Source organism: Taurulus bubalis, assembly GCF_910589615.1.
Source record: "Taurulus bubalis genome assembly, chromosome: 21".
Taxonomy (NCBI): Eukaryota; Metazoa; Chordata; class Actinopteri; order Perciformes; family Cottidae; genus Taurulus; species Taurulus bubalis.
In genome coordinates this window covers 10,549,050-10,620,275 of record NC_136609.1, presented here as the reverse complement: position 1 = coordinate 10,620,275, position 71,226 = coordinate 10,549,050, and the positions used below count along the sequence as shown (strand labels likewise).

General features: G+C 46.6%; 5 protein-coding genes across 5 annotated transcripts in view; 1 reads left to right on the top strand and 4 right to left on the bottom strand.

The window, feature by feature from the left end:
• Positions 1-1,642, bottom strand: part of LOC306752694 (receptor tyrosine-protein kinase erbB-4-like) — a gene marked incomplete at both ends in the record, with an annotated part of 181,279 nt that extends 179,637 nt beyond the window's left edge. The window contains one exon of the mRNA XM_079236488.1: positions 1,579-1,642. Coding sequence (XP_079092614.1) covers positions 1,579-1,642 — 64 coding nt within the window. The remainder of the gene's footprint in view (positions 1-1,578) is intronic.
• Positions 1,643-4,247: 2,605 nt separating this feature from the next.
• Positions 4,248-9,592, top strand: LOC306752752 (receptor activity-modifying protein 1-like). Its single transcript, XM_079236553.1, has 3 exons — positions 4,248-4,336; positions 5,637-5,775; positions 8,632-9,592. The coding sequence occupies exons 1-3, from the start codon at positions 4,282-4,284 to the stop codon at positions 8,885-8,887; spliced, it is 450 nt and encodes a 149-aa protein (XP_079092679.1). The 5' UTR covers positions 4,248-4,281; the 3' UTR covers positions 8,888-9,592.
• A 3,500-nt stretch (positions 9,593-13,092) lies between these two features.
• LOC306752906 (uncharacterized protein) lies at positions 13,093-15,314 on the bottom strand. The gene is made up of 6 exons (XM_079236736.1): positions 15,161-15,314; positions 14,679-14,839; positions 14,298-14,511; positions 13,905-14,008; positions 13,517-13,654; positions 13,093-13,336 (listed from the first exon to the last, which is right to left on the bottom strand). Exons 1-6 carry the CDS (start codon positions 15,266-15,268, stop codon positions 13,246-13,248), a joined length of 816 nt encoding a protein of 271 aa, XP_079092862.1. The 5' UTR covers positions 15,269-15,314; the 3' UTR covers positions 13,093-13,245.
• A 1,515-nt stretch (positions 15,315-16,829) lies between these two features.
• Positions 16,830-19,527, bottom strand: LOC306752907 (uncharacterized protein; the record flags this gene model as incomplete). Its single annotated transcript, XM_079236737.1, has 6 exons — positions 16,830-16,956; positions 17,437-17,574; positions 17,785-17,888; positions 18,612-18,825; positions 19,048-19,208; positions 19,420-19,527. 6 exons carry the CDS (start codon positions 19,525-19,527, stop codon positions 16,866-16,868), a joined length of 816 nt encoding a protein of 271 aa, XP_079092863.1. The 3' UTR covers positions 16,830-16,865.
• Positions 19,528-32,508: 12,981 nt separating this feature from the next.
• On the bottom strand, positions 32,509-60,649 carry klf7a (Kruppel like factor 7a; the record flags this gene model as incomplete). The annotated part of the gene is made up of 4 exons (XM_079236980.1): positions 32,509-32,560; positions 36,335-36,458; positions 42,555-43,167; positions 60,548-60,649. The coding sequence occupies 4 exons, from the start codon at positions 60,647-60,649 to the stop codon at positions 32,509-32,511; spliced, it is 891 nt and encodes a 296-aa protein (XP_079093106.1).
• Positions 60,650-71,226: the final 10,577 nt, after the last annotated feature.

Here is a 71,226-nt window from a genome sequence, read left to right as displayed (position 1 = left end):
CCAGCTGACTGGCAGGAATGCAGCAGACATTTGTCTCGCACAGACAGATTCGATCACCATGTTCAACGAACATCTTGACTTGCTCCAAACCTGATATGACTTGATAGATGATGGGCCTTTTTGTAAGATTTTTTTTAAAGCCACACAATAAGGAAAAGGGGAGCTTGAACACAAAGCGTGGACGGATAGCACACAAATATCTGCTCAGCATACACCCACACGCGCCACCAGCGTCCCAGGAGGCATAGCTCGGATTCTTGGGCTGAATTTGCATCACAAATGTCTCGGATAGGGAGTGTGTGCATATAGTGAATAAATAACACACTTTTCTTCCCCCACTCACCCATGCCTGACACCCATCCATCCACTCCTGTTTAATAGGCAGCAGCAGCCGTGTGTGTGTGTTTGCTGCCCCAGAATCACAAACCACCAGAGTTTGAGCCAGAACCCGACCCGTCCTTGGAGGCGGGGAAGAGGAGAGGAAAAGCATCCCAGAATCCAGTGTGTGCCTCTGGGAGGTTGGCTGATGGCCAAGTTCACCTCTGAGCATCAATCCACAAACTCTCCTGCATGCTTGGTTGAATCTATTCAGACAGGAGATTCACGGCACCATGAAGTGCTATCAAGACAAAATATGACTCTGCATCTCTGACATTCCACCAAACTCCAAACCAACCGGAGCACCGGAGCACATTGAAGTCCTTATCGATCACAGAGCCTGTGAACAAAGTTCAACGGCTACAATTTCTCAGCATCAGAGTCAATGATTTGCTCGGATGAACAGTGTTGAGAAATCATGAACACAAATGTGTCACACAGCGAATTTGACATGTTTGCAGCAGCGAGCCTCCTTCCAGGGGTTGCCAGAGGAAGCACAGCACAGGGAACTCCACTATGCGATGACTATCGCGTTAAAAAGCCTTTATGGGAATATTGCGGGATCATTGAAGTGCTTTTCGTCCCGGGGACGGACACCAGGGGTCCTCGTGATGAAAGCGAGATGCGATGTGCGACGTCTAAATTATGCAAAGACTCTTCGGAGGAATATAAACTGCAGCAGACAAGCTCAATTCATATAAACCAGTCCTCGGTCTATCGATGCCCGCTTAGGGGATTACATCCAAACGATGGCGCATTCATTCATATTAAGGGTTCAATAAGATATTCAGATTCAGACATTTACTAGATTGCTCTTCACACAAATAAAAGTGGCTCATGTTTGTTTTTAGTTTCTTGTTTTTCATCTGATGAGCTTAAACATCCAAATAAAAAGGTTGAACACGCGAGAGGGGAGTTTGGAGAGCTTTTTACGCAGAGCCCGACGCGCTCCCGCGGGCTGCTGGAGCCCGCAGCTCGGGCTGCTGCAGGTGGGACTCTCGGGTGCCACGATTCCAAACAGTGAGCGCGGTCGGATATGAAGTTGTGGTTAAGTTTGTGACAGTGATGGAGAGCTATACCCCCCAAAAATATGTCCGTTCGTTGCCATTACGCACACAAATACAGCGGATTCAAGTGCAGCGTGTGGAGGTGTTTGGATCGGGTCTGACCCGCCAGAGAGACGCGCATCCACGGACTCACCTGACTGTGCTGCACTCGATCGGATCACCAGCAAAGTGACGAGGAGGCAAGCGAGGAACTTCATCTTCGAAAAGGGCTGCTTGTCTTGATAACTCCCGTGACTCACATGTCCAATCAAGATATCCTCATGTTTTCTTACGCTAAGAAATAAAACAACCACCACAAAAAAAAAGAAAAAGGAAGGAATGGAAAAAAGAGAAAAAAAGAAATAAAGACGTCGGAATCTTCTGTGGCTTCTTGGACCGATGACTCGGAGTCCGTGCGCACCCGCAACCCGCGCCGTGGAGAGCTTTTACGCGCCGCGTTATTTGTTGTGTTTGTTTATCAGTTCCCAGGCCAGTGTTTAGGTCGGTTTCCACCGCGGATACTCAGAGCCATTCACTCCTCACGCTGCCATAGCGCCGGTGGCTGGGGGGCTGGAGTTGGGGGGCTGGAGAGTGTGTGTGTGTGTGCGTGTGTGTGCTGGGATCGAGTGTGTGCGTGGGGTGGGAGGGTGGGGGGGTCTGAACACGCCTCCTTGCTGTGATTGACACCTCTTCCAGCCTATTAAATAGGCTATCCGAAAAGATTAGAAGCGTTTTGTCTTTTTTTTTCTTTCTTTTTTGGGAAGTCCGCCCACCTCACTTATAGCCTCCTCTGATTGGCTACTCGGCGTCATCGCTGCTGTCTACACACCTGTCAGGAGCAGACTCTCTTTTGGTTCCACGCTGCGTGCTTATAAACCCAAATCGCTACCTTCTGTGTCTGTTATGTTTTCTTTAAATCACATAATGATGATAATGTAAAGTCATATTTCATTAGTTGCTTTCGAGCTTATCAATGACATGAGTATATATTCCTGTCTTTACAGATAAAAAGGATCACAAGTTAGTTACCTTCCAGGGCACACTGTTGTTATAGATTATTTTACAACTATAAAAATACATAATTCGTCGTAGACGTGAAGTTCGGGTCCCTGCGGTGCCAGCAGTGCAGCCTCTGCAGGTATCCGGTACCAGCAGGCCGATAAACGTTGATGGTGCTGGTCCAAATGGAGCTGCAGCATATACCATGTTCTGGGCCGCTCGTTTTACGAGCCAGCGCGGCTTCGTTTGTGGACTGATGTCAGAATGTGAAACCGTCCAAAACATATTAAAAAAATGAGCGAGGACGAAAATATATTGATTTGTGAAGCATGTAAAGGGAAAGCTGACATAAACAGGTTATATTACCAAGTGACTCCACAACTTTAGGCAGCGAGGAATCCTTCAGACATAAATCCAAAGAGAGGCTCCATCCAGTGTCCTCTGCTGCCCTCTAGGGGAATTCAGAGAGAATTACTAGATTCCATGAATCCTGAAGCCTTTTAATTATGTATGTTTATCATAAACATTGTGCTCATTAACCCTAATGCCACATGATCACCTCAAATCCTAGTTATCATCAACATGTGTCCGATAATCAACAACACGCATGTCATCCATTTGGCAATCGCTTGCTGTGCCACTTTCTCTAATTAATTGAGAGGGTTCAAGGAAACATGCATTTAGTGTTTTTGTTTTTTTATTAATCAAAAGAAACACAGGTTCCAGCCCCTCCCAGGCTTATTTGGGATCATATCCAAGCTTTAAACCAATGCTGCAGTGTGTAAAATCCTCTTTAGTGTCAGCACAGAATGACCAGAGCAGAGTTTGTCTTCTAAATCTGTTTGTTGTTAAACTGAGAAGTGTCTTTCCCCCAAATCACAGCGACGCGTGACCAGTCTGGAGCATTAATGTGAGCTGTGGGATCAGTCTCACACCGGCACAGACAGCCACACTGGGTGGCAGCACAACGCCGAGCTGCTTCCAGAATACTAATGAGCGCCACTCTGTTCCTGTACAAGAAAGGGAAAAGGAAATTTGCAGATAAAACATTCAATTACTGACATTTCTGAGCTACAGGAGATGTGAGCTGCAGATATGAGTGTGACACATAAGTGGCAGTTCTGTCTCTGTAATGGCTCCCTGTGTGCGCGCAAAGAGACGGTACAAATGATAAATAAGTGATGGGGGAACTTGACTCCTATTTTTAAAAAGCGTCTGATGAGTCTAATGATGTGTTAGCTCACAGCAGGCCTCCGCAGGGATACCGGGGAAAATTAGAGCAAGTGGCCTTCAATTTATAGATTATGAATTGTGATAATTGTGTATTTAAAGGCCTATTCTGTAGAGATCATCATGGTCAGATGTAAATTAAGGGTGGAAAGAAAATAATCTAGATAATGTAGCATTCCTTTGGGGACTTCATAGAGAGTTTATTGTATTATTATATATTTGTTGATGCTTGACAAAATATATGAGAGGAGGAGCGTGGAAATACAAAATGAAAAGTGTGATATTATTAATACAATTTAAAATTCACTTCAAGTTTATGTATTTAATCTCATGCAGCTTTCATATGTGTGTAACACCTCTATAAACCAGAGTTAATTACTTTGGGGTTCTGACTTTGTTGCGTCTCCTCAGCGCCGATCAGATGACACGCAGAGCTTCTATGATTAGGGCGCCGAGGGAGGGAGGCTGTGTGCCTGCGCGGAAGGTCAGGGGGGCTTTTGTGTGTGTGTGTGTGGGGGGGGGGGGGGGGGGGGGGGGGGCAGTGGCTGTGACACATGGAGGAAGAAGGGAGGCGCTTCAGTGGACCCCCAAGGAGGGAGCAGAGCTAGCCGTCCTGCAGGAGTTGGGCATGGCTCTGGAGAGCGCGGCGCTCCTGAGAGCGGGGCTCGTGTTGTTGGTGGCAGGTTAGTGTGTGTGGGAAGGACACGCAAATGTATCCATTTACCAGAGGACATTATTATTTTTGGATTTTGGTGTATTTTATTTTTTTATACATGAATATGAGCATGCTGTATTAAGTATTAAACATAGCATCTATTTCAGAGATGACTGATCTCTGATGTTGTGTTGTCTATTCATTTATTAATATTTGTAGATTAATCCACACTATTACATTGTATGTGTTTTAGTCTGAGGCAAAGCATGTATTCAGGTTGCTTACTTAAGTGAAAGTAATATCACACTTTATACAATATTTGTTCTCAAAAGTTGTGTGAATTGCCAGAGTGTTAAAATCAAAACGTATCGAAAAATGTTCCTTTGACTGTCATATTGTTTATGATATTATCAGATTATTATTACTAATGCTGTTGAGTTGAAGCTATTTTATATACCAACGTGCAATCTAGTGTGTATGTTAAAATCCTCATTCGTAAAGTTCAGTACAGTGAAGTACAAGTACATCAGAATTGTACTTAATTACAGTTCTTGAGTAGATGTCACGTAGAGAAACATATCCATAACTCTGATGCGTCATCATGAGACTCAGCAGCTGGCCAAACATGAGAGATGGATGGATCCTCATCATAAATTCATAAATATTGAGTCCTGGAACGGCGGGCAGAATCCATGATTCCGGTTGGACTGATGGGTGCTTCCTCCGGGGCGATACCCAAAATATGGAAAAATCTGCATTGAGGGCAGTAGGTCCATTTTTTCATGCGTTTGATGCCTCTTCTCTGAAAACAACTCAAAAAGTCCCACCAATTTTCCACATTCTCCTTTCCGGTGTGTAGCGTCTCTTTTAAAAAAAAGTCCCCGTGTCAACACACCCAGCCTCCCTGTGAGTGTTCCCAGAGCCTTCGGAGAGCCGGCTGAGACAGAGCAAACACAACGGGCCCACTGTTGGCCCTTATCGGGAGATATGAGATCCGCCATGTTCCTCCATCGCGACAACAAACCTCTTGGTTTCACGCGGGGCTTTTTTCCCGCCAGCTTGAGCTCCCACTCCCACCGTAGCTCCCGGAGGCGTCGCACTCAGAAAGGGATTGGGACTCTGGCTGAAAATGAAAAATATTTTCTTCGTGAAAGTAGCGGCCTAGTGGCGAAGGAATGGTCCAACGGGGGTAACCGATGCCGGGCGGCGACCTCGTTGGTTGCAGATAACCTCTGCAGCGCTTTCACATCTGTCACGTTCACGCCCCGATTAAAACCTTCAGTTTGATTTATTTTTTTATGTGTCTCTCTTCCATTTCTGTGCGTCAGCTCAAGTCCTTCCATCGGCGTCCGGCTGCAACGGGGGCTTCTACGAGAGGATGATCAACGATCTCTGCTCGGCCAAGTTCAAATTGGACATGGCAGGGCTGGACCGAGGCCTGTGGTGCAGCTGGCCCGACACCACGGAGTGAGTTCAGCTGCTGGGCCGTGCAGAGAGAGAGAGAGAGAGAGAGAGAGAGAGAGAGAGAGAGAGAGAGAGAGGGCAAAGAAAAGAGAGCGTTTCACTTGTCGCGTCCACGGTTTGGTCCCAGATAATGGCTTCATGGGATTGATTCATGGCTGAAGGGAAGACCCAACATGTTTAAATTAATTATGATATACTTTTAATATGCAAGCATGTCAAAGGTTAACTAGCTGTCTTTCCTTATGGAGACATGGCCATCTTCTGAGCTCAATGATATCATTTCAGCACATATCATCACATGGAATGTGAGCTTTTCTCCCGAGAGGACTTGTTTGCCTCGACTTAAGCTGCCCTCAATATGTTGCTGTGACTTTACTTCATCCTCTGATCCGGATGAACGACAACCTCGACCTGCTTTTGTGGCCGTTTGCCTTACGGCCACCAACTCCTGTGTCTCCACTCAGCAACACATCGCTTGCCTTTTACTGTACCTGCTCCACGTTATATATATATATATATACATATATATATATATATATATATATATATATATATATATATATATATATATATATATATATATGTATATATATATATATATATATAGTGTATTTTCAGTGTTTTTCAGTCAGGGGATGAGTCAGACAGGAGCTGGGAGGCCCACAGGAGAAGCTGCTGTCAAAACGGTGATTTCCCTCCTGGCTCACTGTCCTCTCTTGGTCCAGCACATAATTAGTGGCGGTGCTCTTGCATGTGTGTGTGTGTGTGTGTGTGTGTGTGTGTGTGTGTGTGTGTGTGTGTGTGTGTGTGTGTGTGTGTGTGTGTGTGTGTGTGTGTGTGGACTGACAGCCATGTTTGACGCCATCCCTGATGTCCTTTGGAGAGCGGGGCTCTGCAGCAGATTAAAAAGAAAGGAAATTAGGAAAAGACAAATAAGTTGTGTTAGATGGGCCAATTTGTAATTCCTCAGACTTTCGATGCATTGCTTTGTGTCAGGACGTTGCTCAGATACCCGTTGAAGCTGCCTCGACATGTCTTCAAGAACATTAAAGATTTTCAAATTACCCCTTTGGATTTTATCTCCAAAACATTATTTTTTACAATCAGATTGATTAAATCTTATATCATAGAATGTAGAAGTCACAGAAACTGTTGTTGGGATATTGTGGATGTTTGTTTCTATTCACTCCACTACTTGTTCTACAACTTTATTGTAAGACCACCACCCTTTGGCTTGTGGACTTCATCAGGGTCAAACACTTTGGTAGCACTTTATAATAAGTACACACTTTTTAGCATTGGTAAAGCATGAATAAACAATGAATTCATCATTCATAAAGCATTATTCCAACATGAATACTCATTAGTAACTCATTCATAAACACAGTTATAAATGTTTCATTCTTGATTAATAAGCTATGGTTTCATACTTTATAAATGATGAATTCCCCATTTGTAAATGAAGTATTCAGGACTTATAGATGATTAATAAGATCATTTGTAAAGTGTTAGTAAATGATAAAAACATGCTGCAATTCATGATGAAATCAGGTAGTTACTACTCATTAATTCAGTAGTTACTACTCACTAGTTAAGTATTAGTAAAGCATGTTCTGTGACTTAATATAAAGTGTAGACTATTTATGCTTTACAAAGCATTAATAAATAGTCTACACTTTAGACTGTGTTTATGAATGAGTTACTAATGAGTATTCATGTTGGAATAATGCTTTATAAATGAGGAATTCATTGTTTATTCATGCTTTACTAATGCTAAAATGTGTGTACTATAAAGTGCTACCAAAACTTTTCCCAAAACGGATTCTGTTTTTAGTCAGAGCAAGATGGCGTCATTTACACACCGTATTTCCCAGAGCTATAAAAAACACTCCAGTCTCTCCTGACTTGGGTCTTATTTTTAGACCAAAACAATTTCACCGAGTGGCAGCGCAAAGCACATTTTCTTAGGCCGGTACTAAGAAATAGGGCTCCACAGGGTTCGCAAAAGTGGAGCTGTGGCTCTGGATGATAGATGCTACTGTCATTTTGGGTGGCGGATGTATTTTAAAGTGACCTCATGTTGGTTGCTGTGTAAATAAATAAAAAAAAACAATAAAAGGAAACGACACGCTGAACAATAAATTGCACCCATCAGAAAAAGAAAAAAAAGCAATTTGTGATGAACGTTCAAGTCGTGTGGACTTTTCCTTAAAGGGACTTTGCCTTCTGCCTACTTGCCCACTCGGCCTCCGGCTCTGCAGCTGAAGCCGTGGTGCAACGCTCTCCTGGGGGTGCTACCCCGTTGGTATGCGTCTCCATTTCCCCTGCCCTCTACCAGTTATATTTAGCGGTGTTGAGGCCGACTGCTAATTCTAGGCACTCCTTTAGCTTTTTTTCCGACCAACAGGAGTCCCTACTCGGGTTTCGCTCTGAAAGGACGTTTCAAAGACAAACCTAATTATACCTGAAGAGTGTGCATCCTAAAGTTCTGTCACTCCGACTGGGAGCCATCGGAGGGACCTCTTTAAGATCATCGTGGAAATATACGGCTTCTAACACGATCTGCACATGCCAATCCTCTTACTACCGTACGATGTAGTATGCCAGGAAAAGATTTAGTATGTCAAATGCAGTGTGCCAAAGATACCAGGATGTCCTGCTGCATCCGGTCACACTTTGCAGTGTGCAAGCCTGCATGCTTTGTATGCATGGCAGTTCAAGCTGCCATGTGATGAGATAGGATGCATCATACTTACTTTGCAAGAGGTGGCTGCAAAAGTATTGAATTTGGATTTTTTTGATCACACTTGAGCTGGTTTTCCTTCATGACTTCTGACTGTGTGATGTCGCCCTCTGCAGGATCTACGAGGGGGTAACCAACTGCACCTACCAGGTGGCCTTGAAGATGGACTGCTTCTGGCCGAATCAGATAGTGGACCGCTTCTTCACGCAGATTCACCGGATCTACTTCCACGACTGCGCTCTGACCGGCCGGCTCCTCCACGACCCGCCGGCCAGCATCCTCGCCCCGTTCATCGGCGTGCCGGTGCTGGTCGCCCTGCTCATGACTGCCCTGGTGGTGTGGAGGAGTAAACGCACAGAGGGGGTTTTATAGGGACTTGACTCATGTGGACTCCTGAGGGGCAATGATGGAGCATGGGGGTAAAAGTGTTGCATAATCTTGTTATTTGATTGTTGTCTTGCAATCGTGTGATTCCCATGTTGTAATAGCTGATGAAAAACAGCCGACTTTAATACGATAATATGTTATAAATGCTCTATTTGGTCAAAAATAGAGTGTCCAAGTTTGGGAGAAGTTATGACGGTGTTTGGGATTCAAGGGAATTGGAGGCCACCTTATGTTAATTGCCATCTGTTGTCATGGCCCGAAACAATCTGTGTGCACATTAATAACTGAAGAGAGGAACACACTCACCAACGACCTGGATAAATGATTGGTATACATTTTATTAGAGATTAAATGAGCAGAAAACAGAGAACATGTGATTAAAGAAGAGTAAGGAAGAGGAGGTTTGGAGGTCAAACATGGTGATGACGCATCGTCTCCTTTTGACTAGTGGATTTCTCTCACCCTGCTCATGAAACAGTACGTTCCTATCAAGAAAAGTACATTTTTAGCACCGTACGTGAGGCTTAAAGTGGACTTTCCTCCATTCCTGAGTGACTGGGCTCCATCTAGTGTTCACCATGAAAGGGTCTGACTTCACATGCCAATATGCGTAGGCCTGGGGTTGATTTAAATACAGGTTCATTACACAGTTGTTTGAAAATATCTTTATATCAAAATAAACAAAACAGACAATCATGCAACTTTTTTTATTTCAAGTGATCTCCAACTCAAGAGGAGGAGTAGAAGCAGACACTTGGTTTACAAGGTTTAAGTGTGCAACTTCAGATGGTACTTACCTACAGCTGTGGTTTCCCACCTGGGGGGCGGGACCTGGTGTCCAGGGTTCAGCCAGTCAGAGGGGTTTGAGGGCCAGCCAATAGAAATACTTGACAACCACCGTGACTTCTGTGTCAGGAGAAGACACCTTCATGGCAGACATCAACCTGTCGCAGGACAACAAGAGACAGAGCGGTTTATTAGGATAATGTAAACTTGACTCTGTCCAGAGACACAGAGCAGCAAACTGTGTGTAGTAATTAAACACAATGCCATGGTAATTAAATGCAATGTCATGACTCTATTATCTATGTAAAAGTTATGGCTCAGCACTTCCCCTCTATTTATATTTTGCTTGCTGGGTTTTTCTGTCCTGTTGGTGGGGAATTAATGGTGGCTATACTATCAAAGCAGTTAAAGCCTTCAACAGTTAAGCTTAGTCGAGCAATGTGTGGCTTCTCTGATTAATGCTCAAGACTGTGACAGCATTCAAAGATGAATTATTGCAGTTTCTGAGCGTGATAAATTAATTTAGGTGCAGATTAAGAGATCAACGTTCAGTGGCGGGCAGGTGGAGGTGAGAGCTCAGAGCCAGAACCTTTTAAAAACCAAGCCCTTTTTCCGAAAATGAAAAGGTGGTCATACCCATACTAAAACTGGTCAAGCTCCTACGAGCCTTTGGGAGCCATCTAAAGGCATCCACATGAGACTGACTGCCTTTTAGACACTCAAAATGAGTCAAGTAGCACATGTTGCTAAAAAAAGAACAACAAAAAAAAGACTGGGAAGTAGCAGGTGCTTGCCCCACAGACGATTTTACATTTCATTTAGCTGACGCTTTTATCCAAAGTCACTTACAATAAGTGCATTCAACCATGAGTACAAACTCAGAACAACAAGAATCAAGAAAGTACAATTTTTTCAATAAAGTTAAACTACAAAGTGCTATCAGTAAGAGACATCTAAGTGCTACTAAAGTGCTACTACGGCGCTACCTTTCTTATTCAAGGTGTAGTCGAAAAAGCAGTGTTTTTAGTTTGCGACGGAAAATGTCGAGACTTTCTGCTCTCCTGATGTCAATGGGGAGCTCGTTCCACCATTGAGGAGCCAGGACAGCAAACAGTCGTTGTATTGGAGGATTCAGTATGTCGTAATCTATCTAGAAAGGTGTACTAATCGCGTGTAGCATCAAGCTAACGGTACGAACATTTATATTTTCCATAACTTGGGGAGCTCTCTCCGAGTCATTTTTTAGACATCTTTTTCATACTTATAGTACATATTGCTCCTGCTTATTGTTAAAAACATGAAACTCTATGATATTGTAAGGCAAGAACTTGCTGGTTAATTTGAGGTCTGGGATTCATACATGGGACTTATTACCAGTAGAACACAAGATATGAGCTCAAAAACAAGCGCGCTGGGGGTGTTGGAAGAAAAAACATATTTACTATTAATCAATTACTGTTTGACGGTTATATTAATAATCATATGTTCTGTTTATTAAGCATATACTGTGTAAAGGCTTGTGGCTTCTCATTTGACCTTCTGATAGTCATGAGACTGGGGATGTCTCTGTTTGAAGAACAGACAGTTCCTTGTTATCATATGACCATGCAAGCGAATCTAAAGACGTCATGAGAGCTTCTGTGATCGTGTCATTCATGTATTTAAGCGGTAACTCTCTGCTCCTTCATTGAGCAGTCCAGGATACGCAATTGACAAATCATGTTGTGTAATTCTGTCTCTGCTCCTCTTTGCAAAGAATAAATGTCCTGATCAATGATTTTACCACCAGGTGTCGGGTACATTTTTCTATCAAGGGGCTTGCATTTAAAAAGGGCAATTGTGGATGAGGTGGACATTAATATCTCACTTGTTTCTTGTCTCATTAGAAAGACGTTCAGCTCTTCAGGATCCCTTTGTACCAGATTCTAGAAGGTGGAGAAGGACTCCACCAGGCCGATGTATCCGCTAAGATCCTCTTTACCTCCAAACACTCATTCCTGGACACAAAAGAAGGAAAGATTTGGGAGGTCTTGGCTGAATAGTGATCCAGAAACACTCAGAAGGGACGCATGGCAGCGTGCAACTATTTAGAAGAAGAAAAGGAATCATTACATAAGGCAATTCATTTAGAAAAATAGCACATTTAATCACAAACATTTAGCATTTTTTGTGCATCTGTATTTCAGAAACTCCAGTTTGCTGTGTTGCTTCAGCCTTCAGAAGCCTGTTAAGGGTCTTCTCATCCAATCACATTTCACCTCTGTTTCTCTATGCAATCGAGAGCTTGTTTAACGACATGGAGAGGCCTGCTAGCATTATGAAACCTGCGTGAACATTAACATGCACTGTGATCCAGTTGAGCAATATCTCTAGTAATGTCAGTCCTCCAATCCATTCTGACGCTTGGCTCACTGGTTAGCATGCCCATCTCTCAATTAGAGGATTGGTGGTTCAAACCCTGGCTCTGCTATTTTTCTTCTTTTTTGTGTGTGTGGCTTTTCTGTAATTTTAACAGTAGGTGGCGGTAATGCACCTTCCACAGAGAAAGAGAGGTGATTGGATAAGATGTTGTTAAGAGGCTCCCAAACAGAGGCCTGGAGCAGAGGAGCAGATGAACAGCAGCTGTGCAATGAGAAAATAACTAATAGGGGAAAATTATTATAATGGAACCAGAGGCATCCAAGGTCCAGGAAGAAAGTTAGGGCATTTGGCTCTCAACAGATCTAAACCTGTGGTTCACAAAATATGCACTAAATGAATTACTACAAATATTTAACTTCTCTTAATCACAATCAAACTTTGCAGAGATACTGTTAGCACACTGCTATTTTATGATGATATGCATAATTAAAAAGAGGGAATACATCCTGGAATTTCTTTTATTTTCAGATTGTTTTCTTTTTTTTTCTTTACTGTGTTCTATCATCAACCAATAAACCAGTAATACATATACTGCTATATGAACCTCTTAACTACTCTCACAAGGGCTTTCTGTATATTATACATTTTGAAATTATTCTAATAGCCCTTGTGGTTGAGGAGATATTCTGTATTTATTATTGGTATGTAAAACCATTCGGAATTTGAGAAAAATGTCCCGTTACAATAACTTTCTATACAGAGCTGTGACTTCAACAGAAAGAGTCATGTAAGGACATTTATGGAGAAAAAACATATGTCAATATCTGTAAAACTGGAGTTGATTTTAATGCAGATTCACACGCTATCTTTTAATGTGTTTTACTGTGTTTTTTTTAATGTACAGCACTTTGTGACCTCTTTGTCTGTGAAATGTGCTTTATAAATACAATTATTATTATTATTATTATTATTATTATTATTATTATAACACAATTGGGGCAAAATATCTTGATATCAAAATAAACAAAACTTGTGAAAAAAGGTAGGCAGGCATCCAACTTTATTTCAAGTGATCTACAACTCAAGAGGAGTAGAAACAGACACTTTGTTGACAAGGTTTAATTGTGCAACTTCAGATGGTACGTGGGAAACCAGCTGTGGTTTCCAACCTGGGGGATGGGACCTGGTTCAGCCAGTCAGAGGGGTTTGCGGGCCAGCCAATAGAAATACTTGACAACCACCGTGACTTCTGTGTCAGGAGAAGACACCTTCATGGCAGACATCAACCTGTCGGAGGACAACAAGAGACGGTGTAATAGGATAATAACACCTTATTAAAAGACTTCCTGTTCTCCGACAAGACCAAACAGGTCGACTCTGTCTAGGAACAGAGAGCAGCAAGCTGTGTAACAATGCCATGATAATTAAATGCAATGCAATACTTTCTTATCTAGGTTAATATCTCACTTGTTTCTTGCCGCATTAGAAAGACGTTCAGCCTCTTCAGGATCCTTTTGTACCAGATTCTGGAAGGTGGAGAAGGTCTCCACCAGGCCGATGTATCCGCTCAGTGGCAAGATCCTCTTTACCGCCAGACACTCATTCCTGGACACAAAAGAAGGAAATATTTGGGAGATCTTGGCTGAATAGTGATCCAGAAACACTCTCCTCTCCCTTGACTATCTACTGAGATGCCCCAGAGCAAGACACATGACCCCCAACTGCTCAAGTTTAACCTGCTCTGTGGCAGTTAACTCCCAGACGTCAGAGTGTGTGTATGTCTGACTTAATATGAGTGTGTTTATAGCTTTGCAGGAACTACTTTAATGTAACATAAGTACAGTGGAACACTCACCACTCTTTGTCCGGGTACGAGCACAAGTCAAACATGTCTGAGTAGTTCTTCATAGAGCTTGTTCCTAGATATGGATTGCGGAAGGGAAGCACGGCAGCGTAAAACTATTTAGAAGAAGAAAAAGAATCATTACATAGGCAATGCATTTAGAAAAATAGCGCATTTAATAACAAACATGTTGCATTTTTTGTGCCTATATAGGTTATGACATGATAATTCCGTATACTGCAAGTGTATTTATTAATAACTCGCGCTGAAAGGCAATTCAATAACTGTCTTCTCTCCGATTTTCTTCTTAAAATGAATTTACTGTCTCACGTTAGAATGTATGAACATGTTATTGTCACCCTGAAAGCTCACAATAACAAAAAAGTTTTTAGGTTTGGAATGAACCTCTTCGCAGATGTCATTGAGTGTCGTGGAGACGTCCCCGTACTCCAGCTCCATGTCCATGGTGTAGCTCAGCAGGGCCAGGCAGCCTCCAGGCCTCAGCACCCTGTCAGCCTCCAGGAGGAACTTCTCACGGTCGAACCAGTGAGCCGCCGTCATGGCCGTCACCAGGTCCACCTCTCCAGACGCAAACGGCAGCTTCTCTGCTGGACACTCCCTGGGACCAGAAGAAGAAACACATAGTGGAGGTCAAGAGGTTAGGGTTAGACGCCTTAAGGGTGATTGAAACCTACGCAGATATTTAGGCATCACAAACTGTCAATGATGCTGATTACAAACATTTTTTTTGTTTTACCAAAACCCCCAACCTTCCCTCCAACTCACTTGTATGATACATTTGGAGGGTTTTCATTGGTCAGAGCCATCTCCAGCTGAGCGGGGCTGACGTCTGTTCCAACAACCTTGGTGAAGTGCGAAGCCAGTGGGATCGTCCCTTGGCCCGAACCACAGCCCACATCCAGAGCAAGATTGAACTGGTTCGGTGTCTAAAAGCAACAGAGTCACACCTTAAGTATATCTTTTGCGTCTGAATTAATAGATAACATGGGTTTGATGAGTCAACCTTCAGCAATGGGAAACAACGTTTCAGTGGATATGACTTCTCTCCTCCTCGTGCATGACAAGGTGAGTTCAGCTGATGAAAGAGAGTACCTGAATATCCTGCAGGACAGTGAAACACTCGTACATGTTTCTCAAGTGGAAACAAAAGAAAGCTAAATGCAAGAAGGATTTCTGATTTCGGTGTTCAACCTGACTGTAACCCTGCAGCCTGTGAAAGTGCTGAAAACTTAATCACACACACTCACCTTTTCATTCATGTAGCTCAGGATCCTGCTGATTAGTTCATTGGGTACGACTCTGTACTGCAGGTAGGCAGCGGCATGAGCTTTCCCCTCGAAGTCACGTACGGCCATGTTTCTGTTCAAAGTGCTCCTGTCTGTCAAAGCAGCCGACTGAAAGCCGCAACTCTGCACTGACTTGTTCTTACATGCGACAACGCCTCTCTTTAAAGAGTTGTTGAGCCCTCCTTCGTGTGTTATCCTTAACGCAAACATTGTATTTGTGTACATTAAGGTTCAAAGTGAACTTCAATATAACACTCATCCATCACTGTTTGACGGATTCAATAGTGTTCAGTCTGGAAGGTTATATCTACTAATGTCAATAGTCATATTCATCATTCGATAGTTGTGTCATTAAAATATCAAATATCATTACATTAATCAATTAGCTTGTTTTAAAATGTAAAACATCCAACTTTTTTAGCGTGGCCTTGTTACTGAACTCTACAAGAACTTTCTGTACAGAGCTTTGACTTCAACATAAAGAGTCACGTAAGGACATTTAGGAAGAAAAGCCATGAAGTGCTGCGGCTATAGCCCTGGAAAAATGCCATGTTTCTTTCAAATATCTCCAAAAGAAACACTTTGATTTTCCAAATCTAGATATTTGAACATGCACTTGGTTCCAAACTGCAGCAGATGGCAGTAAATGCACAGATAGGATGCTCTGTGCTAAGGAGAGAGCTGTGAGCTTCTCAGGGCTCGAAAGTCACATGTCAGTTGTAATTTCTGACATGAAATGTGATAAATGCTCTAATTGCTCTAATTAATGAAAATGGAATTTACCCGTACAATCATTTTATTGGATAACATCAACATTATGAGGGTTTTAATGTTTGGCAGCGGAAGGTAACACAGTGTTTGTGATTCAGGGAATTTGGAGGCCATACATGTTAATTACATCTGTGCCTGGCCCCTAAACATGAGCACACAGATGTAAGTAGAGAGGAGGACACTCGGGGGACCACCAACAGTGGTGAAGAAAGAGAGGAGAGCAGAACATGTACTTTTATTGTGCAACAGAGACAAATCACTTCGTGCTGACAGAAAACCAGCTGCATCTGTGCTCCATACAACAGGACGAGGCAGTCAAACGCCAGTAGAATCAACAAGCTCTGCCCTAGTGGAGGAAGAGGAGGAGGAGGAGGAGGAGGAGGAGGAGGAGGAGGAGGAGGAGGAGGAGGAGGAGAGCATCTTCAGCGGCAGACTGATGCCCTAACGATGCACCACGGAACGCCACAGGAAATCCTTTCTTCCTGCTGCCGTGGAGACGTATGAATCATCCACCTTATCCGGAGAGATGGACAGCACCAGCCTCCATCTCAGCTCCGTTTCTTTCATCTCTCTCTTTTCCTCTCTGGATTACTGTCCGTACATAGACGGCAACCACGAGAACTCTCTGATTAATACGTGCAATTTCGTGATCACCATATACTTCAGATTTGTTAATACTTGCAGAGCTGTGACACCTCATATCAGCCTGCCGTTGATTTAAAAGCAGGTTAATTATATTATTGTGTTTTATCTAAAAACCAAACATCTTTGCATCAAAAGATACACAGCATATGCTTGTTTTAAAAGGACAGGCAACATTGTGTCACTTTTGTTGAAACCTGCAGCTGTGGTTTCCCACCTGGGGGGCGGGACCTGGCGTCCAGGGTTCAGCCAGTCAGAGGGGTTTGCGGGCCAGCCAATAGAAATACTTGACAACCACTGTGACTTCTGTGTCAGGAGAAGACACCTTCATGGCAGACATCAACCTGTCGCAGGACAAGAAGAGACAGAGCGGTTTATTAGGATAATAACACCTTAAAAGAGTCCCTGTACTCCGACAAGACCAAACAGGTCGACTCTGTTCAGAGACAGAGAGCAGCAAACCGTGTAAACACAATCTCATACTTTATTATCTATGTAAAAGTTATGGCTCAGCACTTCCCCTCTGTATATATTTTGCTTGCTGGGTTTTTCTGTCCTGTTGGTGGGGAATTAATGGTGGCTATACTATCAAAGCAGTTAAAGCCTTCAACAGTTAAGCTTAGTCAAGCAATGTTTGGCTTCTCTGATTAATGCTCAAGACTGTGACAGCATTCAAAGAAGAATTATTGCAGTTTCTGAGCGTGATAAATTAATTTAGGTGCAGATTAAGAGATCAACGTTCAGTGGCGGGCAGGTGGAGGTGAGAGCTCAGAGCCAGAAGTTAAAGATTAGACCTGTGGATGAGGTGGAGGTTAATATCTTACTTGTTTCTTGTCGCATTAGAAAGACGTTCAGCCTCTTCAGGATCCTTTTGTACCAGATTCTGGAAGGTGGAGAAGGACTCCACCAGGCCGATGTATCCGCTCAGTGGCAAGATCCTCTTCACCTCCAGACACTCATTCCTGGACACAAAAGAAGGAAAGATTTGGGAAAGATGCCCCCGAGCAATCATTTGACCCCCAACTGCTCAAGTTTAAGCTGCTCTGTGCCAGTTAACTCCCAGACGTCAGAGTGTTTGTATGTCTGACTTAAATGTAGTCTGTTTATAGCATTTACACTCATAGCTTTGCAGGGACTGCTTGAATGTAAGATAAGTACACTAGAATACTCACCACTCTTTGTCCGGGTACGAGCAGGAGTCAAACATGTCTGAGTAGATCTTCATAGAGCTTGTTCCAAGACAGCGATTTCGAAAGTTAAACAAGGCAGCGTGAAACTATTTGGAAAAATAAAGAGACTCATTAACAGCTATCCTTGCATAGGCCAATGGTGGGCAGAGTGTGCCTGGTCAACAATTCTCTTTTAGACTGTCCAGATTGGGGACCTAAGAATTGCGTCTCCGCTCTTTGCAGATGTTGTGGTTCTGTCGGGTCTGTCTGACTGTGACCTTCAGCACGCACTGGGTCTGTGAAGCGGTCAAGATGAGAGGCAGCACCTCCAAGTGTGAGGCCCCCGTTCTCTGCCGGAAAGCGGTTGATTGCGCCCTACGGGTTGGCAATGAGTCACTGCCCCAAGCGAGGGGAATTCCAGTATCTTGGGGTCTTGTTCACGAGGGTCGACTGTACCCTCAGCTATGGTCACGGGTTTTGGGTAGTCACCGAAATAATTACATTGCGGACACAAGTGGCCCAAATGAGTTTCCTTAGCATTAGGAGGAGCCCAGACATCCGGAGCCGGGTGATCGGGAAAGGGTTCGGATATTTGATCAGGATGTCCAACTCGTGAGAGACCCCGGGGTAAACCCAGAACATGCTGGAGAAATTATATATCACGTCTTCCCTTGTGTACCCCAGGGTCCCCCAGTGAGAATCCCCTGCTGCCCAGCCCCACAGAGACAGAATGGATTGAATGGATGGCTTTTGACTTGTTTACAGTCATCTGTATTTTGTAATTACAAATAACACATTCCAAGAATGACGTTTTTAGGTTTGGGATGAACCTCTTTGCAGATGTCGTTGAGTGTCGTGGAGACGTCCCCGTACTCCAGCTCCATGTCCATGGTGTAGCTCAGCAGGGCCAGGCAGCCTCCAGGCCTCAGCACCCTGTCAGCTTCCAGGAGGAACTTCTCACGGTCGAACCAGTGAGCCGCCGTCATGGCCGCCACCAGGTCCACCTCTCCAGACGCAAACGGCAGCTTCTCTGCTGGACACTCCCTGGGACCAGAAGAAGAAACACATAGTGGAGGTCAAATAGTGATGATGGCCATGTTGCAGTCTCCTGACAACTTGGTTAGGGCTTTTAAAGCAACAAGTTTGCAGTGACTCAGACTGGAAAATGTTCCTCGACCTTGCACTGAAGCAAGGACAATGATAAGGCTGCCTAATTTGCCGCCCTTTGGTTAATGACCCCCCCCCCCCAACTTCCCTCCAACTCACTTGTATGATACATTTGGAGGGTTTTCATTGGTCAGAGCCATCTCCAGCTGAGCGGGGCTGATGTCTGTTCCAACTACCTTGGTGAAGTGGGGCGCCAAAAGGATCGTACCTTGGCCCGAACCGCAGCCCACATCCAGAGCAAGATTGAACCTGTTTGGTGTCTAAAAGCAATTGAGTGACACCTTAAGTATAGTTTGCATGTCACACCTTTTGGTTATAAACCGGTTTGTTTGATTCTGAGTCGATAATTTATCCTGCAGCTCTGCAAGCACGATACTTGTCATCTCAGGTATTTAAACATGCAACATGACCCTCTTTTCTGACCATGAATAGTTTACATGATATATGAAAACTTGAACAAACACACTTAACCTTTTTCTCCATGTAGCTCATAATCCTGTGGATCATTTCACCAGGAGCCACTCTGTACTGCAGGTAAGCGGCTGCATGGCCTTTCCCCTCAAAGACGCGTACGGCCATGTTTCTGTGTAAAGTGCTCCTGGTTGTCAAAGCGGCTGACTGAAACTACGACTCTGCACTATGCGCTCGTCCTTCTCTGAACCCTGAGTTATACATTAACTCCTTGGATTAAGTGTCCTGCCCACATGGCCTGCAGTCAGCCCAGAAGCATGCATACACGCAATTGAAAGCATAATTCACGCTGTATTGCTTTGGATTAATGATTAAAGTACAGTACGTCCAGTTTGATATATTAAAAGTACACTATGTGGGTTTTAGGAGGATTTATTTGCAGCAATCACATATAGTATACATAACTATGATTTAATTTGTGTCTAATTACCTAAAAATAAGAGCCATTAGCTGACAATGATCTGTGTGCAATCTGCAACCTCATTGCTAGACGTCGCTAAATCCTACACGCTAATAATTCATTTTGAATTGTAAGTACCTCCCTGCAACGTATTTGTCTGATCACGCCTCAGCATTCCTCTACCCAGCGTACAGACAACGCCTCAAGCAAGCAAAGTAAATAAAACTGTTGAAGTGTGGAATGAAGAAACTGAACCGGTGCTTCAGGACTGCTTTAGTAGTACAGACTGTTTAGAACTGCTGCTCTAAGGGATGACTCTACTGAGGACTTAAAGGAATATGCGTCCAGTGTGACGGGCTACATCAGCACATGCGTGGAGAACATTGTGCCCACAGAGCGCTGCAGGATTTACCCAAATCAAAAACCCTGGATTAACTGAAGTTCGGACCATGCAACGTGCCGCTCCACTGCATTTGCCTCAGACAACGCTGAGGACTACAAGAAGGCCAGATACGACCTGAGCAGATCCATCGCAGTTTCCATCACATCACAGGCTACCAGCAGGGGGCGCAGGGGCGCAGACCCCAATCAGTCAGAGTTGGCAACGCATTGAACTGTGAACGGCTGCTGTGACTTCATGTCACGACAACTTGGACATTGTAGCAATGCATAGTGCACTTTATACACCAAGCAATATGAGTATCATATTCTTGTGCAATACTGTTATATATTTTATATTTTGTGCCTTATTTTTATTTATTTTGTACCTTAAGTTTATTCTAATTCTGTGTTAGGAGGACCCAGCAAAATAAGCTTTTCTTTGTATAGAATAACTGTCTGTTATCCATATGACAGTAAAAACATCTTGAATCTTGTTCCCTTTGAAAAGTGTCCAAATAGACACACATGTATGTTCTGTATCTGTTTGCTTATCTGACTGTGAGGAGAAAAGTTGATTAATTGCTTAAGATATATGTGCCAATATCTAAAACTGGAACCATGTGTGCTGCTTTTAAGAGACCATATATGGAGCTGTGACTTCAACATAAACAGTCTCTTGAGTCACATGCACTTGGCTTCAAGCAGCAGCAGATGGCAGTGCATGCACATCTATGATGCTCTGTGCCGAGAAGCAAAGTGTGGGAACGCTTGAGAGTCACATGTTCGCTGTAATTCCTCATCATCCTGATCATCGCCCTTATTTAATCTGCAATATCATTGTTTCTTTGGCAAACCGACGTATCAGACATGGCCTGAATGATCATGTTAGTATCTGAGATAAATATACTCTTTATGGAAAAGCCAATTCTTATAAATGTGAAACTTGTCTGTTTCTATCAGCACTTTGACCTCACACCTTTGCTCTCAGTATATTTAGAAATAATTTAAGATGGTATCCCCCAAACACCTGAATCCGCTCAGGGGCGGCTGGTCTTCCTGTATTTTCTTCCCAATCAACAACATTGATCCTTCCCGTTCACCTGATCAATATCCATTGTCAGATATGATTTGCAATAGAGCTTGTGTTCACAAAGAGGGGGGGCAGGGTGCCCCACCCGTCAACCCCCACCCGGTTTGCGCCATGCGCGGCCCTGGCTTGTGTCCTCCAATCAATCGGCTTTGATCAAACCTGTCAGCGGCGCTCGGCTCACGCCGCCGACCTCTGCTGCCGCGCAGCCGAAAGCGTGATAAATGTTGTCATCCGCGCACATGGTGCGACTACCCAGACGTAGCCGCTTTATCGGCCAGTCTTTACCACCGAGTCGTGTTACAGCGTCCTCACACGTTTCCACAGGAAGCCATTAAAAACACAAAGTCAATGGACTCAGACAAGCGGCCTCGCGTATTGCTTTAATATCTGCAGGCATTCCACGACACAGTAAAAAGAGCTATGGGAGCGCTTCCACCGACTGTGACGAGCAGCGTTGCTAATGCCGCGTGGGGAATTCTCCTGAAAGGCAATCACACAGGTAATCCACACCAGGAGAGGGAAATATGAGACATATTGCATTTTAAACCTGGTTGGTTTCATGTGAAATTCTTGATTTGGGGTTTTCCAAACTGGTTGAAGAAGATTTGTGTGAAGCCGAGTCTGGAGTTGTGGAAAAGGGGATAAAACATGTAAGAAGGGGCTATTTTGTGCACCGGCTGTATGCAGTTTATATCTGGAAGATGCATTTCAGACGAAAGTAGGCACGCACGGGTAAATACCTGTGCATCATGTTCTTCTCTCCTGTCAGTGTGAGTGCAGACACATGCAGGGAAGGGGGATGGATAGATGGGTATTGAGAATAAAATCCCGCTACCCTGCGGAAATCTCAGCAGGTTAAAGCAGATTGCAGCTGTTGGATGAAATCCGTGATTTTAGAAAATAGTCTTGTTGCCGCACTGAGAGCCATGCGTTTTCTTGGTGGGTGTGTGTGGGGGGGTGTGTGTGTTTGGGGGGGGGGGGTGAATGGGTTTTCTAAACACACCTTTGTGTTTATCAGGGTAGCACGAAAACCTTTAAATGGAGAAGAAACCAACCGTGCACTCAAACTTAATGAAGGAATTACGGATAGCTGGTGCAACCCAATCCATTTTTTCTTCAACTCTGCAATCTTTTGAGGAGAAAGGGAAAGGCAAATCCTCCCGGTCTTTTTATCGTGCCACTGTGCATTGTGCCAAACAGCGTTTGCAATCTCTGGTAGGATATGAAGATCTTAAATCTTTACCCATTAAAACTTCACTTGAGACACTCTGTTTTCTCCGCAGCCAGTTGTAAAAAGAACAAATACGGAGGAGATCCGAGTGACTCCGCTGCGTTTTTATAGCCGAGATGCTCGCTCTGAGATACACTCGGAGGCCTAATCCCGCTCTCCGAGGAGAGAGGTAGGTATTGGCTTTGATGATAGAAATGGATTAAACAGATTACATTAAAGGCCAGTCTAATTGAACCAATCTATCCTGATTCTGCCGCTGTAAGATAAATGATGAGAGGGCCAGATAGAGTATATAGGTCGAGTGTTCGTGTTTTTGGCTCGGGGTTTCGTCTGCAGACATTTACAGGCTCGCTTGAAACGTACACCAAAGGCTTCTTATAGACAAAGGTCCCTATTAAAGAATGAGGGAACTGAGAAAACAGAAAGATTCTGCTGTGAATTTCTGGACGATCCTATAACCTTTCTGCCAAGAAAGGAAATAACATTTAAATATGTCTGTATTTGGCCCGTTCTCACTGTTATGAAAGAAAAGTCATCCTCCTCTGCTGCCATTGCCAAAAACAATAATAAAGCTCACTCCCTATTTGCCTCTGATACCTTCCGAGGTGCTGGTTCCTCCACATGGACTCTGGTTGCTGTCCACTTTAAACCAGTTTAAATAGCATGACGCAATTAGATCCTTCCACCTCTGAAAGCTGAGCAGAAATGGTGTAACTATTCTTTTTTGCTTGTGTTTCTTTCCCTCATGCTTTTCCTGCCCTTGCAAAGTGCAAAGCACTTCAAATTGCCTCGCCGTTGAAAGACGCCATTTAACTTGCTTTCCTGCTCTCCTGTTTTTGTAATCATCTTCAAGGTAAGATTCCCCAAAAACCATAACTCGTCAATGTTTGTACAGCTCTCTCTCAAATCCTCCATGTCAAAGCTTCAGTACAAAATAGATGCCAAGGCTGCTAGCAGCTGCAAAGTGTATTGTTTGCAGAAGTAAAGGTGGTAGAACCACACTGATGCCATTTAAGTGGATTTAAAGAAAACCTAATGCATGCTTGGTTATGGGTAATGTTACTTATAGTTAATGGCCTGAAACATGTAAAACCAGCAGCACCCTTGAAGTGCTGCTAATGCACAAAATGAATTCCATTAGTTTAAGTGAGGAATATTAGTGTTTTCACTGAATGCGTTCTTAAAGGATTAACATTCAAAGGCATCTGATTCAAGCAGAAACTACAAAAAAACGTAAAATAAGTGAACTGAATAGTTTGCCATTGCTTCCCCCGAAACAAATCTCATTCTAAAAGCTGTAAAACCGACGGCACAAAACAAGTTAATTCACCAGCTCACCATCTTTCTTCATCAATACGAAAGTGTTGAGTCTTTCTTTTGGGTGATTACTTCTGTGTGTGTGTGTGTGTGTGTGTGTGTGTGTGTGTGTGTACCTGTCCTCCCAGGCAGGCTCGTTATTGACGGTGTCCAGTTGAAGTGAGCAGGATGGGGTGACCTTTCCTTCCAACCTTGTTATCAACGGGAACTCGTTAAGCCGGACTGTTTAATTAGCAGCGGAATGACAATCAGGGAGGAGCCGCAGACCTCTGTGCTCATAGACACGGATCAATGGTCTTCAGGGAGCCTTTGCACTCGGCAACAAGGGGCCTCTGGACACATGTGCATGCAGTGTGCTCACGCATACATGCATACATATGCAATTATAAAAGATGGGCTTCTTCACTGAAACTAAGAGACCCCCAACAGGCCCGTCCACCACGCGTTGGGCCTTTTGCAGGAATATCCCACTTTTAAAAACTGAGAAAACAGTCTAACACTGGTTGACATGCACACATGCTTCAGCACATGAGCATATGCACCCGCTCTCGGAATCGTGTGTGTGTGTGCGCGTGTGTGTGTGGTGTGTGTGTGTGTGTGTGTGTGTGTGTGTGTGTGTGTGTGTGTGCAAAGCAGGAGCCAACAGCCGCTGCAGCTGGTGAGATCCAAGTGAAAGTGAGAAGCATAAAAAAAAAAAAACCTGAACACTCGGGTCTGTTGATCTATTTTTACCGCAGAGCAGGGGGCAGAGAGAGAGAGAGAGAGAGAGAGAGAGAGAGAGAGAGAGAGATTCCTGCATAATGCATGGCCCTGTAGAGCGGCAGTGGCTTTTACGCTGCACTCTCTCACTGGGCTTCCAGGTGCCGGTGCTGTCTGTCAGCAGAGAGGAGAGCCAGGTGCTCCGGTTGATCTTCCTTAGAGCACAAGACCACCAGCCTATCCAGCTGCTCGCTCTCTCCCCGAACACAAGATCTCGCCTGTAGTCAAATCCATCTCTGAAGCGTCGCAGCGTTCAAGAGCCGGCGGGGGGGAAGAAGTACAGACGCTTCGCCCCAGTTGGAAACCGGTTTTTGTTGTTTAGGATCCGTGGCAACGACGAGTGGCAACTCGTGAATTGAGTTCACTACATTGAATCCAGATTTAGCTCAGAGGGATGAACACAATGTAGCTTCCACCGTGTGCTATTCTGTTCTTCTCTGGCGAGATAACGTTATATGTTGGGAAAGTCAGTCATTTACATTACAGGAATAAAGTCAGTAATTTAGTCTATTACAACCAACTGAGCGATTGTTGTATAAAACTGTAAATCATAACTTGTTTTATGAGGAAAAAATCCAAAAATAATTTTTGGATGTATTGAACACCATAAGTAATATACAAGTGAAATATATGGTTTGGCACATGAAGAAATTCAAATGTCATAGATGTGCGCAAATGTGCCCCAATGCAAATTTTGGAGACCTCGCCTGAATTGTCTTTGTTCTAAACCCTCTCTAACTTTGTTCTGCTTCACTTTATCAAAGTCAACCTTTGAGTGAATGTTCACATATTGTGCTATGATTTGGGTTAGAGAATGTTCACATATTGTGTTATGATTTGGGTTAGACAATGTTCACATATTGTGTTATGATTTGGGTTAGACAATGTTCACATATTGTGTTATGATTTGGGTTAGACAATGTTCACATATTGTGTTATGATTTGGGTTAGAGAATGTTCACATATTGTGTTATGATTTGGGTTAGTGAATGTTCACATATTGTGTTATGATTTGGGTTAGAGAATGTTCACATATTGTGTTATGATTTGGGTTAGAGAATGTTCACATATTGTGTTATGATTTGGGTTAGACAATGTTCACATATTGTGTTATGATTTGGGTTAGAGAATGTTCACATATTGTGTTATGATTTGGGTTAGACAATGTTCACATATTGTGTTATGATTTGGGTTAGAGAATGTTCACATATTGTGTTATGATTTGGGTTAGAGAATGTTCACATAATCATCCTGAAAGTGATTTTTTTTATAGGCGGACCTGAAACCTTTTAATTTTTTTTCGGTGTCATCTTCATTTACTCTTAACCAGTAACATATAAACTGATATTTACACATCTGAACAAAATCTTACATGTGTACCTTTTATTATAACACCAACATTATTCAAATAGTCCTAGTGGTTGCAGAGATGCACCCTTTCGAGGACATTTCCGAGGCCTAAAAAAAGGTTGGTTTTCAAAAGGTTAACTCCTAAATGTACTGTTTGTGTGCAATTTTCTCTTTTATTTCATTTTGTTTCCCCTTTCCTTTTCTTGCCGTTGAATTTGGAAAATAAATTTGAATAGAACACCACTAAATGATTGGATTTGGTTTGGGAACGGGCGATCGGAGCATTCCCGGAGGGGCTTGGGTTGCTGCTGGGCATCACAAGGAGAGCGACTAATGAAAGCTTGATGAGGATGCTTCTCTGAATCCAGTAGCATGATTAGGCTTTAATTACCGAGGGCCACCTCGACATATTCCCTATAATTGGAAATACCTAAGCACTTGGCCGCTCATGGCGTGCAACCAAAGAAATCCATGGTACCCTTCGTAGGACGATCCTCATCCTCGCCGGGGGTCGTCTCCGATTGGACCTCGTCTTCATGCGGATTATTTGCTAAATTGTTCTGTGTAATCTTCGCAAAGGAGTTTGGTGACAGTCTGAGCATGGAGTACGATGTTGTGATGGAGGGTTTAAACTTGTGGCTTTGCTTCCCAGAATGCTGGCACCGCCACGTTGCCAGATGTGACAATAACACCCCCCTATAAGGCTGCCAAACGCCTACGAGACACCCACCAGCTTTGGCAGCTCCCCTGGTGAAATCTTCTGTAGCACGACCGGGACCTTATGTTCTGCCGGTTAAGTGAATCGCCGCCTTCGCCTGAAGAATCGGCCTTTCTTTCATTACAGTCGCTTGGATCCAGCGCCGTCACACCGTTTGTGCCCTCCTTCAGCGGCGTTGGCTACGGCGGAGTCGGCGCACATGAAACAAAGACGGCGCGCTCAGGTGTTGCGGCGGGAAATAGCTGAGCGACGATTCAAGGGCAAGCTGATAAGCCTGCAGGGTACCGAACAATGAGCATGGGGCGGGGGTCTTTCCTGTGGTCTTTACTTTTCGCATTAAATGTTCAATTTCATCTCAATATCGCTTTAAATTCAAGGTGCTTGAATCTAGCTTCCTGATTCCTACACACACAACAGATAATAAGAGCATCCCACTGCTTAAATAGTGCTGTCACACATGCACAGTGTCAATATGATGTACACACAATGAGGTCAAGTGCTTCTGAATGATATACATGCATGTGTAGAATACCATAACAAGATAATATCATGGGATGTTTTAATCCTATTGTCCTTGCAGATTTACATAGACGCTATCATTTGATGCAGATTAATGGAAACAACAGAGGGGGGACATGGTGACTGAGCACATGTAACCAAGCATTCAACAGCCGTGTTTATCAACTCAGCTTGTCTATTATTCAGATTATTCTGCTTGGGATCCCCGGTGTAATTAGCCGGATAACAAATCCACTGCTTTCCACCACGTGTCTGCTTTGATTATATCATATTCACCAGCTGCCAAGTGCTATTAGAAAATAAGAACGTGCGTGTTTTCATTTTATTTTTGGTGTGTTTCAGGGACACATTACGTCATCACCATGGACTGCATGTCAGAAGTGGACGGGGTCACTGTGATGGCACCCTCTGTGTCTAAATTCGTCATTTTGGCCGTCGCCATCTTGTTTGTTTGCAACCAGAATGGACGCGGGATGGTGGCGCTAAGTAAAAGCAAACTCAAGAACTGGAAACGCCCGACGAAAGGGGTAAAACGTTAATAAAAAGATTGCCTGCAGACATACAGTACATGCGTGACGCTGCATTTGGGAATAGGTACGTGTGCGTTGACCTCTGTGTGTTGATGTGCATGTGGTCCCCTCTCTGCTGGAACTCATTAACGCCGTCTAGTTCTGCTGAGAACTCACACACAACCTCGTCTTCATCGCATGGAAGGGTGCGACCTTTACTGAAAAATGACTCCCATCGTTTCTAATTTCATAATGTGTCTCTGGGATTGACGTAGTAGGTGTAGTGAGGTAGATAATGCAGGGGCTGTCTGTAATTACAGATAAAAGAACATTAAGTTCGACAGATACATGTAAGCTTCTTGATGATGGTGCCCATTTCAATTAGGGAGCATTAAATGAAACAAAAAACCTTATGGGAGTTTCTCACCGCCAGACCCAAGGAGAATTAACTCACTGCATAGGGCCATTTACCAGGGAGTAATTACTCCCTAATTAGCCATTAGTTATTCGATTACCCTTTTATCAGCTAGTCATGGTCAAAAGGCAGGAATAGCGGATAAGTCATCACCTTGGTTGGTAGCAGATGTAATTAACATGCCGTAGCTCCCTCAGAGGGAGACAACGAGGGAGTGCATTCAAGCAAAGGGAAGGCATTCTAGCCTATTTCCTCTGTTTGATCAGAAGGAGCGATAAATCAGAGGCTTTTTTCTGCTTTTTTTTTTATCCATCCAGGGGTGGGTTGCTTAAAATAGCAGAAACAGGAGGGAGTAAATTAAATAGGTTTGCACGATTAACTCTAAAAATGCAGCACACCTCCACCAGCCACTCCTTCGAGGTTGTCTGGTCAGTGGGAATAGAAGCATCAGGGTGTGTGGATGTACGCTAAGCGCTCATTGTTTGCAAACTGAATGGCCCTGTGATTGAGACGGATAAGAGAAATTGAGTGAGAGGGCCGACGATTAGGTGCATATTGTCGCCGGATGAAACCGCCATTAACAGACCAGCCAAGAAGCGTGAATACTCCATGCCAAACTGCTTCTACCATTTATTACACATAATTACATTCTTAAATAAAAACGATTCACCGAACAGTTTCCTTGCATAGAGATATTACAATACCAATTTAAAAAAGGAATTATGAAACAAACCGGTAACAAAAATAAATCTTTCTCATTTTTCCATAATAAAGAACATTATCGCACCCATACATCATAATATACAAATGATAAATTTGAAACACTTTGTACAGCGAAAGAAAAGGAGAAAGACAACGGAGGATAAAGGTGGAAGAAGGGGGAGGGGGAGGGGGAGGGGGAGTTGGACAGAGGACAGGAGTTGAAAGGGATCATATCTGAGAAAATGGAGGGAGGGGGAGCAATGAGGGAATGCTGGTAGAAAAAGGGAGTTTGTTTGATTCAAAATTCAGACCTGGTGGAAACAGAGGTGGTGTCACACATAGCAATGTGTGTGTCTCTCTCTCAAGAGCTGCAGTCTGGATCTCTGACTCTCACAAGGTGGCATGAGAAACGGTAAAATACATATAAGAAGGACGGACAGTGTGTGTGCATGTGTGTGTGAGTACGTTCAGGGTGTGCTTTGTGTGTGTGTGTGTGTGTGTGTGTGTGTGTATGAATGTGTGTGTTCAGGGAGTGTCTGCATGCATGTCGTTTGGTGTGTGAATCTGAGTGTGTACATTTGTGCTAAAAAAACAGCTACTATACAGACTTTGTGATCGGTGCTTTTTCATCACCGTGTGAAGTGGTGGTGTGTGTGTGTGTGAGTGTGTGTGTGTGTGTGTGTGTGTGTGTGTGTGTGTGTGTGTGTGTGTGTACAAGCGGACAGAAAACATCAGATATGCAAGTGATCTTTTCCCAAAAAATTCAGAGTGCAAATACAAACAGACGAAGAACACACAGGCACAGCAGAATCGACAATCATTCATTAAGATGACACTGAACCGCACCGTCTGGGACGACATGAAACAACCTTTTTTTTTTAATTATTTCCAGAAAACACGTTTCACATTTGAAATCCCAGTCTTTGAGTTTGAGAAAGTCCAATTATTTTTTTGTTGCAATTGTCCCGCCAGGTGAATATGTCCCACGTCTCGGCCCCGTAAAGTCTCAGTCACCACGGAGAACACAGCCAGTGTTTCAGTCTATGATTGGTACAGAACATGAACACAAACAAAACAAAAAAAACACTCCAGTTCTGCACATTCCCACACATTCACAACCATTCAGTCCAACGGGAAAGTTCCCGTTTGGAATACTGAAACACACAAGTAGAGCTGCCATTGATGATGCAATAAATTAAACTGCTTATTCTTCATTTCATCTTCCACGTGGAGGGTGGGGCTAAGCAGGAGAACCACAAACCTGCTCAGACATTCTCGCCTCAACTCATTTTCTACTTTTTTTTTTTTTTTTTTTTTTTTTTTTTTTATTAACGCCCACAAGCGCAACGAATGGTAGCACTGATGTGTGTTGTAGCTGCAACCCGGATGCCCAGTGAGAATGTCTGGTCAAACCAGTTGCTTTCTACCCCTCCTGTCTCGGCCTGTCACCTCGATGTTCAATGTAAAAGCGAGCCGGCCTTATTTGCACGTTTAGACAGAAGGAGTTCAATATTTATGCGAAGCGGGAGCTTCTACTTCCAGAGCCGCAGACAGATCATGTCTCGATATGATTGAGCTGGAATGCATTCATACCCCAAATTGAAATGCGCCTCTGGTATACAGAGTGAAATCAATTTGCTGCCTCCGTCTCCTAAAGGCAGACTGCTGTGCGCCTCGCCGCGGGCATTACGAGGCTTGCAAAATAAAGAACAACACGTTCGCGTTCGTCAGAATCCCGACAATCTCCTTTCGTCCGAGCTGTCGGTTTGTTTCATGCGAGTCGAGTCGATGATCATCCGAAATCCATTTGTGGATTAAAGACGAGACGCAGAGCCAAAACTAGACGTGATGCGTCTCTGTTGTGTCGGGACAAACCGACCGCCAAGGACAAATGTTAATGCCAGTTTTCTGGGAGCGTATGTATGTGTCTCGTGTGTGGGTTTCACTCCGCTGCAGTTTCATGAGCTGATGGGGCAGTTATCATGTGCTGACGGAGCAGGCTGTTCCCGTGTCAGCCTCCCACTGGAAACATGCACTCCATGACCTCCCCAGTGGGACCAGTAAAATGCCAGAAGCTCCCAGCCGTGACCCGCGAGTTATTCCAAGTCAAGACATTCGTATCTACTGTGAAAGAAAAAAAGGAATCTACCGTATCAACACAAATGGTCTTTTCATGGGCCCAGCAACGTACAGACTAACAACAGATACATTCACATTGATTTGCTCGGCGAAGAGCGACCCAATTGATTGAATTTGTGTCCTTCCGTGCCCATCAATCTGCATTCAGACGTACATGTGCGGTCAGGAAGTCAGCAGGATGCTCTTGGATATGCATAGGGTCCGATTAGGAGAGCTGAATGCTGCTTTTTATTTTCTGAAATGAAGTTGGAAGAGTTCTGCATGGGTGGTGCGAACAGGACAACAAAAAAACCTCCTCAGCCCGGTGGCCAGTTGGGTGCCAATCACTCTCAAAAGGCCAAAGAGATCATTTCAGGCATCAACAGTAGACACTTCTTTTTTGGCTGCATCCATTTCCAATGTGTTCTTCAAAAATTGTCTTTTAAACTGTCTGTTTTGAACCAAAAGGAGAATCTTTTCTTAGAAACAATATCGCCTTTATCATACATAGTGGCCTTTGTTTGCGTCCGGTGTGCTATCGCAGTCCGCTTAGCTGCTTTTTCGACTTGTGCATGTGGCTGTCCGCACTTTCCGACGGCATGTGGACGCCACCGTCCCAGTCCAAGACGGTGGGGCATTTTTTTTTTTTTTTTTTTACAAAAAAAGTTTACAAAGACTCAATTGTGCAACAGTTCCTCGCAAACAACTCGTAGGAGCCGAGATGCTGAAGAGATCTCTTGAGACGCTCGGTGTCAGATGACATTCTCTGGGATGAACAGCGTTTCCCAGAGTAGATTAGTTAGCCTCATCCTGTGGAAACCCTCAATGGATGATGCTCATAAAGCAGGCCGGTCCTCTGGATGACCTCAATCTGTCTCTACGGCACATCAGTGCAACACAGAAATCCAATCTAACGCTCCGATCAAACAAGTGCCCCGATGCCATCGGACCAGAAGGACTTATAAATGGATCCAGTTGGCAGATGTGACAAAGGTCGGAGGAAAAATTGACAAATTATTATCCGTCTTATAGATAAAATGATAAACCCTTTGGCGATTTGTAAAAAGGCTGTGGCAGGTTTGAGGGAGAGAAAGTCTGCTTTTCTTGCTCGCTTTACCCTGTGAGATGAAGCCGTTTCAGCTACTGCTGGAGCGTAACCGCTCTCCTCAGCTCAAGGTCCGTTCTCAGACGAGGAAATATACAAACAGCAGTTCTGCTGTCAGCGCGCGGGAAATGACTGTACAACTGGTCCGGCGGCGAGCTCGCTGGCCCGTGCTGCACCGGACAGGGCCGACATTTTTTGGAAGAGTTTTCGACCGAGGGACGACAAAGAGCCGCCGGCTACGGGCACGTGGTCCGCCGTCCGCCGGGCGGCGTCCGCCTCTGCCTCGTCCACGCCAGGCATTTCACGAGGTGGCGCCTCTCCCTCTCGGCCAGAATGACCAAATCTAGTGTTCTTTTGAGTCCATGCCGCTCTCTCTTTCGCTCTCTCTCTCACATCCATGGTGGTGTTTCTCTGCAGATGATGCTCCCTCTCATTCCTCCACTCCGCCTCCATCCCCTTCTCCCGCTGACCTCTCTCAGATGTGCCTCTTCATGTGTAGCGCCAAGTGATCCGACCGCGAGAAACACCTGCAACCAAAGGGAGGCAAACAGAGAACAGCCTGTTAGGTTGTTACCAAGCAGTTTGTTTTGTCGATTGAGCTAAATGTTGCTGTTAGCTAGTGAGCGCTGATGCACACGCAATTAGTATATGTGTAACTAATTCATAATCAGCATTTTCAGCAGCACTCCTAATGACTTCAGCTGCGGCATGAATAACTAGAGAGCCCGCAGATGGATGTGGTGAAACGGCGAGGAAAGGGGGGAGAGAGAAAGAGAGGGGAGGAAAAAAAAGAAGCAGCATGCAAAACATGTGCCGTAAAACGTTAGCTTATTAGATGAATCGAAGCCTCTCTTCTGAAATCAGGCAGAATTGCTCTGGAAGTGCGCTGGCCTATGTTCCTTCCACGAGTGCGTTAAAAAATGTTTGATTATTTCAACCTGATTGCCACAAATTGGCAAAATGTATGTTCTGTTTATTCCATGCGTGCTTCCGTAAAGATGCAGCCATCATAGGAGAGCTAGATCAACAGCATTTCTGTTGCGCGCTAGCTGAACAAATACTACAGCTCCCCTCCCCAGACGAGTGCTTTTCAAACGGCGAGGGTTGCTTTTCTTTTTGAGGTAATTGGGAAGCAGCGAGTTCTGGTGATTAGTGTGCGTTAACAAGTATTTGAGATGGAGACTCGTTTCTCGGAGTTTACGAAAGTGCTGCGGTTTAAATACTGTTTGGGAGAAAACAGGAAACAAGACTCGAGAAAATTGCTCCCCAAATTGCTGCAGGAAATGTGTTTGAAATGAAGTTAAGTGCAGAATATATTGTGTCCATAAAGACCGGGTGTTTATGCCGAAATGGAAAAAACACTACAAATTGCTGAATTAGTGCTAGATTGACATTTACTTAAATGGGGCTTTGTGAACACTCCTCACAAGTAATTTGGTAATCATTCCTCAGATGAAATAACGTTTCAAATGAGTAAAAACACAATTCATCCAAAGCATTTATATATAAAACCCCAGTTTGGGAGTCAGACTCCCTCTCACAGCTCCTGCAACTGTTGATTTTTTCTGTTCTTTTTGACAACAGCTTCAGATTGTCTCTTCCCACGGAGACAGAGGCAACTGTCTAAGATGTCTAGATGAATCAGTGTTTGGCCAAGAGGGGGAGTTACACTGTGATGAGCCACCAGTCATCTGTCTTACTGACACACCTGCATGTGTGTCCCTGTTTGCTGCGTACACACACATGTGAGATCAATGGATGGCTCAGGAGACATAGAGGGCTGTGTGTGTGTGTGTTATTCTGTGTGTGTGTGCGCTCGGAGAGACAGATGGTAAAGTATGAGTCACGACTCGGGGGCACGACACCAGCTGGCACACCGTGGGTCTGTCCCCTCCTCCCTCCTCATCTTCAATCTTCCACCCCGTCTTCTCTGTCTCCCCTGTATCCCCTCTTTCTTCATCTCAGCAGGGTGTGTGTGCGTGTGTGTGTGTGTGTGTGTGTGTGTGTGTGTTGGGCTGGAGGGGTTGGGCGCCTTGTGACACATGACAGAGGTGGGCCCGAATTAGGGATGTGCCTGCAGGGAGGTGGTGGTGTCTGGGGAGGGAGGGGAGGTGGGAAATCAGGGGCGAGGAGGGAGAGATACTGTATTTACAGTCTGTCCAGCTGAGACCTGATTAAGTTGACTCTGCCTGGCCTTCTGCTACCACACACACACACACACACACACACACACACACACACACACACACACACACACACACACACGCATGGATGACCAAGACTCACACTCTCACATAAACAGTCGGGCAAAGTACAGCAGGTGAAGAGTGCTTTCTTTTTTGTCCTCTCATAATGAACCTATACATGATTCAAGAGGTCACACACACACACACACACACACACACACACACACACACACACACACACACACACACACACACACACACACACACATATATTGCTTTTTTTGACATTGGATGTCGTCTTTGTTCATTTTCAGCTTCATGAATACCTAAATAATGTTGTATGTAACGTACTGTTGTAGATACATTTGTCTTTTTTACATATATGTATATAGATATATATATATTGACGAAACTGCATGCATGTGGCATAATGAAAATTAAAAAATGCAATCATTATTTCCATGTAGAGGCCCATAGAAGCCTAAATTATGAGGTCTTTGGGTTCGGAGGCACTTTGCCAAATTAGTGTTTCAAGAAAGTGTTTTACACACTAATTGGAAACACTACATTGTTTTATTTAGTAAAGTAATTTAGTGTGACGTGAACACAGATGCAGCATAACACTAATAGTGTTTTGTATTAGCTTTAAGGGACTCCTTCGCCCACATCTTCACCCGGGGGTGCCTTGCCTTAAACACGGAGGTGGCGCCCGTCGTCAATATTGCTCAGAGATCCCAGAGGTGTCACCGAGGGCCGGATCACAGACAGCAGGGCGTAATTAAAATAGGAGTAAAGATTTTTGTGTCTGAGTCGAGCTGATCTGTTCATAATGGCCGCTGAATGTTTGATGATTTTGCCACCGGAGCCCTGCAAATTAACATTTTGCTGTGGTTCATAATTAAACAGGAGCCGGGGCGGCTAATTAGGACGCGGAGTCGCATCAACTCTTCAAAGATCCGCTAAAGATCGGCGGGGTTGTGTCCTCCTTTGTAACAGGAAGTGGCACGAGACGCATTCCTGAAAGCATCAATCTCCTGAACGATTACATTTTCCAGAAGGGTTTTGGAGCGGATATTGTGTGTTTGCCGCCGCTCAAGGACACTCGGCGCTCGGGTCACGGGGATCAGACCCGGAATCATCCGGTTTACAGGATCCTCTCTCCAATCACCGGGCCAGCTGAGGCTTTATTTACAGTAACACACACTCCCACACATAGACACACACACACATAGACACACACACACACACACACCTGTATTTTGGCTCTTGGTGGTCTCGGAAATTCCCCAAATACTTTTTTCCTCTCTAATGTCCAACGCACCAAAACTAGTGCCTTTCTTCAATAAGGAATACTTCATAAATGATGCATAAATTGTAAATATTGACTCTATTAGTGGATTATGAATCATCATTGATCACCATGGAACTATAACTGATGTTATTATGGTCTATTAAAAAGTAAACTTTTGTTTAAAAGGGACATACTTGTATTTAGATGTTCTACTAGAACATATTTACATGCTTTATTGTTAAAAAAAGTCACCCTCCACATCTGAATTAATCTTCATCTCGCCCTCAAAAAACGACTATCACAGTTTGTGTGTTTGTAGACGCTCCAGTTACCCAGAGTGTTTCATTCAAAATTCAAAATGTCTCATTCAAATTAATATTCTCCACCAGGATGTGTGATAATGGGTTCTACAGACATTTTACACCTCTGTCCCAGTGCGAAAGCAACCTCCAAATCAAGGCCCGACGCATTAATATGCTGCACGGGGCCTAAAGCGGGTACGGAGCAGAATAAGCAACCTTCGGGTTCCCAGTGAACGACTGAGCAGGTTGAGTCTTGCGTGTGTTGCGGAGGAGCACACATTAGTAATCCTGCCAGCACACTTTGAAATTGGGTCAGCACCAAAAACATGTTTGGGGTGTGTGTGTTACCGGCATCTTGTAGCGCTGCTTTACTAAACCAAACTGTGTGCAAAACACAACGGGAAAAAACAGCCCGCTGCGCTCCTGGAAGTACTTCAAATGACACTTGGAAAATGGGAGAAGAAAAGAAAAAAACACATAGAAGGCAGAGAGGAAAGGAGGGAGAGCTGTGTTTTGACAGACCTGTCACAGTGGTTGCACTTAAAAGGCTTGGCGCCGGTGTGTTTGCGGTAGTGCCTCGTCAGCTCGTCGCTCCGGGCGAATCGCCACTCGCAGCCCTCCCACGAGCACTTGTACGGCTTCTCACCTGGGTGGGGAAACAAAAACATGCATAAGCACCTATTGCATCGCTCATCCACCAATCACACGCATGCAAAAACCTGTCTGTGGTACAGTTGTGGACTCGTGAATCCAAATATAAAGTTGTTTGATATATTTTGCCCAGAGATTCTTCTTATTCCCTGTATATTATTTGAGTTAGCGTTCCATTTCACCGCTAAATATCCCATGTCTCCCTCTTTTTTAGGGGGCTGAAAAGAGAGCCGGAGAAGCTCCCACCGGTCTCCGGTCTTGCTGAACACGCAGAGGGTAGAGGGAAGTGGAGCGAGAGAAGAAGTGGAGAGGGAGAGAGGATGAGGGATTAGCGGCAAGGTGGATGAGAGGAGTGAGACGTGGAGGTGAGATGAGACCAGGAGGGGGGAAAAAGTGGAGTAGGAGAGAAGTGCTGCAGAAGTGGATTAAGGCAGAAGAGGCTGCAGATATGCCGGCGGGGGAGCGGGGCGGTGATAATTAGGCCAGTCGCACGGCATAATGGCAAAGAACCCACAATCCGCCAGCTGCGTCCAGCTCCGAAGATGTCACCTGCATCAGTCACATCCCATCTGGACCGGGCGGCTCGTGGCTGAATGCAGACGCGCTGGCACACTGACCAGCTCTGCTCGAGTGGCTTCGGCACAAACACAGGCTTTAATTTGTTGAATGTGATCACCCCCCCCACCACTCCCCAAAAAAAAGGGACACAATCGCTGTAGCGACTGCAGTCCAGATTGAGACGAGCGAGAGTGAAATGCACTCATTGTGCACAGATTTGTTTCGTGGGGCAGAAGGTATTAAAAAAAAGAAGAGAAATCAATAATGTATACTGTATGAATGAACTGCAATTTCATGGCAAATTTGTCCTGAAATGCAAAGCTGAACGCGTGACCTGCCCAAGCCCTGTTCACTGGAATCCTGTCCGGCTCGATGGTGAGAAACACGGTGCAGGAGGCTGCAGCCGTGATGAGGTGCTAAATGAACAAGAGAGGAAGGAATGACCTCCAGGAGGCAAAAAGCACCGCTGATGAATACAAAGTGACGACGCCTGATCAAGTATTATTCATTTGGACTTTTTTTTACATCATTTTTGTATGATTTACATCAAGTCAACTCTGATGTGTGAAATGACTTTGTTTCAGGTAGAATACTGCCCAGTAAACTGGTTTATGGAGTATAATTTAAAATAGCCCCGCCCCCTTTTGAGCCATCTATGCATTTCCACACTGTGGACACGTATCCCTTCATTCTGCCTCGCTTCCCAAAAAAAAAAACACCCAGAGCAGCGGGTCTGGGCCATCCCGATCTGGCCAATGAAATTCCCGAGAGGCAGGAATGCCTGAATGTGTTGCCTAGCAACGGGAGCGAGGGGGCGGGGTGTGTGTGTGTGTGTGAGGAGAGTGTACACTGAAAACATGAGGAGGCAGTAGTCAGTGCAGCTGGCTGGATCTGGCAACGGCACGGCGCCGTGCCACCGGCCAATTACCGAGCACGCTGGCAGAGCACGGAGGCAGTTGCCTAGCGACGATAACCGCGGAGCCGTGCAGGGCAAGATGGGGGAGGGAGGAGCGGGTGGTGGTGGTGGTGGTGGTGGTGGAGGAGGAGAGGGAAGAGACCAGAGCCTGCAGCGGTACATAACCACTCAGCTACCGACTCCTCCAACGATACGCTGCCCCCCATTGCCTAGCAACAGAGCCCCCCCCCCTCCTCCTCTCCCTCAAGATGCCCTCCTACAAACAGGCAGGTGCACACTCAAACACACACTCAAACACACACTCGCACACACACACTGGACGGGGAAGGTTACTTTTTAAATGCAATGATTCATAGAGTCCGGCTGATTGGCAGATTTAAACGGCAATCACAAACCTAATCCAGCGGATTATCTCCGACTCAGCGACGTAATCTGATTACGCTCGCTTACTTTGGGATTACTTTGCCTGTAAAACATATAATGTAGATTATGAAGCCATAAGTGGATTATTTCTTCTGATTTAAAGAATCGGGATCGTGGTCAGCGCCGTTGCTGAAGCCCATTATTTACTCTGCGTCATTTGATAAAATCCCCATTAGCTGACGGCATTCACTCATTTTAGGGGGAAATGTTGCGCAATCAAAATGCTTTTTCCCCCTTGAAAAGGTTTTTGTTTTTTCTTCTTTTTAATAATCAAATAAGCATTCACATATTTCTCACTGGTAATCTGATAGCTGGGTGTTTCCCCGAGTCACTGTAATCCCATTATGTGTAATCTGTTACTTCCGAATGCTCTCTCTCACACACACACACACACACACACACACACACACACACACACACACACACACACACACACACACACACACACACACACAGGCGTTCACTCCAGCCTCTCAGGTGCCAGTGTTGAAGATAATTGCATTCCCTCCATTAGCTGGAGCTGAGGCAGGGCATCCGGGTCTCAGAGGTCATTAGAGGCTCTCGGAGAGCGCTTCACGAGGCGCCGGCCCACAGCTCTAGAACCGCCGCATCGTGGAGGACCAGAGAAACGGCTTTGGAGGGAGAAGGGTGATAGATGGGCCGAGTGATGGAGGAATAAAGCATGTTGGGGAGAGGCGTGAGGATGATGGAGAACTGGAGCTGAAAGACGAACACTTATCATTGTTGCCATCAACTGTGTATCAATAAACATAATTGCACTCGTGAATGTCATCATTCAATTTGAATAAGACTGAGTGAAGAAAGTACCCCATTAGGAGAACACGGCATCTTTATAAATGTGGGCGAAACCGGTTCATTTGTAAAGAAAATCAGCCAAGTGTGCTTAAAAGTTTGACTTGAACAAGGAAAAGTGTTATTTTTATCTGATATTATTTATGCATATACAACATAAAAGGCATGGCCTAAAGAGTATTAGATACCTGAACATTATAGTGCAGTTTTACAATCTGAGAGAGAGAGAGGGGGCAAAGAGCGAAGCAATATAATAAGAGCGAGAGAGAGAAGCATGTAGAGAGGGATGTTACGAGAAGACTGACATAAGGAGAGAACTAGAGAGAGAGAGAAGAAGCCAACAGTTTTACCCGTTCCCTCACCCTTCCCAAAATCTAATTGTACCATTCCTTATCTGCCATAAGCCTATTCACAAAAAGCTCTACAGGGCACTGTCATTTCAACTCAGCCCGTCTAATTCCAGATTAAATCGTAGCCTTTTCTCCGTCGGTAATTTATGGAAATAACAACTAAGAAAAAGAGGATTTGAGTAATGACATCTTTAAACTTGTCAGGATAATGGCTCAGTGAATGGGGAGCCTGTGGCACTGCTGTCTCTTTCTGAAGAGGGTCGCTCCACTGTACCTCCCCCTCCCCGTCTTCCGTCTTCATCTACTCTTTGTTTCACCCCACGTCACGATCTGCTCTCCTCCTGCCTTTTCTTTAGCTTTTGTGTTTTCTTTGTGTCATCGCATGTCGACATTCCCCCCCGTCATCGTGCTGCTTTCCTGGTCGGAATAACGAGACAGATGTTCTTTGGGTGGAAGCTTTTAACCAAAGCACCTTAATTGACAAGGAAAGGATAAACTCAGGGTGGGGGTGCTATATGTAATATTGTGTCATTAAATCACATCAATATCTGATAGAGAGAAAGAGAAAGATGCAACCATGTGACATGATCTCAAGGGAAGGCGTATAAATAGCAAACTACTTTAAAGAAAATGCTGTCATGAGATGCATTTCAAGCTTTATTTCAGAACAAAACTACGGTTATTGTTGTAAAATGGTCACGGCCAAAGTTTGGGAATAAAATAAGTAAAATACATACATAAAGAGAGTAACGGAAACCATGTCACAAACATTATTTACTTATTGACAAGCTACCATATAATACGTTTTACACAGGACATTCATTTGGGTCTCCTGGGTGAAAGTCCTGTTTTTCTTTTCTTTTTCATATCACGTAACAACAATTCTGAGCAATATAGAAGAAAAAAAACACGCTTCATATCATTATGAACTGAGTTTGTGCCATTTCAGAACACTTTAGATGATCTCCAAATTCCTGATTCACTTGTTTTATCCTTCTAGTCCATCTCCTGGCTACAGTGGATATTGTGACTGGACAGCATCAGCATCCCCGGCCTCCCAGCGCCGGCCCAGTTGGCACCGAGTCCAGCACAGACATGCCACACTGGGGAAATCAATGATCGCGTGTCCGTGCCCTTTGTTCCAGTCGGGATGACGCCCCAAACCTGTGGTGATGTGCCACCGAGGGTGTGATCACACATACGCCGTGTTTTCTTCATTCACGACATATAGCCGCTGACAAGTTGGATTTATTCATATTCACACACACACACACACACCTCCCCGGGAAATACAAGCAAGCCAGAGCTTGTAAACAAGCCGTGTGAGGCCTCTAAATTAGACAGCTCTGGTGATCCGTCAACCTTTAAGTTTATGGAGTTAGATGGTCGGGAGCAAGAGAATTTAATAAGACTTCCTGTAACCTCATTTAGCATAATGGACGCTATCTGCTGTACCTCCACGGGTTGAAGCAGCTATATATACAATAGCATCCAGACGCCAGTCCACCATGCATTTAATTAATGTGTTATTCCAAGCATATACGGTCATATTCATGTCATTATACCCCTGAACACCTCTCTTAGAGGACGGGTTTCCCGCCATTGCAGCCCAATTATTTCCCCCAGACTTCATCGTCCTCACCTTCCCGATGAAGACGCTCAAACAAACCCTCGACATGCTCGGTGTGATGGAGACCTGAAGGCAGAAGGGGCGCTGAACCCGGACCCTGTTAACGCGGACTATCATTGTGTTCCCTTTGCTTTCATGATCGGGAATAAGCGCACAGACGGAATCCCTCATCACCTGCCCACTTAGGTAATAATACACCATCACATTTGACACATATTTTCCTGGCGTTAAACTGATCCCATTACTGCCCCCTGTGAAATCAGACAACCCCGGACAGAGGGCCACTGACCTAGACTTACAGTACAGAGCGCACAGAGGACGGGAGGGCCGGGAATAAAGCGGGGAAATGGCAGCCTATCCAGGTCAATCCATCCATCACTGTGCAGTTACTCAGACGGAGGACAGCTCCTCGACAGGGGTCTGAGTGGTTTGGGATTGAGATGGAAGAGCGGGAGAGTTATAACTCCTGAACCCTCCCCCTTCCTTCTTGAGAAGAACCTTGACTAGGAGGACCCGTCCTGGTTTGGCACCGAGAAGTTCGAGAGGTGCGTTTTTCCTAAATCACCGCTTTTTTTTATCTTACATGAGGATATTTAAGCCTGTTCTGTGATTACTTGGCTGTTTTTTCCCCCCCTTCTCTCTTTACATTTCTTATCACTATATGTGCATTTTGGACTTGTTTCAAAAATGTGAAGCGGGGAGATTTCCCTCAATTATCTCAAGGCAGGTTATCTAGGAACTCTGGGATTTGGCTGGCTCGCTGAAAAGGTGAATACATGAATGAATGAATGCATGCAGGGCTCACATAAATAGATAGATGGAGGTAGATGTAAATGTACGTGTTGAAAGCAGCCCACATTTTGTAGAAAAGTGTTTAATTCCCCTAAAAGACCAAAGTCCGTTTCTGGCTCCGAGTCCGTTTCTGTGCTGCAGGATTGAGTCTTTTCAGCTTGTCACCGACAATGAGTGTCAATCAGTTTTATTACCTGCAGGTGTATCAAGTGGCCGGCTCTGGCGAGAGAGGCGTCCTCAGAGCCGCCTGGCTGGAAGTCTCATGGGGGCACTTACTGACATTACGCTGGAAAGTGCACCAACTAATATGCTCATATTCACAAACTATATACAGAGTGTGTACCCTTGTGTCTCTGTACAACTCCTACACAGATACAAGCATGTACATTTACACTTAATGCGCGAGTGGGCAATTTTATTGAACCAATCTTGAAGTTAATGAGTATTACGCAATGAAATGTGCTTTTTACTCCCTTGTGCAAACTAAAAAAAATAGGATTATTGATTGATTTGAACTCTTATTGTGCTCGCAGACCAGAAATAGCTGCACAATATTCCATCTGCTGCTGCCTTTTCTTTCAGTTATAGTACAATGTGACTATTTCTCACCTGTATGCGTCCTCTGATGGGCCTTTAGGTGGGAGCTCTTGGTGTACACCTTCCTGCAGCCGTTGAACTGACAGCGGTGGATCCTCTTCTTGTTCTCCGGTAGCTCCCCGACCCCGATGACGCACGGCGCCCCCTCCTCTTCGTCCTTCATCCGGACGGGCAGCGCGTGCGCCGCCACCAGCCGCGCCGCGCTGAGCCCCACCTTCCTGGCCACCAGCTTCAGGGTAAGCGTCCCGTCCGCCGACGCCGTCAGTGTCTGGTTGGATTTGACGAGGTGGCGGCCCAGTTCTGGCGACGACGGCGGCGTCAGGGAGGTGACGGCGCTCAGCTGGGCCTGGTGGACCCCTTCCATCCCTTCTACGCTTTCCAGCCCCTGGCCTCTTAGTTTGAGGTCTCTTTTCATTGCGCCGGTGGAGGGGACGTTCTTCTGCGTTGGGCAGGGGATGACTGGAGGTGGGCTCAGGGGCTCCGGGAGGATGGGCAAGCTGGGGAGCTCCTCCTCGCCGTCCTCCTTCAGGTAGGCCGGAGTCAGGAGGCCATCCAGGTCCTGGTCGAAGAGCTCCGTCAGACGCTTGGGCTCCGTCTGCAGGTAGCGCTCCAATTCAAGGCAGGTCTGCGGGAGAGAAAAGACTCACGTTAGACTCAAGAGTTCCCACGTTTGGGCAGCGGCACTGAAAATGCCCTTCTCTCACTCTCACGAATCCCACTCGACAATTTCAACAACCCTCAGATCGCCCCGATATATGCGGAGGGGGGGAATCTGCATGGTGCCATCCACTCACCCAGACAGGCAACTTAGCAGCTCTGCCAGCTGTCACATGCACACACGCACAGATAGCCACCAAGACAGCCAGGATTACCTGGCAGCTCCAGCTCGACGGCTGATTACACACTGATTGATTGCAACCGCTGCGGCGCGGAACGAAAGCGAGCCGCCCGGATGGCGGGAGGAGAAGTCCTAAACTGAACAGAACTCCTATCAAACAACATTTTATAGAGCTTTGACAAGCCATGTGTGCACCGGCTTCCACTGAGCCAAGATAGGAAGATTTATTCAGCTGTAGTTATGGTCTGCTTCATCCCTATTACACCTCTCCCCTCAGAGGGCAAATAAAAGGCTACATCCCCGATTTGTGTGAACTGGCATCCCGAGAAGTCTATTACTTTACAACAAGCTGGCGGAGGGTTGGAAGAGGAGAGCCGGCGAGGGGAAGAAGACGCTCCGTGTCCAAGGATGAAGCCATTATGTTTGAACGGACGGCGGCAGTTTGATCCCAGGGATCGTTGTGTTTCGCTTGTAGCCGCTAACACGTTTTGACAGCTGAGATGGAGGCTAGCAGCTCCACTGGGCTCGTGCTACTCGCCACTTCATTTGTGTGTAAATAGGCGCTGACAGACAGAGCAGCAAGTCCCATTATCAGGAATAGGGTTGTGCAGACTGAACACATCAGAGACATTTACAATCTCACACACACACACACAAGTTGCTTGTTTGCACCTTCTAAAAATAAACGCGGCACTTTATTTTGGAGGGGGGTGTCTGTTGCTAAGGGAGTGTAATTTCTCCTCTAAGTCATCTTCTTCCAGGAACAAAAAGGGATTTGGAGTTGTTTTTTCATATTTTTTTCTACTGTTTACAGTATTTGCATACTGACATCAAATTAAAAAGCTGCTCCAGACCACATCTACAGAGTGAAAGTGAAGATAATGTGCCGTGCCTCCTCCTACATGCTTTTTGTGTTGTTGTTTTTGGCTGGGATGGCTTTAAAAAAACAAAAAAAACTCCTTTTAATGCGCTATGTGAGAGGCCTCTCCTGTTTCCTTTATGTCAATCGTGAATTCAATATTTCCTTCTTTTACATGATGAAGAGTAGCACGCGCCGGCTCGTTAAGTGTAGAGCTACATGTTCATAAAAAACACACAACATGTCCGATTATATATTTCGAACCCCTCCACCTGTCTCATCCTTCTACTTTAGCCCCCTATCAATTCCCCCAAATCACCCAATTCTCTCTCTCCCTTTTCTTCTCATTGTCGTCTCCTCCTCTCCCAAGGTGAGGGCTAATTATCTGCTAAAACCAGCCAGTTAAAGGGGACTTTATTCAGCAAAACGCTGAGGACTGCAAACCGAGGTGAGCGTGTGTGTGTGTGTGTGTCAGTGAGGTAGAGATAGTTCAAGGGAGCGGAAAAGAGGATAGAAACGGATAAGCGAGAGGATTGAGGGGAGGGGGGCTGACTGGAAGGTGAAGAAGAAGAGGAAATAGGAGGAGGAGAGGGATGGAGGGACAAGGTGAAGGAGGCAGGAGAGGAGAGATGGAGGCTTGGTAGAAAGAGCGAAGGACGGAGTTGACTTAGTTTTCTCCACGGGGGGGTGAATCCTTTTTGAAAGTGTGACATTTGGCATAACAGGATCCGGTCGGCGGGGCAAGCCACAGGAAAAGGGGTTGACGCACACCGAATGTTAGGTTGCGACCCGAGGCCGCATACTGTACTCATAAGTGTGTGTACACGAGGGGAATGTTTGACATGTAATAGGGGGAAAGAGGCTGCAGGTGAGGAAGGGAAGGGGAGGGGAGGGGGGGTTCTTTCTTTCCATCCATCCCCCCTTCTTTTCTCCCCATCACTCTATCGGCCCCCACCCCCTCCACCACCCTCCTCCCCCAGGTGGTGACATTAACATCGTAAGGGAGAAGGTCATGCAGTTGATCAGCTTCCTGGTTCCTGTGTGTGCAGTGTGGGTGTACGCACACTCAATGTGGCTGCATGTGATTATGCTAGTGTGTGTGTGTGTGTGTGTATGCACATCATTTTGCAAGCACGCACGTATGTGTGAGTAGCATAATTATGCGTAATTACGTTTTGTGTGTGTGTGTTTGTGCGAACACCTACGCGCAGGCATAAACTCTCTTGGCTGATCTCGTGGCCTAAAGTGAATGTGAATATGCAACGTGTGTGTGTGTGTGTGTGTGTGTGTGTGTTTAGGCAAGGAATCTAGCGCCAAAAGCGTCGCACAAGATAAAGGAGCGCTCGTGGCTCGCTCCAGCTCTGTTTGGACAAACGCCGATCTGGAGAGCCAACATCAATTGGCGCCAGCGTCCATTTCCTCAAAGGCTTTCGGGGATGATGCCTTCGTGTGAGCCAGGATAAGCTGAGACAATCCAATGGATGCTCCAGCAGGCCCACCTCCACCTCCGAACCCCTTGGGTGGGAGGTGGAGGGGGACTTGGAACCAGAGTCCATATTGTCAAGCATCTCTTTGGAACCAGACAGTCATCAGCGGCTTCAGGAGCGTGGTCACAAGGGCTCGGTATTGTTTGAAAAACTGCGGTGCCAGTACCAAAACCAGTGCCCTCAACGTGATACAGAGGGCTTGGACGCCCGTCAGATGTGTGTGCAGGCAATCCTGGCTGTCTGGGTTGTTCCTGCAAAAAAACATGCAAATAGGTTTCTTTTGACTAAGGCCCTCTATAGATGACCAAATGGCCTAAACTGTGCACAATACCAGGACCCTGAAACCAGAGCAGCTAAATGGAACACAGCCAGTATTAATAGTGTAATTTACACTCATGCAAAGTCCGATCGAGATCCATCAAAAAGAGTTGAATGAAACCAATTTTGTTCACCGCGAGTCACTTTCAGGTTTTGCCAAGAGACTGATTGAAGTTTGAGCGGTGAGGCATGAAATCTAAGCTGCAAGGTGCCGTTGTTGCTTTGACCATGAGATTACGATTACAGTGACCCGGCTGTATCACAATGTATTGTCACCACAGGGCGGTAATTAATTAATTTCTACCCCATAATTTAAAAAGAAATAAAAATGATGACACGATTATTCAAATAGCTGTCTGACATCGACGTTTCTTCTAGTTTTCTTGCCATAACTTATGTCATTTCGAAGAAAGGTTGATGAGTTGAGCACGGCTAATGTCCTTGATGATTTTTAGCTGCGGCTTCAGTCGCTGTCATCTTTCAAGGATGTCAAAGAAATACAAGCTTTTTGAAAATATATGTTATATAACTGTGCTGCATTTAGGGTCAGGTCACTGCACCGTTTTACATCAACCTTCCTCTTAGCATATTTGAACTCTTAGCATATTTAAACTGAAAATGCTAAAAGGAAAAAGCGATCCGTCTTCAGATGCACTTTGTGTTTGTTTTTCTGCACACACACACACACACACACACACACACACACACACACACACACACACACACACACTGAGTCACACATGTAGAACACACCTGCCGTTCGAGAGGCTAAAAATACAGCAGGTGTGACAAATACTCGCTGATCACAAGACACGCTTCTCGCAAAGTCAAGCAGGCGGAGAGCTGTGAACCAGTCCTGTTTCACCAACTTCTACTTCTCTGGCTCTTGGGTTATAAAATAAAAGCCTTTCTCTCTCCTCCTCCCCTCGTCCACGGGGCCCTCGGCCTGGCAGCTGATCCTCTCTCCTCCCTTCACATTTGGCCTGCGCCGCGCCGCCTGCCATCACCATCAAAGCGCGGGCTGCCTCCCAACTGTTAGCACCCCGCTATGTCGCTAATAAAAAGCCTGGGTTATAAATATGAACAGAAGAGCATGCATAATGCCCCAAAGGAAGCCCCAAAACACCACTAAACAGATAAATGTAATGGGGTGGATACGGCTCATTAATTTTAGGATAATCATGTTCAGTTTTTACAGATGCCGTGATAAAGACAAGGTGCTATGAATAATAATATCCAGCGCTGACGCTAGCAGGGTTGAAAAGGGCAGGACTACGAGGGGGGCCCTGAGCTGGAGGGGAGCACTATTGTTAAATTCATTAAGTTTGGGGGGGTTGTCACATCTTTTCAAAGATGACCCATGATTCCCTGAAGCATCTTCATCATTATGGAATATGTAGATTGTCTTTCCTGCTTAGGATATAGACCTGACAAAACTTTCATTATGGAGGCTAGATATTTCCCCCTGTTTCCACTCATTACGCTAAGCTAAGCTAACCGGCGGCTGGCTCCAGCTGCATACTTCCTGTGCATACATACGTGACAGCGTCTCCTCTTTAAAATGTAGAAAGTGAACGAGCGTTTTTGTTCCCCGGTATTTTTTTAGACTTGGAACTCTCTAATATTGTATTTGTTGAGTGCGTTTTCGAGGCTGTATACATTTGTTGGCCAAGGCTTCAAACTATGACGCTCTACGTACCCATAGCATCAGTTTTGGTCGTTTTTGAAATAAACAGTCGACACAGGAAGTTGGGTTTAGTCAACAAAAGCACTTTCAGGTTTCAGGAAAGCGTCACGGATAAATTAACGCCGTCTTCTCCGCAGCTTCGCGTCTGTTTATTTAAATCGCACGTCATCGATCAAAGAGCAGACGAGGGCCTCGGTTTGGTTCCCAGGAGGGGAAATCTGGCCTGCAGTGAACCGGGTAACGAAATTGTCTTACCCTTTTTATTTTTTTCTCCTTATGGTTTTGATTTCATTTTTACGACTCACTGTTTAACTGACTGTGTGTTTACGGCCGACTTTGTTATTGCAGTTTGTAATTCAGCGCCACGCTTGGCACTTTAATCGGGAAAGAAAAGTTTGCGCGGGCGCGTCTTTCGGAGTGTGTACGTGCGTGGACGCGACCGTGTGTGCGTGTGTGTGTGTGTGTGTGTGTGTGCACGTGTGTCTCATCCGGCCGTAGCGTGTTATAGTCTCCCATTGATCTGTCGAGCCGGGCCAAGCCATCACTTTGAGGTGACAGCTAAATGACCGGTAGCCCGAGGCGCTGGCCATCTCGCCAACAGCCTTTGTGTGTTGGCGTCGCGGTGCCTAATCGATACGGAATGATACCGTGCAGGAGCTCATCAGGAGTGGCCGTCGCAGCTGACAGAGACGGTAATCTATAGCTTCACTGAGCAATACTTACACAAACCCCACCACCCTCACCAAATCTTAGAAACCCCCCTTCTCCCCCTGTGTGTAAGCTGCCCTTCGGGGTTTTTGCTCCTTCCCCTGCACTCACTCAGAGGCCCCAGATTTCAGACTCCTCTGAGAGCAGCATGGCCTCATCGGGGGGAACCTGCCTACGGGGGCCAGGAGTAGGGGGGGACGGGGGGGGATAACGCTTCATTTTCCTCGACACTGATCCGAGTAGCCGAGCGCCCTCGCTTCGCCCTGTTATTCTCAGCGGAGAGCGCGGCAGGGGGCCGCAGCGTTTGGCCGGAAGGGATCTCCTGATGCCCCGACGGGGCTCGGCGGCAACGAGGGCAAAAAGGACGAGACGGAGGGAGCAGAGACACAAAGAGACAGAGCTAGAGGGGAGAGACAGAGCTCATTTATCTGCGAGACAGACAGGTTAAAGGGGCCTCTGTGCAAGCGGGGACAGTGAAGGGAGTGAAGGGTGAAGCCACAGCATCTTCTACAGGTGCAAAAGCAGAAAAAAAAGCTAGATTAGAGTGGGGGAGGAGGGGAGAGTTATGAGGCGCAGACAGGAGGCAGGCGTCCTCCTCCTCACTGACTAACAGCTCCATCTCTCCAGGCAGCCGAGCCTCACCTAGCTCCAGATAACGCGCCGCGGAAACAGCTTAATTACACACGCGGCCTTATCAGGCGACATTAGCCTCACAGCAATAATCAGGGCCGCCGTCAGCCTCTCCGTCAAAGCCTGGCAACGCAGCACCTCCAGGCGGTTTTACACAGCGTGGGCTCCAGGCTGATAACAGACACTGCCAGTTGTTAAATCACAATTTGCTGACAGAGTTTGAGGGAATAATGCACATATGGTTGTAAACCCGACACCCCTCTTTGCACACAGTCAATTGTCGTTGGGATGGATGCGCTAATAGACGCTTGAAACGCCTCTCAGGCAGAAATTTTCAATTTTGTCATGTTGGGCTAAACATTTAGCGTTGCATTCCTCCTGGACGTGGGGATTGTACCTGATTGTTTCATGAGGATCAGTTTCGACCCTCGGCGGCTGCAGGTTGGCGCCACAAGTGCACGTGTGGTTTGCGCCTGATGGGGAATCTTCAAAGCCCCTTTCATCTCGCAGGAAAGCCACAATGATGGAGCACTCAGAGCGCAAAAAAAACCTGTGACCTCTGCTTAATGGAGCAGAGAGACATTTCCCCATTGCCTTCTCCGAGCAGACACAACAGAAAGCACACATCCGCATCACCCCGGGCACGAGGGACCATCACATAACATGAAGAACCCCCGCTATTTAAGAAATGGTTGGGAACAAACTGATCCAGTCGCTGGCTTCCCAAATGAGTGGACATGCTGCTTTTCTCTCCTGCTGTCACTTCTGAATAATTTATCTTTGCACACAGACAAAGCAACGCGTGTATCCTGCAAATGTTGAACGTCGCTCGACAAGTAAACAGATTTGTGAAGATCCGCCCGACGTTTAGCGTCTTATTAAGAGGTCTTAGGCTCCGGGTACAACAAGTGCACCGCGAATAGAGACCTCTGCGGCTCCATCTAAATGGCTTGTGACAAAGTGTGGAAAAACGTCTTTTGTTCTGGTATTAAGTCGAGGACCGGAGAGGTGAGGGTGAAATAGGATCGAGGAGGGAACAGAAGAGTTGGCGAAGAAGCATCTGGAGACCGAAGACGATGGATGATGGGGAGAGGAGGGCGAGATTGGAGTGGAGAGGAGAATGGCAGGGCATGGAGGAAGGGTGGGGGTATAATCCCGACGAGTGGAGCCGTGTTGCACTCGCTGGGGAGGGGAACTCTGTCTCACTTTAACTGGATTTGGGTGAGCTGCTGTTTATCGGCGCATGAGTCGCCAAGCGCTCCCTCTCAGCTGTCAAAAGCGTCCTAATCTAATCAGGAGACATTTCAGCCATTTGCTTTCAACACGGCAGAGTGGACATGTTTGCCAACCAACCTCAGCATGCATGTGTATGTATAGGGGGGGGGGGGCGGCGACAACAGTGGTTTTACACCGGGGTTAGCAGCTTGCGGCGGGATTTGGGGAGTCTGTGCTCCGGATGTGGGGACCCCATTGTGTGCGGCGGGCTGGCTAATCTTCATTACCCCACACAATGACTGGGGCGAGAGAATGGGGGCCTTGGCTGGAAAAAGGCACGGAGAAACAAAAGAGCGGCGAGCAGCGAAAGAGAAAGAGAGAGAGAGGGGGGGGGGGGGGGGGGGGAGGAGTAGGAGGGGAGGGTGGGGGAGATAAAGGGAACAGTGGAGCGGAAAAACTCTTCTTCCTCCTCACACAGTGCCAGGCGGAGAGGGCCGCTCGGCACCCCGATCACGTCCACAGACCGCTAAGTGCAACTGTGGCGCCGTGCCGACATAGTTCATTCGTACATGCCTCTCGTCTGTGTTTACCCCCCTGCTTTTGCCGTGCAGGTGTTGTGTAACACGTGGCCACCGCTGCAGGCTTTGTCCCTCATTACAGCATCAAACCTCAGGGTTAGCGCAGAAGCAAACGAAGGGGTGGGGGGGGGAGGCAAAAAAAGAGCAGCGAAAGCAGGTCAGTGGCACAATCTCGCAAGGCCAAGGTGGATTAGCTCCGGGTCGCAGACATGCTGGTGTGTGTGTTTGCGTGAGGGGTGAAACTGTGCAGTTACGCAAGAGTGTGTGTACATCCCGGTTGACTTTCTGCGTACGCGAGAGCGCGCAAACAGGAGGTGGGGCGCTGTCGCTCCGTCTTTATTCCCGCGGCAATGCTTTCAAAACAAACCTGAGCGGCAAAGATTAGCCCAAGCCGCTTAAAATATTGAAAGACGTCGCCTCGCCACCGCTACTGCTGTGGGCTCTCCTCCAGGAGATAGAGGGGAGAGAGTTTAGGTTGGACGAGGATGGGGCGGAGGCTGAACCTGTTCACCCCGCTGTGCCGAGCAGCTGGCTTTTCAGCGGGAAGCGTGAGCAGGAGGGCGAGGACTTTTCACCCCAATTTCATCCCGACAATGTACGGCGGAGAGGGGCGGAGAGCAGTTAGACGCACTAAGAAAGGTGTCAGGAACTCATTGACTTTGGCCTTTAGCTTCAGCGTGTGTGTGCGCGTGTGTGTGTGTGTGTGTGTGTCAGCGGGTGAAAGCGGGCGATTACAGGGCGAAGGATGAAGATTCGGGGTTGAAGTTTAAAGGCTGGCGAATGAATGTGTTTCACGGTAATGGGAGGTCGCGACAGTGACAGGGAAACGTGCGCAACACGAGTGTGTGTGTTTGTGTGCGTGTGACAAACACACACACACACACATACAGTAGACACAGCAGCTGCTCTGCTGAATATGCAAGAGAAAACACTTTACTTTCTGATGCACACACACACATAAACCCAATAAACTCTGCCTGTGAAGCGCTCTCCGGCTCGCTTATGCACACACATACACCAATGAAAATTATTGATGTGCTCTCTTATAAAACAGTGGCTGCTCCCTGAAGTATTCCTGGCAACATGCTGGCTGAAAATAGCTGCCGACCCAAATAACTTTCCCCGCCGGAGCGAAGACGGAGCCAGACCACAGCCACCGGCGACTGGCTTTACTAATTGGCATCATTTTACAATGAAATAATATCTGGGGCAAAAGACTGAAGAACACATAGTGAAGCGGAGAGCGGGAGGACGGGCTGTCTCGCCACACAAGACGAGTGATGTGAGGAGGGGGGTCGAGAGAAGCGGGGACGGGGATGCCTTCGTTCTTGTTAACATAAGTTATCAAATTCTTGTCCCTGAAAATACATAAGGGGGGACCGAGTGGTGAAACATTAATGTGACATCAGTTTAGTTAAAAAGAAGGGGGGGCGACATTTACAGCTGGGCCTCTTCAAGGTTTTTAAGTCGTAAACTGGTATTTGTATCAGAGATCCCCATGTGGATCGTTTATTTTTATTGATTTAGCATTGGATAATAGAAGTTATGGCTCCGCTTTGAGAGGATGCAGCCACATTCACTTAGGAGTCTATAGAAGGACGACACATACAAGGAAAATAATCATTTGTGTCCATCAATGACAGATTATTTATATGGCAAACAAATAGAAATAAGTGTAATTCTGCATTTTAACAGCTTTTTATATGCTAATTTCTTTTCTTTTCTTTCTTTCTTTCTTTTACCTGCAGAAAATCCGACAAAAACAGACAATTTTTGCATCCATAATTCTTTGCAGTGGCCCGGTGTCTTTGTCCAAGGACCTGCGCTCACGTCGGCCCACAAGATCACACCAAGAAATCCTGTAAAACACCCTGTTCACTTCCCACACAGCATCACACGCTAAGCACTGCACACACAGGGAGCGGTGGAGGGAGGAAGGCTTAAACACACATGTCTTTTGGCAGCCCAAATCTTAATTAGCACCGGGAGATTCATCTAATCAAAGGGTTGCCAGCCCATCATTAAGGCTAAAACACACAGTGCTCTCCTCACATACCAGAACAGAACAATGGGAAACAGAGGTACGCTGTCAGGCTGATGAATGGCTCTTCCCGCCGGTCTCATTAAATCACAGAAGGGCACTTCCCAGGCCGTTCGAGGAGTTAAGCAGGGTGCAAAATCGCCTCACCCTCTCAGTCTCTCTACTTTGACACTTATACAGCGGTTTTTTTTCTTCGTTTTTTTGCTCTCAAGGCTGCATGTCAAACTAATATTTTTTTCCCCACGTGAAAAATTGCGCTTTCAGGCTTTGACATATAGGCTAATCCCAATTCAAGCTGAATCTGCCTGGTTTTGAGGATGCATGTCGTATCTTATTCAGACAACTCAGCCCTGCAGGGGTTTGGAATGACAGAAACTACACGATGTACCCAGTTGGCTGGAGATACCAGTGTCTTTAGGGTAATTCGGGACCCAGTTTAATCTTCCAGTGAATTGAGCATCAGCTGCTGACAATAAGAAACATCCTTTATCCGAGTCCTGACCTCGGGTTTCATACGCATGTGTAAGATCCAGATTAAAGCATGTTTTTATAAGATGAAAAAAAAGAAAAAGGAGACAAAAACTCAGAGATTGACTGCAGGAGAGAGAGTGATGGAGGAGGAGTCTTTGGACGGAGGTAAACCAGGGGGACAGCGAGCCACAGCAGGTGGAAAAGCACCACTTGCTTTGCATGCTGGGCGACCGCGGCGACCCAGAATTGGGTCCGGCATGCAAAGCGCCCACACACACACACACAAGCTTTGCTTACATAATACAGCTAAAAGTCAAATCTCTCCTCAAAGCCGGCAACAGGCATTGTTGCGCCCTCGCTGGACTCTGAATGGAGCCAACGCTCGCGCTCCTAGAAAGGTCAGCGGCCTGCGTCGGGGACCCGGCTGTGATCTCCGTGATGACGCTCCTGCATTATAAAGCATCCCGCCGGTTCCAGAGCGTGCCGCGTCCTTGCAGCTGTCACCACCGAGAGCTTAGGGCCGTGATTGATGACTGGCTTCGGATGACAACAACTAGCAGCGGTGTTTACTCAGGGCAAATTGCCCTTGTCTCTCTCTCTCTCTCTCTCTCTCTTTCTCTCTCTCTCTCCACCTTCCGTCCCTTTTGCCCCCGCCCCCCCATCTTTGGAGAGAGGTGGTCCACATGGCTGGATCTCCGGTTTCTGGATGGCTACGAGTCCCTCGGGGAGGGATTAGCCTGCCAGAATGACAGCTAAACAAACAAATAGGCCAAAGCCGGTCTTCCTGCTTGCCAAGGCTGCCTAGCAACAGGTAGGCCGTGAGATGGGATGTAACGCTTGGTATGTCACAGCCAAGCGAGGGCTATAAAATGCCTGGGCTCCGTGTGAATTTGTGGCTATTATCAAAGCCATTGGATGTTCAAATATGTGAGCAGGCTGGAAGATTAAACACACTGTGGTCCAAGTAGGAAGATGAGGGAGGGGGTAACCACGGCAACCGGCTATCACTTGAAGCCGACGCATACTTTAAGGCGGTGATTTAAGGCAATTAATTCATTTAAAATATATCACTGAAGTGTCACTCTGATGCCGTTCAGCCAATTACAACAAGCAATGGCAACAAAGAGTCATCGTATTGTTTTCCTCTAACGCCTCTTTGATGCAGCCCATGGAAAACCGAGCCTTCAGAGCTGGCCGGCGGGAGAGGGGATCGCTTCATCTAACTCTCAGCCAGGAAGGGAATGTGTTTCCAATCATTTACATGAGAAAAAGTGTGTGTCTCAGTCTAGTTCTGCATCTCTGCATCCTGGCTCAGCCTTCTGCCGATGAGTCTCCGTCCACGGACACACGCTACACGCTACACGCTACACGCTTCCTCTCACATGCACTGTGATGGATGCAGATGCCTTTTGATGCAACGAGTCCACCAGCAGCCTGGTGCCGTTTATTTGTGACACACATTTTGATTGCATAACTCCCCTGAGTGCAACTTTCTTTTCTTGCAGAGACTCTAAATAAAGGTGAGAGCAGGGCGACTCAAACAAGGCAGCTGAGACTATGTCTTCCCAGAATGGGAGAAAGAGAGACGGAGCCGAGAGAGCGGTGAGATAAAGAGAGAGAGAGAAGGATAGTCGGTGGTGATTCCAGGGCTTAAAACGAGTGCCTGAGACTCTTCTCTCCCTTTCTGTTTTCAGCCTGCGGTTGCCAAGCCGGATGGCAGCAGCGAAGCATGTCGGATCACTGTAAGGTGCTGTAACGGCTTCCCGATTTCGCCTCAAATGATGTGAAAGTCATTGCCAAGCCATGTGTGCTGGTGTGAGGCGAAAAAAATGACTGGCTCCTCTCCTCACTGTTAATCAAACCTGGGGTGGCAGAGCGCTTTGCAGACGGAAGCCATACATAAAGATGTGCTTGTTCACCACCCTCCTCTCCTCTCCTCTCACCTCCCCCTCGCTGCCTTTTTTCCTTTTCCACACCACCTCCTCTGCCTGTCACCCCTCTCCCTCTGACGGCCCAGTTGCCAGAGCATCAGACAAATGAATGCTTCCTCCGCGTCCTCTCTTTCATCAGCGCTTCCAACCTTTTCATCAACGCCCATAAAGCAGTAGAAGGCACCCATCACCGGCAATCGCCTCTCAGCCGCCTGAGTGATGAGACAGAGGTGGCGGAGTTCAGTCAGCGCTCTTATGGCAGAATGGATGTTACTGGGTCAGGGGGTCGCTCGCATATCTCATTACACAGCATACACAACACGCACCTGTGCACCTGCGTGTGCGTGTGTGTGTGTGTGTGTGTGTGTGTGTGAACACATCCCCATCTCAAGAGACCAGGAAGCACGGCACGCGTGCAGCGGATGCTCCAGTCTCTAGAGACTAATCTGCAGGTAAAACAGCCAAAAAAGAGTGTCTGTAGCAACAGAGAGCACTGCCTTGTTAACATAACTGCTGCTGCTCAGGAGCCAAGTTGTTGTTTTTTTTTTTGCTGTTACAGCTCATTTATCTGCTTATACTAATTAGATGAACTCATAGCTCTTTTATTACAGTCTCTTTTCCCCCTCCTCTCCTCTTCCCCGTGAACAGACGTGCATCCTCTCCTCAAATCGATGCGTTGAGTAATAACCTCGTGGCTGCAAACACTTAGACGCATCCAGCGGGCGCACAAAGGCTCCCTTTCATGCCTCGGCGCGTCGCGGGCTCCCGGGCCGCGTCAAACAGATTCTACGTCGCGTCCGTCTTCCAGGATCTTCTGACTGAGAAATCAATTCCACATCTCGGCACGTGAGCGTCATGAGGCGGCGCGGTCTCGTCTGGGTACTTTGAGGATGTCCTGAAATTAAAAGGCGGTTGTGTGTAGCATGAATGAACAGCCATTAGGAGTGACTCTGCTTGTCAACCTCCCATCACGTCGTCCTGCAGACGTCAGTTGAACTAAAAGGGAATTAACTACGTTTTTCTTTCTTTTGGAAAGCGTCCAAACTTGATTTCAGGGATCCCACATCTCATACTTACAGTTGATGTGACATTTTAATAAAGCCACGGGCGCGGAACGAAGACGCCACCAGGAGCTCTTTTGAGACAAATAAGATTAAGTCCCAGTTTGTCCTTCCTCCTCCTGCGCGCAGAATTCAGAGCCGTGCCCGTTACAGGATTGATTTAATTTCAATTTGCATAAAATTACACCAAACAGCAGCGAGTGAAAGGTCACGGGGAAGAGACGGGGCGTGCGCTGGAACCGGTTGGTTTGTTCTAACTTGATACACGATCCAGGCGGCGAAACTCGTTCATTCTCGCCCGCCGCTGCTCGGCGGAGCGGAGAGGAGTGACTTGGGGGACGCCGTTACCTGGCAGGCGGCGCGTTGGAGCTGAGTGTGTGTACGGCATGGTGGTGGTGGGGGACGCACAAGTCCTGAGCTTACACAACAGCCCTGCAGAGATCAAAAATCCATACTGTGCTAATTCTATAAGAGGGGGGAAAAGAGATAGATAGGAACAAGGCATGGAGGAGGACGCAGACAGGAAGGAGGGGGCCGGTTGGCTGCCTGCTGTGTGTGAGAAAGCAGATGTGGCCTACTGGGGATTACATAACACACTGAGACACACACGCGGCGGCGTATGGATATTCACAGTTTCTTCTGTGGCTTCTTCTTACTCCTCTTCCTCACTTCCCAGCCTCTCTGACCCCGACAGCAGCTTTAACGGCCCAACTTTTCCCTCCTGAGCCAAAACACTAAATACCTCCATCCCTGCTCCTCCACCCCTGTTTTCTGGATCCTCTTCTTCTCCGACTGTCTTTCCGAGTGTGTTTTTTTTTCGCTCCTGGGGGGTTTTCGAGCCCACCGGACTGTGAAATGCGAAACCCTGCAGCGGGGAGAATGTGCGTGCTCTGCAACTTCCTCCACCTCTCACACACACACACACACACACACACACACACACACACACACAGACGGTGCTGCTGCTGCGGTGCGTGCTATGGAGTCGCGGGCATGAGGTGGATGTAAGTGGATGCATCTGAGCACGCTGCCTTGCATATGGAGGTCGCGCCAAAGCGCCCGCTGCTCCTTCCACATTTAGAAGCGCCGGAGCCACGTGCAATCTGTCCACATCCACATATAGAAGCCCACAATGCACCGCGCGGCTACATACAGACATTTCGCTTGGGTAGGCATCAGGCACTCAGTCTACATGTGTGTACGAGAGTGTGTGTGTGTGTGTGTGAGTGTGTGTGTGTTGGGCCCCTAGGGATAATATATGTGTTGGAGGGTATGGCGTGTGTACTGAGGTCAATGACAGACAGCCATTTGTGGTGTCTTGTTACATCCTATCCATCAGGGTCAAGTGCTGTGGATGAGGACACGTCATCAGCGGAGCCCGAAGGCGGTTGAAAAATCCATCATATCAGCCTGAAACCCAATCCAGGTGTATAGTCTTTACATTTTAGCGTCCGCGAGCTCAGAAGACGCCGCTGAACTCGCCAAACGAGGCCTCGCCACAGCGAGCGCCGGTTTACAAAAGAGCACAACAAGCAGCCAAGACAAACAGCAATTTGTGTCAGTGTAAAGATGCAAAATGAAACGAGTGCACTCTGCTTTGAGGGAAACTGCGTTCCACATATGAAAGAAAAAAGAGTAAATTATGACCAGCCATGCTTGTTCCAAATCCAGCTTAGCCCTGCTGTTTGTTCCAACTCTGAACAACCAACTGTACTGGGATTTGGAAGCGAGACAGCACAGTTCAGTTTGGCACTATTTAGTTCAATAATGGAACAAATAGCAGCCTCAAATGTACCATCTGCAGACCTCCAAAACACTTTCCTCCTTTTCTGCTCCCCATCCCCCCATAACCGCCTGAATCATGCCTCACAGACACCAACAGGGGACACAGTCATCATTCTTGCCATGGCATCTCAGGGAGCCATTTAGGGTCCGACTACAACGGCCTCCTATCTCACCATCACGCCCCATAAAAGCATCAAATTCTAAATTGTGCCTGGAACACAGAGGGGGATTGCTCCAAGCGCGGGCCTCGTTCGGAGGCAGAGCTTTTAAGGCGAGCTACAGCTCATAATTTGTGCGTTCCGGAGCGCTCGTGGCATCTTCAGGACATCTCTGTGCAGTGTGAGGGGGGGTCAACGTGTGGGGCAAGTCGGAATAATCCTTGAGCTCACAAGGACGCAATGCAATCTTCCTACTCCAAACAAGGGTTGTTTTTCCAAGAAAGTTGATATTATTCACTCCAGTGATTCGTTATGTGTTTTTTAAACTCTATTTCCCCTTCTTAGTGGTTTCTTTCTTTAATTGTGCTGTTTTCAATCAACAGCATAGTTTAAAAAACAAACAAAAAAACATATTTATGCTCAAAAAATTAACTTTTTAAGCAGCAAAAGTGGCTAACGGTGCAAGAAGCGAGTCGGCTTCCATCTCAGGTGATGCAGATCTAGATGCTATCAGGGAAAAGCAACCTCAGTGTGCAGGTTCACTAGAGTTTACCTCTAAAGTCAGATTCCTCTCCTTTTAAAATGTCATCTTCCCACACAAGATAAACGGTGAATGAGAGCAGATATTTGCTTGGTTTAAAAAAAAATGAAAGTACATTCTCTACATTGAGGAGACAGTTAAACTTGATGATCTTTAATTCCAAAATGGACGTTGTCTAAAGGGGGGAATAATCTGCAGACGTCCCAGTGAGAGGCATGTCCAGCTCTCAGGCTTTTGCCTGCACACGCAGCTGTCTCTCTCTCTCTCTCTCTCTCTCTCTCTCTCTCTCTCTCTCTCTCTCTCTCTCTCTCTCGCTCTCCCCATTTGCATTAGGTATCGATTTTTGATATGCATGGCTGTGGGTGAGAAACGGGGAGAGACATGCGCTGCATATGGTACACGCGGGCCCGTGCAATTTAAAAAGCCTCTGACAGTGAAGCTGGGAGTTGGAGACTTGTTATGAAAAGATGCGTCGGTGGGTAACAGTAGGATGCCAATTAGACTGCTTGGACCACAGCGAATGGATCCGCGGTCACGCACCGGTTTCTCTCTCTCTCTCTCCTCCTCCTCCATCTCTCGATGGAGCAGAGAAGTGGGGACAAGCTGAAGCTCCTATTGCATGAACAATACCGGCATCAAATTTCCATGTAATGATTTTTTTCATTTTTTTTGGGGGGGGGGTTGCTTTGCTCTGTCAGTCAAGTACAGCATGGAGAGCATCATCACCAGCAGCAGCAGCAGCAGCAGCAGCAATGCAGGTGCGCCGACGGACGCATGGCCCCTATTTTGACTTAGATATGGAGCATGAAGGGTTGTTAAGGGACATATGCATGAAAGGTGCAACTAAATTGAGTTTGTGTCAGAAATGAATGGGAGAAATACATAGCGACTGTTTAAAAAGTAGATGTTTGGAAGCAATGTTACACCAGGAAATCAGTAGCATGACACACACACACACACACACACACACACACACACACACACACACACACACACTGGTATAATAAAACACATCTGGCTGACACAAACAGAGCGGGGACGTGTGATATGATGTGTGAGGACCAGTAATGGTCGTGTGAAGTGCCGGCGCGTCTCCCCACGCATCCATCACCATGTGGCCGCGTGCTTATCTCTCCACATCCATCCTCTCAACTTGGACGGGAGGAAAGCGTGCGCGTGGAGGGGGGCGAGGGGGGGGCAAAAAAATATGCAACATGCAGATGACAGTTATGATTTTTATGCGCTGCCTTTTTTTTCCACCACTGCATTTAAAGAGGGGAACAAAGCCAGACATGTTCGGGTATCTATTATGAATACGTGAGGGGACTTCTCTCCATGCAGAGGGGGTTCACAACTCAGTAATCTGAGGGATGCAGATGTATTATTCACGACCAATTCGCTCCCTATTATGGGATTCTGATCTTCAGTTTTCACAAATCGCGTTTGACAGCTTTATTACGCGCCCGCGTGCGTTCGCATCGTATCCACTTTGCCATCTCTGGCTAAAATTGTCAGCTATGTGAGTGATGGAGAGCATTTCATCTGAACTACACACATTCCACGCGTTCTGGTGGTGGTGGTGGTGGTGGGTGGGGGGTGTGTGGGGGTAAAAGTTGACGTCTCGAGCGCGTGTGAACCCACCGGCGAGCGCACTGCGCGGTCCAGGCTCCGCGATGAGGATGAAAGTTGAGACATACCTGCTGCCAGTTTTCCTCCAGCGAAGGCATGGCGGAGAAGTAGCCGGTGTCGTGGACGAGCTGAAGTTCCTGAAAGATACTGTGGTTCGCTAAGACATCCATGCTGACGCTCGCTCGGTGGTGGAAAAACAAGAACGATGCACAAGAAATATGCCTCCTGTCTCGGCTGTGTCAGACCTCTGCATCCACTTCTTTCATATTAGTCCATAAGAGGAGATTAATTGCTCAGTGTGACGGCTCGAAATGTGGCGATGAGGGCCCCTGTACCTGCGCGCATTATCGGACTCGGTGCGTAAAAGAGACAGGGGTTGATGGAGGCTCCATGCGTATCCGTGTTGCCAAACTAGACACTGATAGGGAGCCAACGGAGGGGAGGGGCTTGTAAACGAAGGGGAGTTGTTTGGTTCGTCAATCAACTCCTCTGCTTGTCCATTTAAGGCGAGGGGGCGGTGGAGGAGTCCTCGGAGCGCGGAGGGGCGGGGCTAGGCAGATTCAGCGGACGGGATTGGCTGCGGAGACACGTCACTCGAGCCAAATATGGGCTCGATAGGTGAGCTATTTATGGATGGGTATATTAGATTTGGAAGAAGGTCTGAAAGGCTAGTCTGAGAGGAGAAGCCATGGTGTAAACATCATGTGCTCACAAACAGGAGCTGGAAACAGTATTAATAAGCACCAATATTGTTCCACTGTGTAAATATGAAATCATAATGAGATGCAGGATGGGGCATTACACTGCAGGGGAAACATAGAGAGTGTATAGAGACTTTAAACGTATCATACCTAATTATATGTATCTCCATAATGCTGCAAGACTGTGTTATTAGTTTGAACTATAAATAATAGAGATGTATTGTTTGTTCTAAATGTTTAATGTCATGGTAACACAACAGACTTTCAGTGAGGTTAAACATCATGTGGAGTGTTTAACCGGCTAGAGGCGTCTCACACTGACCCACATTGATCAATCAGTGCCGGCACTTCTTCCATGCAGCTCGTGTGCTGTCAGTAAAAGAGAGGTGAACACAAGTCCACCCTGTGTGTGTGTGTGTGTGTGTGTGTGTCAGTGTGTGTGTGTGTGTGTAGAATGATAGATAAGTAGCCAAATCTTCCTCGATACGTCTTGTTTGGTGGTGTGAGTAATGCCGCTTAATCGCTCGCCCCACGTAAGCCATCGGAATTGTACACTTCCACGCTGGCTTAATAGTATTCTCTCTGTCTCTCTCACACACACACACACACACACACACACACACACACACACACACACACACACACACACACACACACACACACACAGTGCTGTAGAGGTCTGTAATCTCATTACAGTGGAAGGGAAGGCTGGCCGAGGGCCCCGGCTATGCGATTCACACATGGCATTTTTGGGAGGGAGAGCTCACATCAGACAGACGATGAAGCTCCTGCTGACATTTATCCATTTGACACAACTCACTCTGTCTGTCTTTCCTTCTCCTGCTTCTTCTTCCTGCCTCTCTCCCTTTTTTCCCCCCTTCCCCCTTGCTCTGATTCTATCCTCTCTTTCAGACTGCCTCCATCATCTTTTCCCCTCGTAAACCTGGAGCTCGCTATCGGTTTCAGGGGATGGATGGGCCACAGGAAGATATGGCGGATGACACACACGCTGACGTCAGCGGTTTAGCGCGGCTGCGTCCTGTTTAGCCGATCTCCACATGGCTGACTGGAGTGTAAAATATTTAACAGACAAATCCTGTTATTTTTATGCATTGTTTAGTTCCTCCGCCAGTATAACAAAACTGCATTATTAATTACGCTTCCAGGGAAACAAATTATGTTTGTTTTTGATGCATCACAAATAGGTTTCTAATTAAAGTCCCAAAAAAAGTCAAAAAAGGGAGGATGGACAGGTCAAACTAACTCAGGAATTACACCCAGGAGGCTATTCATGTCAGTGCAAATGTTTTTATTATAGGCCAAGAACTTTTTTTGTTTCATTTTTGCTATTTAAGCAATTGAGTCAGTTTCCCTAATCGGTGGCTGAGCTTTTCAAAGAACCACGTTAACGTCACAACAAAATACCAAGAGCCACAGCATGGACGGGTGGAAGTCGGCCACGTTTTGCACACTGCCCCCTAGAGTGCGCGTTAAAGTTCATTAGGGTCGTGTGCAAACATGTTGTATTCATAGACGCACTGCTGCAACCACGTCCTCTATAAAATGTCCGTCTGGCCGCCGTAAAAAGGCTATTTCCAGTTACAGTCCTAAAATTGTCAACAATATAACCGAATGACCTACAAATACTTCTGACTATATTTCTCTTTCAGCAGCTTACAAATGTCACAGCAAAACTATAAATTAGGCTCCATCTCTATGCATGAATAATACTGTAGGAGATAAAATGTCAACTATAAAGTATATGTCCATTCAACGCTTTATATTATTAAGCTCTCGATGAACTTTATTGCTGAGTTTAAGACCACGGGGACTATATTTTGCCACATTGTGCCGTATAATCTTCCGATTTATTTATCAGCCTCTCGTGAAGAGTTTTTGATGAAAAAAAGCAGTTATTTCACACTTGTTTTACATTACAGTTTGTTTTGCAGTGTGCATCATCACCAGGAATTAGCAAAACGGAAAGCCTCGTCATATAGTGCCCGTTTTCAGACCACCTCCTCCTCTTCCCCATCCTCTTCCTCGGCCCGAAGCCCATGCATATCATAGATAAAAAATAAGTGCTCACCATTATCCGTGGGCACACTGCGTTATATTGTGGATGCTGACATTGCTCTTACCTGGCAGTTGGTGCTTTTACTATATTAATAATGGAGCAGGCGCCATCCATCATGGGGATATGACGCTGCTAATCATGTCAGTTCCCTGCATATTCACTCCTTTCATCAAAAGAGGAGGAGAGGTAGTGGGGGGGGTGGGGGAGGAGGAGGAGCGGTGGAGTGACGGTGAGAAGCAGAGATAAACAAAGAGAGGGGAAATGATGAGGAGGAAGAGTGGAAGAGGAGAGGGGAGGAAGAGGGAGATGGAAGGGGACAATACCAATGTGCTGAACACATGACAGATGCCCTTGGCCTTTTGCTGAATGGCTTCCCTGTTGGCAGGAGTTAACCAGTGTATTTAAACAGGACAAGACGAATGGGACCTCTACTCCCGCTGCTTACTGAACCGGCCCATTTCTATTCCAACTCACAGCCTTCCCCCATGTGGGAATGCTAATACGGCTAGCTGACATTGGCAGGGTTAAAACTTCATAACGGCGTTTTATTGCATTGTTCACTTCATTGTCTTCAACTTTCCTGTTTTTCCGAACCTTTTACTAACTTCCGCCGGGCATGAAAGGAGATTTTCCCGCATTTTCCCGCATTTGTGCCGCGTGACGCTGCAAAAAACAGTTCTAGACGCTTGGCTTCTTCATAAAAATGGACACTTACATGCTTCCAAAGCTCTTTCGCTTGTTTTCAGAGAACAGAGGATCAGTCTTCTCTAACGTAGTATAATTGAGCTCCCGGAAACAAGTCGATTTGCATTGAAAACAGCACCTGATGTTCTCAGCGGCACACTGCAGCTCGCCTCTCCCCATTAGTCTCCTGCATCAGAGGCACCTCGAGTGTTCGGTGCTGTGCTTTGCTTCCTTTTTGCCTCATTTGCCGTAATATGACATCCGCATGCTCTGATGTGTTCGAACCAAGCATTGGCACAAATGTGGCGCATTCTCCTCCGGTTCAAATTCGCTTGGGCAAAAATATTGTGATGACCTTTTATGTTTAGAGGAAATAAGGATGTACAAATGTTCCCCCGACATCTGGCCCGGAGCGAGCCTCTTGCCCGGCCCTCGACGCAGAAAAGGAGAATGTTGCTGGTGATTGATGGGCCTGCTTAAATAAAGATAAGATTTTGAAAACGTGGCCATATGTCTGCCCGCGTGCACCGTCTCTTTTGGCTCGCAGCCCGGATGCAGAACATCTTCAATATCCTGACGTCTTCTTCGTGCTGAGGAGCCGGGGGAGCGAGGAGAGGGTGGAGAAGATGGAGGTGGAGGTGGGCGGCGGGTAGGGGTGGATTTCAGAGCGACAGGCCGACTGAGAGAAGCGATAATGAGCGCTCGGGGCTGTCTGGGGTGCAAACTGCTTCCAGCACGAGATAGCTGCGAGGGAAGGGAACGAAGAAGGGTGGGGGTGGGTAGGTGGGTGGTGGGGGTAAAGGGTGCAGGAGAAAGTGCCCTCTCAGCTGGGTGATGTTTGATGCGGCGCTGCTGCTTCCTACGCCGGGAAGAACGAGCGGAAACACCGCGGGTGAGGAGGCCATGAGGGGCAGCTGTTAAGTGCCAATTAGGCGACGATGAGTGGGAGACGGAAATGCCCGTTTTGCGCAGGCTCTCCCGCGAGCAGGCGGGGAGGAGTACTCAGAAAGTGAAACAAATAGGGCCTAATCCCTGTCAGCTTTTCCCGGAGCCGCTCCCCCTCCTCACCCGCTATCTCCCCTCCCGCCCCCCCGTTAGGCGTCACATCAGTGTCGGCTGGAAATGTGTCGCCGTTCCATTCGGTTCCGTCTCCGTCTGGCCTCGGCCTCGCCTGAGGGCCGCTGAAAAGAGCGTTTTGTAGGAGCTTGTCACATTATGCCGAAAAGGACAACGGACCCGTGTCAGGCGTCCAATTAGGGAGCGAGATCACTCTCGTATTTAGTCCGTGACACAGAAAATGATAAGGTAGGATGAGTCAAATGGAGCCTTCAGTTTTAGATCATTTCAGTGTGTGTGTGTGTGTGTGTGTTTGAGCTTCATCCCACTGCATATCTTTGCATGTGTAAACCTTCCACCTATGGGAGGACGCGTGTTTCGGGGGAGGTGACTTGGCATAAAACAGGAGCCGTGAGGTCAAGACGGAGCCATGGCAACGGTGGCTGGAGGCGAGCGGCTGACCTTGAAAACATTTACGCGAACAGGTGCACAGACGGACTCTAGCTGCACGGTTTTCCGTCCTTTTGTTCACATGAGACGCTATGTTACCTTGGTCGATCCGTAATGGCCATCAGGGTCGCCGCCAGTGAGCGAGTCTTTTCACGTCCGAGCTCCCAGTCGATCTCGTTTCCATGCGCGCCGCACATCTGAGGCCTCTGTAATTCCCCCCCTTCGGATCCGCCCCGCGCGCCACACTGCGTTTTGTATATTCATGTGTGTACCTTCCTATCTTAATCCTAGCTATTACTCGCATGGCTGCCCATGTCAAGGGGAGATTTGCTCACTCACGGCGAATGGGCCAATATTGACAGCACGCCCACCGCATCAGCGATCAGTGTAAGGGCTTAGGGAGCACTGGCTTCGCGGGTTTGAAGCCGAGTCCAACGAGGAGGGCGGTGTGTTAGAAAACAATGCTCACGGGGGGGATCTGTGCAAATGCTAAATGTCGCTCCGATGATTTACCAGTCGGTGCTGCATGTGGCGTCCCACTGCTTTTAATAGCGACGCGTTGGATAGTATTTTCTTGGAGGTATATTTGCATGGCAGTAAAAGCAACATGCCAAAATTCGTAATGCATATTGACCCAAGTGCTGCGCGCTCCGAAAAGCATCCCGAACGCCGCGGCTAGATTGAAGGATTTCGTCATTTTGAATTCAACATGTGACGTTAACAGCCCTAAATAGGGCAGGGTTAGGGGATCACTTCCCACTAAGGCCACCCACGCTACAGATGTATTCACATTCTCTACGCATTAAGTCCCACATTATGAATTCTCTTCATCCTTTAGCGTTATCCAAACAAGACAATGTGGGGGTGGTGGGGGTTTCCAATTGCAATACACTCCACTAAAGCCCACTTCAGATGAGCTGCAGTGCATACTGACCGGCGCTGACAGCTGCTAGGGGTCAAGTGTTGGAATACGTTTAAAATATGTCTTTCTTTTTGATAATTGGGACCACGTTCACGCTCTGCTATCTTCCTTTGGAAGCAGAAGATAGCGGTCGCTAACACGCAGGAGCCGGGTCCCCGTACTAATAATCCACTTTACTGGAGTGTCCTAGAGCAAGACCAACCCTTCCTGGCTTCTGCTCTGTCGCTAACCCTCATGACTCAGAAGACACGAGCGCCTCATTCCCCAGTAAATGGATTTTTTCTCCTTTTTTTTTAGGCCCTGATGTGATTTCAGTTCTGTTTGAGTTGCGTTCAGTTCATTTGAACTCACTTTACTTCTTCCGTTCCTCCGCGGCCCGACGCAACGAGGTAGGAGGAAAGCCTCGGTGTCGTTTATCAAACGGCGCGGCGGCGTCTGGAGCAGCAGCAGCTGGCCCAAACCCCAACTGATCTCCTCCGTATGGAGGTCAAAAGTTGACGAGGAGCTCTGACTCCCCTTTCATCCCCGCAAACCGGGAGCGTCTCGCTGCATTTTCCAGAGGCATGTCACCACTTCAAAGGTGTTAGCAAAATGATTTGCAGACGAAAGCGTCGCCGCTCCTCTCTCTCTCTCTCTCTCTCTCTCTCTCTCTCTCTCTCTCTCTCTCTCTCGGCTGGTTCACAGTTGTCGCTGTCGCACTTTGTTTTGCTTAAATGAAATGATTGAGTCCTGGCTGTGCGACGCCGTTTCAAGGGGTGGGAAGAAGAAGGAGAAGAAGAAGAAAAAACAGCCTCACATCATTACCGGTGACATTAGCAGGTGACAGCCACAGAGCCACCGACGGGCTGAGGTTCAAAGCGCCTTTGCTACGTAAACAGATGAGACGGAAAGAAAGTCGGAGAGAGATGGAAAGCAAGCAGTAGGAGGCTCGATAGTCCAGATTTTTTGCTCTAAAATGAAATATTAACCAATAAATGTGACAATTTCTCTCACAGGATAGAAGCAGTGTTCATTTTTGTGCTTTCAACCAAAGCTTTTTAGCCTCAGAAGTTACAAACCAGCATCATACATTCACTCGTTTTGTACACGAGTTTAAAGCTCTGGATGCTCCGATCAATACTGTATAAAAACCATGTAGGGTTGCATTTCCTCTGTACTTCTCCAATCCCCCAAGTGCAGAGGCCATGTAGTCAGATACTGTAAATTCCCTTAAGACTATCGATTCAGGTTGCGAGTCGCAGAGTCCGGAGCCTCGACAACAGAGCGAGCTGACCTCGGGTCAGGGAGAAAAGCGAAGCCGGGCGCTGCCAAGTTGGACCCCGACGCGCTTTAAATAGCCTCATTCATCGATGAAATGTGTTGTGGTAATTTGATTTGCTGCAGAACAACAACATGAAGAACGGGGGCGAGAGGGTGAAGCCATATGACCGTCATATGATAGCGAGGGTGCGTTCAAATTATAACCCTCCGGCTGTTTGCCGCGGCCGAACACTGGGTCTTTTGTGTGAGGGTGAGCGGCACAATGTGGCCGTTTACTGCGAACTAGCTCTCTGCAGCCGAGTGAAGAAAAAGGGGGGAAATGTGTGCTTTCCTTTGGAGCAGGTCAAAGCCCATTCCAGTTTCATCGAAGCGGCTTTCGTCCTCTTCTGACGTCACACCGGGTGATGAGGAAAAGCGTGACGCTCACACACACACACATGCGATGGATTCGTCACGAGGTTTTTGGGGTTGATCCAGCGCCGCCGTACAAACAGTAAACAAACTCCTTGTTCAAAGAGCGGGGCGTCTATTTGCTTAGCGGGAAAAGCGCTCCGCATTAGCGCTTCAATTGCTGTCGGAAATAGAGGCAGTCCGCGTTAACGACCTCGTCCTCTGTGCATAATGCTCCCGGCGTCAGCGCGCCTTGTCATTACGACCATTACTGCTCCATTATTTCAACACCAAACCGGCAAATCCCTCTTCTCGACTCACAGCCCCCCCTTTCCCCCCACCTCCCGTTTGCTTCGGTACGCTGGGGCTCGCACTTCAAACTGCTCTAAAATGAGCTTGCTTTGCCAGGCCGGCAGCTAGCCAGACCAATCATCCATCTGCAATAATAGAAATCTTCTGGCTGATGATAGACTGAGGCAATCATTGGGCAGGCTGAGTGGGCTCTTCAGTCTGGCCTCTCCACCCCTGCTGCTGGTTGATAGCGAGGGAGGGCCGGGGGAGGCTGGCACGGGTGTCTGGTAGCACCGGGGCTGGCAGGCAGACTGCAGGGATGCACATGGAGGTTAAAGGGTACGGAGAAAGGGAAAAAACAATAATTAAAAACTAGAAAATACTCAAGGCTGGGCGGGTGGAGCAGGATATGTTTATCATTTAAAGCGGATAGTTTGTTTGGGGGTCACTTTTATATTTTCCCACAGTACTCACCTGGGATAGATGGGATGCTGGAAATACAATCAATCCAATAATGTCTGTTTGAAGACAGGGCAACACGCTTTCTTCTGAATAAATAAATGAAATATTTTCCATGCTCACATAACCAGGGCAGCTTCACCCGCAGGTGCAAACAGTAATCTAAGCACTGGTGTGATCGAGCATCTCACTTTCATTAAAATCGGAGGAGAAAGTGAGTCTTTTCGCTCCCCAGAATGTTCCAAAAAACAACGTCCTACAATCCCCACAATGCAGCTCACTAAGCATCTTCTGAGCAGGTTTAGAGAAACGTTTCAACATTGCTCCTCTGCCGCCTGCGAGAGCTTTTTCTTTTTCACGACTGTCCGGCTGGACGGTCGTGAAACACCCATGGCTTCTTTAGATTCCACCACCCTTCTCCTCCTTCATCCCCTCATTATTTCTCTCTCAACCATCCCGCCTCCCACCGCATCTGGGCTCTCTCCACGCCCCGAGCACCCTCTATCCCTCAATCATGCCGCGCCGTCCCCGGCTCTCCACACCTCCACTTCGACCTCGCTCCAATCCCTCCATCAATCCTTCCACCTCTCCGTCGCGTTCATCTGCATGGAGAGTGCCTCTTTCTGCCACGGCTAATTGGCTCTAATTAGAGTCGTTCAGGAGGGGTTAATCAAGGATGATTTACGCAGATTATGAGTGGTGGGGGGAGGGATCGGAGACAACAGACAGCCAGGCACGTATCTCTCCTCCCAGCGCGGCCCGGGGACCTGTCGTAGATAAATGTGTTTTAAACCTTCGCCATAAAATCATGTTTTCGGACATGCGCTCCTGAAGTACATCCACCCACTACTTCTGTTCGAAGATTAGTTTTAAAAACGTAATCCGACCTGTTGAAAATGATGCATGACGCTCTACTTTTATAAAACGATATCATGTTATTTTACTACTTTTAAATTATGTCATTTGCATCTGTTGAACCTAGAAGAATACTTATTGCTTTGCATGTGCACACCCACGCATGCGTTTAGTTATTCTGCTTTATTAGTACTCTGCAGAGGGCTGAAGTTGGGCAGAGAGCTAGAGATGGAAGACCTTTTGACAAGAAAGCACATGTAAATGATAAAACTAATTTAATGTATTTCCATTTAGCTGCTAATCCACAAAAACACCGATCTCTGCGCATGCGAGCACCGTTTCAGGAATAATCGTCGCCCGAAAATGCTTGTTCGTTTCCAGCTTCACAATGGTGGTGCAGAACAAAACAAGCAACAGGAAGGTCCTCCATGTTTATTTCCCCTCCTGCACATGTTGGAGCATTTCAGCAGAATGTGACTGCACAACAGCTGCTATATGGACGAGGTCAGCAAGGCCTGTAAACTGTTACCCGTGTTTAATTAACCACGAGGTTGATGTTGCGTCGCATGACCGGGGCGTGACGGATCAGACGTGGGTGTCTGTGTCGTCGCAACTGAACCGCGACCCCATAGTTTTCAAATGTGGCAAAAGCATTGTGCTCACTGTCACACTGAGTAGAACAGAGCCGTCGTTAATGCCATTAGTACCACCTGGGATTCCCCTCTATGGCAAGTCCAAATGTCTGCTGTGAAGAAGGGGCCTATTATGTGAGGTCGCCAAAGCCAATGTGCTCGAGCGAGCAGATTAATCAGTCAGTGGACAGAAAACGAACCGGCAACAATTCTGAAAATTGATTTTCTCCGTTTCTTCTTCATGCAAAGTGAGCTGAACACTTTGGACTGTGTGGAACTTCATCCGACACACCTGGAGCATATCAGCTGTTGTCACCCAACACCTCGGGGTCCCCAATGTTGGAGAAAAGATAGACTGAGCATATAATAATGCAGCACCCGCCGCAAAAAAAAAAAAATGTTTTCATTGCAGGATTGTGAAATTACCGCCTGCCACATTTCCAGGCGGTCTTCCTCACACTCTTCATATCAGTGTAGTATGCACAATGCAATATCGCAGGTCTCTTTATTGCCTTCCCCTGTTCTTATATAAAGAGACCGGTGGTAATTATTTAGGGCGGGCCGTACTGTACTGAGACCCCTCTGGGACTGGAAACATTATGGCTCGGCCTCACACACACACACACACACACACACTGGCATACCGGACAGAGAGTAATGGCCCAACCCCTGGTGGTAATGGCTTCTCTTACTGCGTGTGAGTGTGTGTGCGTGGTGGCATACATGAATTCATCTGAGCATGCTCCTACCAAGTCTATTTGATGTGACTAGTCCATTAGATTTTCAATGGGCTCCTACACCATAATCCTGAATACACTGAGGGTTCTTTCTTTTTTTCAGATGGGCTCTTCATTGGAACTGCCCCACAGTACAGATTGCCCCTGTCACTGTTGAAGCAGACAAATTCCCCCTCATATCCTCTGCATATGGGATGGGATTGTCTCGTTATGGCCCTGTTACATCCCCCCAT

Excerpts from the sequence above, each read along its gene's own strand:
- LOC306752752 (XM_079236553.1), top strand. The coding sequence starts at position 4,282 with ATGGCTCTGGAGAGCGCGGCGCTCCTGAGAGCGGGGCTCGTGTTGTTG. Across the intron at positions 4,337-5,636 it reads GCTCGTGTTGTTGGTGGCAG|CTCAAGTCCTTCCATCGGCG; the intron begins GTTAGTGTGTGT and ends TCTGTGCGTCAG. Across the intron at positions 5,776-8,631 it reads AGCTGGCCCGACACCACGGA|GATCTACGAGGGGGTAACCA; the intron begins GTGAGTTCAGCT and ends CGCCCTCTGCAG.
- LOC306752906 (XM_079236736.1), bottom strand. The coding sequence starts at position 15,268 with ATGGCCGTACGTGACTTCGAGGGGAAAGCTCATGCCGCTGCCTACCTG. Across the intron at positions 14,512-14,678 it reads CCTCCAAATGTATCATACAA|GGAGTGTCCAGCAGAGAAGC; the intron begins GTGAGTTGGAGG and ends TTCTGGTCCCAG. Across the intron at positions 14,009-14,297 it reads TCAATGACATCTGCGAAGAG|TTTTACGCTGCCGTGCTTCC; the intron begins GTTCATTCCAAA and ends TCTTCTAAATAG.